Here is a 72,089-nt window from a genome sequence, read left to right as displayed (position 1 = left end):
CCTGCTGTCATGCAATGACGAGCAACTGACCTTCACTGGGTTACCAGGCTGCACGGAGAGGAGGCGGGCTACGCAACAGGCAAGGACAAAGTGTGATGCGAACAGACAATTGATTTTGCGAATTAAGATGGAGGGAATTATAATCACTGTACAGGATGGAGCTGGCACGTCTGAAAGCCCTAATCCCGTTCAGAGGAAGCGAGTCAATGTGAAAACGAGGATAGCATTGGGCCAAATAATCATACCCCTTCATCACCGAAGTGTTAATGTCAACTCGACTCCATCAGCCCTCACAGCGAGCTGCCACTCCAGAGCATCTATGATTGACTCGTGTTGAAATCTCGACTTCCGAGTTTGACTTTTAACACAAACGCACAAGATACTTAACCGACAGATTGCCTTTATTTTTACTTGCCAGCAAGGGGAGAGTGCTTGGGGCAAAGGGTCAAAACACTACTCCACCGGACAAAGAAAACCATCATGGTTTATACAATTCTGTAGCTCACAGTCAGCTGGACACAATCCAATCAAAAGGGTTACCTATTACCTATTGATCCAATAGAATGAAATACTGAACATCCTTGGGCTGTGTGATCGCGGTACCTCGTGGGACACCAGTATATCACCATCAAACCTTGTTAACTGTCCTTGAGTCCCTTACTCAATCTCTTAGTCAGACATCTTTATCTAAAGTCTCTCACTTTGATAGCAGCCTCACGAAGAAGCTTCATTAAAACAGTCTCACATGTGACTGCTTCAATTGGGCCTACTAGAGCCATTAGTATTTTATGGCCTCGTTAGTGAATCTCAATGCAATGTGGTCAGATCAACTTGCCTTCGGGATATTCCCCGATTATACTCCATTTTGATAAATTTGTTCATTGCCAATATAAATGAAACACATATATACATATTATAAAGTAAAAGTAAAGTGTATTTATTAGTCACAAGTAAGGCTTCCATTAACACTGCAATGAAGTTACTATGAAATTCCCCTCGTCGCCACGCTCCGGCACCTGTTTGGGAACACCGAGGGAGAATTTAGCACGGCCAATTCACCTAACCTGCACGTCTTTGGATTGTGGGAGGAAACTGGAGCACCCAGAGGAAACCCACGCATACTCGGGGAGAATGTGAAAACTCCACACAGACAGTGACCCAAGCCAGGAATCGAACCCAGCTCACTGGCGCTGTGAGGCAGCAGTGCTAACCACTAACTACTGGAAAGCAAATAATAGTTGCTACAAGATATTAAAACACCTAATTACATCTACTGAAAACTTGCTCACCATTGATTTAAAGTAAATTCTACATCTAAGTTGATTAAACAAAAAAGAACCTAGCAGGGCCTGACAACCTTATAATAGCCCTTTCTTTTCTATCTTTCGACACTTGTCCGACAAACCAGTCCACTCCCACATGAATGACTTGTGGAACAGTTTTCCTCCACTCTCCTGATTGTCTCTTGCAGGGGTACAGTTTGACCAGTGTGTGCAACACTCCCCAGTATCTGACCCAAATGACCTCTCCTTAACCCAGGGACAGAGGCCAGTGGCAGCACTTTTGATCAGAGCTACTAGGAGATGCCATAGCGTGGAATGCAGAGTAATTAAGCAACTGAATTCCCCTCCCTTGCTTTAGGGCCTCTTCCCTCATCAGACTTTTGAATGGACCTACCTCGCATTAAGTTGATCTTTCTCTACACCCTAGCTATGACTGTAACACTACATTCTGCACTCTCTCGTTTCCTTCTCTATGAACAGTATGCTTTGTCTGTATAGCACGCAAGAAACAATACTTTTCACTGTATATTAATACATGTGACATCAATCAAAGCAAATCAAACACTAGATTGTGCACCCTCTCCTTTCCTTCTCTATGTGCGGTAGGCTTTGTCTGTATAGGGGCAGCATGGCGGCACAGTGGTTAGCACTGCTGCCTCACAGCAGCAGGGACCCGGGTTCGATTCCCGGCTTGCTTCACTGTCTGTGTGGAGTTGGCACATTCTCCCCGTGTTTGCGTGGGTTTCCTCCAGGTGCTCCGGTTTCCACCCACAGTCCAAAGATGTACGGGTTAGGTGGATTGGCCATGCTAAATTGCCTCTGAGTGACAGGGGGAGTAGCTTGGGTAAAGGCATGGGGTTATGGGAATAGGGACTGGGTGGGATTGTGGATGGTGTAGACTCGATGGGTCGAATGGCCTCCTTCTGCACTGTAGGGATTCTATAGCGCAAGAAACAATATTTTAATTGTAACCCAATACTTGTGACAATAATAAATCAAATCAAATCAAATCCCACACCTCTTCAGAAATGGTCACCGTTGGGCGGTTCACTGCTGCTATTCTGCTACTTCGTACCAAGGAGACAGAGACCCTCATCTGTTTCTTTTGGAGACTGACAGACTGAATGCCTCACCTGATCTTTAGAATCTGTTTTGTCTCCTTCTCATTGTAGGGTGAGGTTGAGATGATTACCAATCGATCCAGTAAGTCAATTGGAATTCCATGAGGACTTTTGTAGTTTGTACCACGGATCCTGAAAAACAAAAGCCATTAGGCAGAACGCACTTGCTGCTTCTTCCTGCATTTCATCACATTAAAGACTCCCGGCTCAGAATCATGGAGTGTGGCCTTTCTTTTCAAATTGATTCTTTATTATTCATTAACAGGATGTGGGTGTCACCGGCTGAGCCAGCATTTACTGGCCATTCCTAATGGCCCTCAAGAAAGAGCCTTTCTTGAACTGCTGCAGTCGGTGAGGTGTAAGTCACACCCACAATGCTGTTAAAGTTTACTTATTAGTCATAGAATCCCTACAGTGCAGAAGGAGGCCATTCGGCCCACTGAGTCTGCACCGACCACAATCCAACCCAGACCCTATCCCCACAGCCCAAATATTTACCCTGCTAATCCTCTGACACTAAGGGGCAATATAGCATGACCAATCAACCTAACCCGCACATCTTTAGACTGTGGGAGGGAACCGGAGCACCCGGATGAAAGCCACGCAGACACGGGGAGAATGTGCAAACTCCACACAGACAGTGACCCGAGGCCGGAATCGAACCCGGATTCTTGGCGCTGTGAGGCAGCAGTGCTAACCGCTGTGCTCTCCAGGATTTTGCCTCAGCAACAGTGAAGGAACAGCCAATATATTTCCAGGTCAGGATGGCGAGTGACTCAAGAGGGGAACTTCCAGGTGGCAAATGTTCCCTTGTATCTGCTGCCCATGTCCTTCTAGGTGGTCGAGGTTGCAGGTTTGGAAAGAGCCTTCGTGTGTTGCTACCACTCTCCCCTCTCCTGTATGTGCCGACCATGTTGGGTCATGGCCTTATGAACACCAAGTGCTCGTGTTGCCACAGATTTCAAAGTCTGCTGGCCGACCATGACTTTCACAACAAAACGCCTCCAGAGTGAAGACAACTCAAATAAATATTGGTAATAGGTGCAGGAATCCTCAATGGAACACCAAGGTCTGTGACAATCAACAACTTATGGTTAATAGGAACTGGACTCAGTTTTACTGATGGTCCCAAGGATCCATTTTATTCATTCGTGGGATGCGGGCTGGCTAGCATTTATTGCCCATCCCTCGGTGCCCTTGAGATGGTAATGAGCTAGTGATTGATACAACTGAGTGGCTGGCTGGGCCATTTCAGAGGGCAGTGTCATAGAGGTTTACAGCATGGAAACAGGCCCTTTGGCCCAACTTGTCCATGCCGCCCCTATTTTTTTAACCATTAAGTTAGTCCCATTTGCCCCATATCCCTCCATACCCATCTTACCCATGTAACAGTAGAGAGTCAACCACTGTGGCTCTGGAGTCACATGTAGGCCAGACCGGGTAAGGATGGCAGATTTCCTTCCCTAAAGGGACGTTAGTGAACCTCCCAAAAACAAATGATTTGGACAGTCCTTGTTTGCAAAGAGTAGGCAGCCATACCTGGTGATCCCACGATTTGTTGCCATGATCAGCACTGGGGCCATGTCGCTCTCTAAAGCCCTGTTTAGGAAGGAGAAGCACTCAATGTCCAGCATGTGGACTTCGTCTATAAACAGCACCTGGAAAGGTCCAGCACAAGACAAGTAAGCACATTGTACTTCCAGTATTATTTCATACACAATGCGCTCCATGAGGAACATTTCCTTTACTGTACTGAACACTGGTAGGAATAAAACAACAGGAGTGGTTTTGATCTCCCAACTAAATCCCGGCATACTTACTCCAGGGATTATCTCGGCTTTTCCCTCTTCCCTCCATTCCGCCACCTTGGCATTGATCTGCTCACGAACTTCGGATTTGATTTCCCCAGTGTCACCTGCAAAGGCAACACAAGAACATTGAGGCAAGTTTCACACTTGTAGATCGGGCTTTGTGCTCTAGCGACCGACAGGGCAGCCAATCGCGGAGCCTGCGTGGCCATGTACGAAGCTGAAACCCGAGCTCCCATCACCTTGGATACATCTCAAGTCAATGACGCCAGCAGGTCTCGGTGTCCTCATTCAGAGTTTGCGACGGCCACAAGATTGAAGGAGAAATTGAGGGTCACAAACAGAAAAGGAAGAAGAGAAAATGGAGGGGTGGGAGATGGGGCAAAGTGGAGAAAGGGGGGGGGGGGGAGCTCCTCAATGGATAGAGATTAGGGAGGTGGTGGTATAGTGGTATCGTCACTGGATTAGTAATCCAGAGACCCCAGGCAAGATCTGGGGACCCGGGTTCGAATCCCAACACGGCAGATGGTGGAATTTGAATTCGATTTTTAAAAATCTGGAATTTGAATTCATTAAAAAATTAATATCGGGAATTAAGACTCTGAAACCATTGTCGACTGTCGGGAAAACCCATCTGGTTCACTAATGTCCCTTTGAGGAAGGAAATCTGCCGTCCTTACCCGGTCTGGCCTACATGTGACTCAAGAGCCACAGCAATGTGGTTGACTCTCTGAATTGGGGGGCAGTTAGGGATGGGCAATAAATGCTGGCCCAGCCAGCGACACCCACATCCGTAAATGAATAGAAAAAAAAAGGGTGGGAAACCTAGGTTAATTTTTGCCCCCGTTCTTTCTCAGCCCAAGTGCTCAGAGATTAAGTGCAGTGCCTCTCAGCATTGTCCACCCCAGATCAGGTAACAGCGCAGGGAGACTCGGGCTTTCCAGCTGAGGGGCTCAGCGCCACAATGTGCCAAGTGCTTTCCTGTAGAGACAATGCTGGGGACATGCTAGCAGCCCACTGGATTGGCACCACATCTACAAACATTCAATCCCTCCACCACCGACGCTCAGTAGCAGCAGTGTGTACTATCTACAAGATGCACTGCAGCAATTCACCAAAGATCCTTAGGCAACACCTTCCAAACCCACGACCACTTCCATCTAGAAGGACAAGGGCAGCAGATACATGGGAACACCACCACCACCTGCAAGTTCCCCTCCAAGCCTCTCACCATCCTGACTTGGAAATATATCGGCCGTTCCTTCACAGTCTCTGGGTCAAAATCCTGGAAGTCCCTCCCTAACGGCATTGTGGGTCAACCCACAGCACGTGGACTGCAGCGATTCAAGAAGGCAGCTCACCACCACCTTCTCAAGGGGCAACTAGGGATGGGCAATAAATGCTGGGCAACCAGCGACGCCCATGTCCCACAAATGAATATTTTTAAAAATCCAACCCTTCACAATCTGTGATTGCTGCCAGTGACTCTTGGCTTCACTGGGCCAAAAGGCCTGTCCATCTTACTCCCACCCACCTGACGAAAGAACAGCCTGTTCCGAAAGCTTGTGTGGCTTTTGCTACCAAATAAACCTGTTGGACTTTAACCTGGTGTTGTTAGACTTCTTACCATCTTACCTGAGAACAGAGCCAGGAATCCCTGAGTCCTGCTGTTGATCACATCGATCTCATGCAGTGTCACCGTGTGAACCACCTCCTTTCGTTTCTGAAGCTCTCCATCCGGGCACTGCACAAATTTTGTCTGCAGCAAGGAATGTTTACACAAGTTTACTCATTTTATTCCACTGCGTTTGTTCCCACCCCTCTCTTTTGCGCCCTCCTGACTTCCTGGGGCACAGTTTCACTTTAACCAGCTGACTGAGTGACTTGCAATTGCAAGGATGTTATTCAACTGTAGACAGCATCACAACGATGTTGGTTAGCACTGCTGCCTCACAGCGTCAGGGACCCAGGTTCAATTCCTTGCTTGGGTCACTGTCTGTGCAGAGTCTGCACATTCTCCCCGTGTCTGCGTGGGTTTCCTCCGGGTTCTCCGGTTTCCTCCCACAGTCTGAAAGACGTGCTGGTTAGGTGCATCGGCCATGCTGAATTCTCCCTCAGTGTACCCAAACAGGCGGCGGAGTGTGGCGACTTGGGGATTTTTCACAGTAATTTCATTGCAGTGTTAATGTAAGCTTACTTGTGACTAATAAATAAAGTTTAAAACTTTAACTTTAAAGTTGGCACATGCACGCGCACAGAGTCTAGTGAGAAATCTCACAACACCAGGTTAAAATCCAAAAGGTTTATTTGGAATCATGATGTTTCGGAGCGCTGCTCCTTCATCAAGTGAGTGATGACATTCAACTGATGAAGGAACAGTGCTGCGAAAGCTCGTGATTCCAAATAAACCTGTTGGACTTTAACCTGGTGTTGTGAAACTTCTTACTGCGCCTACCCAAGTCCAACGCCAGCATCTCCACAACAGAGTCTAGATAGAGGCCACCAGGCCACTCAGCCTCCTGCTCTTCAAGGGGAAGAGCTTGAGGTGCTTTGATCGAAATCACAAATGGTGTACAATGGGCACGAGTGACCTCCCCCCTCCCCCATTCCAACTCCCATCCATGTTGAAAACCTCCACTAATAGTTAACACTCACAGGCTGCACATTTTTATTTGCAATCAGGAGCCTCTCAGTTCTGTGCCGGCTAAACTGGCAGACATACCAACCAAAAATCACATCAACGCTCGTGGAACAAGACATACCTGGGCCCCCATGGCATCGTAATCACGAGCTCGGGTGAAGGACCGTCCGAGCTTGCTAATCTTCCCTGTCGCCTTATCGATGGTGATCACATCTCTGCAAAAAAGGAAAAGCAAGGAAATCATAACTATCATCATCACAGATTCCCCAAAAGTGCAGAAGGAGGCCATTCGGCCATTGAGTCTGCACCGGACTCGATGATGCAGACCAGGCCTTATCCCCGTAGCCCCATATATTTACTCTGCTAATCCCTCTAACCTAGGCATCCCGGGGCACTAAGGGACAATTTAGCACGGCCAATCCACCTAACCTGCACATCTTTGGACTGTGGGAGGAAACCGGAGCACCCGGAGGAAACCCACACAGACACGGGGAGAACGTGCAAACTCCACACAGACAGTGACTGACATTTGATTGACTGGACATTTTGAGTGGTGTGTGTTACTGATCACCAATGCCACAAGCAAACTGACTGAGGGTCACTGGTGCCAGTTATGTGCAGTTTTGGGCAGCACAATTAAATCACTGATTGTCACTTAAAGTGTCAAAGTTACTGAGTATTCCCAGCTAAATTTGTCACTTGACATATTAGCACAATCAAAATACAAGTACTTGGCCAGACAGAAGGTGAAAATAATGATTAGTTCAGGTTGTAGCGATGTGTGGATCAGCATCACATTCTATTCAATTTGAATAAAACAGCTTCCCATATTGGATGGAACCAAAGTTTTTATCTGCTCTGGCAAATACTAACGGAGTGATATAATGGAGGACAGCACTACTGCCTCACAGCGCCAGGTACTCGGGTTCGATTCCCGGCTTGGGTCACTGTCTGTGTGGAGTCTGCACGTTCTCTCCGTGTCTGCGTGGGTTTCCTCCGGGTGCTCCGGTTTCCTCCCACAGTCCGAAAGACGTGCTAGTTAGGGTGCATTGGCCGTGCTAAATTCTCCCTCAGTGTACCCGAACAGGCGCCGGAGTGTGGGGACCAGGGGATTTTCACAGTAACTTCATTGCAGTGTTAATGTAAGCCTACTTGTGACACTGATAAATAAAACTAAAAAACATTGAAGCAGACAGGAAGCGGGGGGGGGGGGGGGGGGGGGGGACCCTGACTTCTCCCTGCCACTACCCCAATTTAAATCTGTGGTGGGAAGGATCCAACTGGGAGGCCCTTAAGTTGGTCATTTAAGCATTTGAACACTCTGGGTCTATACTCAATGGCGTTTAGAAGGATCTATTTGAAACTTACAGAATACTGAACCTGGATAGAGTGGATGTAGGGAATTCGTTTCCATTACGGGCGGCACAGTGGTTAGCACTGCCACCTCACAGCGCCAGCTTCGATTCCCGCCTCGGGTCACTGTCTGTGCAGAGTCTGCACGTTCTCCCCGTGTCTGCATGGGTTTCCTCCGGGTGCTCCGGTTTCCTTCCACGCTCCAAAGATGAGATGGTTTGGTGCATTGACCATGCTAAATTGCCCCTTAGTGTCAGAGGGGTTAGGAGGGTAAATATGTGGGGTTACGGGGATAGGACCTGGGTGGGATTGTTGTCAGTGCAGGCTCGATGGGCTGAATGGCCTCCTTCTGCACTGTCAGGATTCTATGATTATTAGGAGAGACTAGGATCCGAGGACACAGCCTCGGAATAAAGAGCCGACCCTTTAGAACTGAGATGAGGAGGAATTTCTTCAGCCAGAGTGCGGTGAATCTGTAGAATTCATTGCCAAAGAAGGCTGTGGAGGCCGGGTCCTTGAGTGTATTTACGACAGAGATGGATAGGTTCTTGATTGGTAAGGGGATCAAAGGTTATGGGGAAAAGATGGGAGAATGGGATTGAGAAACGTATCAGCCATGATTGAATGGTGGAGCAGACTCGATGGGCCAAATGGCCTAATTCTGCTCCTATATCTTATGGTCTTATTAATGTCCACTAAGGACCTCACTGTGCTGCCGCTGGTATGTGAGTGTGTGCGTATATAATGTGGGGAACATGACAAGAAAACCCCTGGACTTGTGGGGTAAAAGCACTGAGTGTCTGATCAAGGGACCCAGCATCGGGAAGGTTGGGGTTTCTGCAACCAGGGTCCTCGATCCCAGACAGAAAATGCTGGAAAATCTCAGCAGGTCTGACAGCATCTGTGGAGAGAGAATAGAGCCAACATTTGGAGTCAGGATGACCCTTCGTCAGAGCTGACTTCATGTCCAGGCATTGGGCATCAGCAAGCTATTTGCACTGGGCATTGTGGCCAAGCCAAGCCCACTCACCAACACCCAAAAGTGGTGCTGGTAGTTGAGGGTGATGCAGAGAAGGGGAAGTGGGGCCATTAACTAGTGTGCTGGCAAGATATGCAACCTGGGAGGACCGTAAAGCCGAGTTCTACTTTCATTGCAAATCTACAAAACTTTTCAGTGGGGGGAAAAGGGGGTCATGGAATCATAGAATCCTATAGTGCAGAAGGAGGCCATTCGGCCCATCGAGGCTGCACTGACCACAATCCCACCCAAGCCTTAACCCCATAGATTTACCCTAGCTAGTCCCCCTGACACTAAGGGGACAATTTAGGATGGCCAATGCACCTAACCTGCACACCTTTAGACTGTGGGTGGAAACCGGAGGAAACCCACACAGACACGGGGAGAACGTGCAAACTCCACACAAACAGTGACCCAGGCTGGGAATTGAACCCAGGTCCTTGGAACTCTGAGGCAGCACTGCTAACCACTGTGCCACCGTGGTCGGTGAGTGGCTCCTCAATGGAAAGAGATTAGGCGGGAAACCTGGGTTGAATTTTGCTCCCATTTCTCCTCAGAGGTCAATTGATATTTATAATACCTGCAGCAGGGGCACACCCAACCTCACTGTGCACAAGCTGGCAAAGCCTGAGAAAGGAGGTCTTAGGCTTAAAAATGAGCTCACTTTGCTTAAGACGTTGCTCTTGGGGCAATAGTCAAGCAGAAACCATGGGGTGCCTATTCTTGAGAAGGGGCTAAGGGAAATGCACAAAGTTGCACTGTCCCACCTTCATGAACTTCCCTACTGACATGCGGCAACTCACTCACATAGCTCAGAAAGGGAGGAATTTCAAATCAAATCATTATCGCAACTGCAAAGGCAATGTTGCCCATTTTCTATTTTAAATACCGTTGTTACTTGGATCGGGAGTTGGAGGAGAAATTGTGGACTATAGGGCCTGGTTTAAAAGCGGGTGGCACTTAGCACCGCTGTCTCAAAGGACCAGGGACCCGGGTTCGATTCCGGGCCTGGGTCACTGTCTGTGCAAAGTTTGCACGTCCTCCCTGTGTCTGCGTGGGTTTCCTCCGGTTTCCTCCCACAGTCCAAAAGACGTGCGGGTTAGGTGCATTGGCCATGCTAAATTGCCCCTTAGTGTCCAAAGATGTGTAGGTTAGAGGGATTAGCAGGGTAAATGTGTGGGGTTACGGGGATAGGGCAGGGAGGTGGGCCTGGGTAAGATGCTGTGTCGGAGAGTTGGTGCAGACGCGATGGGCCGAATGGCTTCCTTCTGCTCTGCAGGGATTCTATAAGAGAGTAACTGAGTAGGCGGGCACTGTAGTGTAGCTCGGTTAATACGCACAATCATTCTCTTGTCAATTAAACGCTGGTAGCTACCCACCCAGCCTGCACCTTCTCTTTCGTCAAACACTCGATCATTTTCGTCCCCAGATCATAGATTGTTTCCATCTCTGTCGTTTTCAGGGTTAGCTTTCCAACCTTTGCACCCTACGAGAAAGAAAACATACATAATTACACTCATTGCTGATCTAGCTGAGTGATGATGATGTTGGGGAATGGGAAACTCTTTGCACTGACGGACAGCATTATAGAAACTTTCAGGTCAGAGTTAAGACGATTTGACATCTGGAAAACATAGGATACTCTTGTCCCAACTATGTGCCTCAGCCTCAACGCAGAACAGCACCCTCAACTCACTGGTGTGACCTCCATTTCTCACTGTGTCCCGAGTGCGATTGATCACTCTAGCTTGTACACCCTAGCTATGTCTGTAACACTACATTTTGCACTCTGTTTCCTTCTCTATGAACGGTATGCTTTGTCCATATAGCACGCAAGAAACAATGCTTTTCACTGTATGTTAATACATGTGACAATAATAAATCAAATCACTCTGTACTAAATTGTATTATAGATTCACTTGGAATGGTCTTTAGACTCAAACGGATTTCATGTAGGATTCATATAATTTCTCGAGTTATATGGAGGCACTGGAGAACTTAGGGTTGTCACCCTTAAAGCTCAAGGTTGAGAGGAGATCTGATGGAGATATTCAAAATCATGAGTGGGTCTGGACAAAAGCTGCTCCCATCAGTAAGAGAGATGAAAACCAGAGGACAGAGATTTAAGGCGATTGAAGAACCAAAAGTAACACAAGGAGAAATCTTTCCACATAACAAGTGTTAATGTAAGCCTTCATGACACTAACAAATAAACTTCAATGTGCTGCCTGAATGGAGGCTTTCAAAAGGGAATTGGAAAGTACATAAAGGGAAAGAATTTGCAGGGCTATACGCAAAGGATAAAGGATGGTGGCGAGCTGCTTATCTGAACCGCTGTGGTCCCAGGGGTGTAGGTATGCCCACAGTGCTGTTAGGGAGGGAGTTCCAGGGTTTTGACCCAGTGACAGTGAAGGAATGGTGATATATTCCCAAGTCAAGGTGGTGAGCGACTTGAAGGGGAACCTCCAGGTGGTGGTCTTCCCAGGTATCTGCTGCCCTTGTCCTTCAGCGGTTGTGGGTTTGGAAGGTGGGCGGCACGGTGGCACAGTGGTTAGCACTGCTGCCTCACAGCGCCAGGGACCCAGGTTCGATTCCTGGCTTGGGTCACCGTGTGTGTGGAGTTTGCACGTTCTTCCCGTATCTGCGGGGGTTTCCTCCGGGTGCTCCGGTTTCCTCCCAGTCTGAAAGACGTGTTGGTTAGGTGCATTGGCCCGAACAGACGCCGGAATGTGGCGACTAGGGGAATTTCACAGTAACTTCATTGCAGTGTGAATGTAAACCTTACTTGTGACTAATAAATAAGCTTTCAACTTTTTTAAGGTGCTGCCTAAGGAGCCTTGATGAGTTGCTGCAGTTCATCTTGTAGATGGAACACACTGTTGCCACTGTTCATCAGTGGTGGAGGGATTGAATGTTTGTGGAAGAGGTATCAATCAAGTAGACTGCTTTGCCTTGGATGGTGTCGAGCTTCTGGACTGTTGTTGGAGCTGCACCCATCCAGGCAAGTGGGGAGTATTCCATCACACTCCTGACTTGAGCCTTGTAGATGGCGGACAGATGCTGGGGAGTCGGGAGGTGAGTTACTTGCTACGGGATTCCTAGCCTCTGACCTGCTCTTGTAGCCAGAGTTTATACATGGCGAGTCCAGTTCAGTTTCTGGTCAATGGTCACCCCTAGGACGTTGACTGTGGGGATTTCTTCCTTCCTCGAAGATGCAGAATCTTTGCTGGGCAGGGGACGAGGGTTGCCAGCCACTTTCCAGCACCTCCCCAAAATAATTATCGTGTATGAGAAGCAGCACTAAGCATCAGCCAGCTATTCAACCATAGGAGGCATCACTGTTCATTCCGCCAGCAGTCACTGTGATGGCAATCGGGACTGGGAACCACAACCCCTTTTCTTCTCCCAAGACACGAAGGCTAATTGCACCCTTGGGAAGTTTTGTTTCCCCAGTTAAGATCGAGGAGGAAAGAAGAAACGTGCTTTCGATAAAGAATTTCAGTTCAAGAATGAAACTACAAAGATGATTCTCCGGCTCTCATTCATTCCTCTGAACTTACCGTGCCAGTGGCTGGTCTGTCGATCTGAATTTCCACAACTTCTCCCTCGATTATTTCAGTCTCCTCTCTGTTTAAAGGAAAGAACATTTTGACCTAAATAAATCTTAAATTAGCACATTGATTTTCCCCGGATTAAAGCCTCCTGTCAGATTGTGCCACTTGCCACCAGGGCGGCACGGTGGCACAGTGCTTAGCACCGCTGCCTCACCAGCACCAGGGACCGGGTTCAATTCCGGTCTCGGGTCACTGTCTGTGCGGAGTCTGTATGTTCTCCCCGTGTCTGCGTGGGTTTCCTCCGGGTGCTCCGGTTTCCTCCCACAGTCCAAAGGTGTGCGGGTTAGGTTGATTGGCCATGCTAAATTGATCCTAATGACAGGGGGATTAGCAGAGTAAATATGTAGGGTTATGGGAATAGGGCCTGGGTGGGATTATGGGCAGTGCAGACTCTATGGGCCAAATGGCCTCCTTCTGCACTGTAGAGATTTTATGATTCTATGATTATTGCGGCTCCACATTTCTACGACTTTATAAGCTTCCGATCTCTGTACCATGTATCTACAGCATCACCAACGTGCTCAAAAATTCCAGTCCTGATCTCTTGTACTCAAAAAGGGCGGCACAGTGGTTAGCACTGCTGCCTCACAGTGCCAGGGACCCGGGTTCGATTCCTGGCTTGGATGACTGGCTGTGTGGAGTCTGCACATTCTCCCCGTGTCTGCGTGGGATTTCCTCCGGGTGCTCCGGTTTCCTCCCACAGTCCAAAAGATGTGCTGGTTAGGTGCATTGACCATGCTAAATTCTCCTTCAGTGTACCCGAACAGGCACCGGAGTGTGGCGACTAGGGGATTTTCACAGTAACTACATTGCAGTGTTAATGTAAGCCTACTTGTGACGCTAATAAATAAAATTTTAGACTTAAAAAACATCTGTTCCTGCAGCAGATTATCTTCCTCTTGCATTAATGTGCATTCTAAAGGATGGATGAGGGCTTAAAAATAAAAATACAACAGTCTTACAGACGCACTGCTTTCCCAAGATATTACAAGGGCAGATTTTCCTTTTTGATGCCAGGTTTGAGAGAGACTGGTGGAGCAGAAGTTCTTGTCACAAAGAGAGGACTGCAACACTGTCCAAATTTCGTGACAAAGGCTCCTATCTTGCTAAGCCTCAGCATTATCGTGGGAATATAATGATTAAACATTAATCCCAGTTTACAGCCAGATGGATAAGAATATTAACAAGACCAAATCTCAGACTCCTGAATGTCACTATGCCTTTTGCCTACACCCTACGATCCCTCCAACAAATCAGCTGATTGATATGGATCTGCAGACAAGACATGTTACAAAGTAGAGAAATGTTATATTACAGAGAAGTCTTGAAACATTAACCTTTCTCTCGAGAAACATAGCGCAGATCAAGGTTGGCTAAAGTAAAAGGATGAGTGGTTACTGAATGATGCCAAGCTTGGGGTTTTCCAGGAAATTGGCAAATGCAGTAGAAGACTGGCATCTGGGCGGCACGGCGGCACAATGGTCAGCACTTCTGCCTCACAGCACCAGGGATCCAGGTTCGATTCCCGGCTCGGGTCACTGTCTGTGTGGAGTTTGCACATTCTCCCCGTGTCTGCGTGGGTTTCCTCCGGGTGCTCTGGTTTCCTCCCACAGTCCAAAGGTGTGCAGGTTAGGTTGATTGATCGTGCTAAATTTCCCCTCAGGGTCCTGGGATGTGTAGGACGGAGGGATTAGCGGGGTAAGTGTGTGGGGTTGTGGGGATAGGGCCTGGAGTGGGATTGTTGGTGCAGACTTGATGAGCTGAATGGCCTCCTTCTGGACATTGGGTTTCTGTGGTCTGTGACGCTGGGGACAGGTCTGAGGTGAGTCACCAGATGCGGCACTTCTGGCGAGTTGGGGATGGGGATATTTGTGGAGCCTCCTTGTCCGCAGGCGAGTTGTTTAATTGTCCACCACCATTCACGCCTGAATGTGGAGCAGAAGTTCTTGTCACAAAGAGAGGACTGCAGCACTGTCCAAATTTCGTGACAAAGGCTCCTATCTTGCTAAGAAGGGGACAGAGAACAGGAGGAAAGTGTAGGGCACCACATTTACCGCTCAGGGGGGCAAATGAGGAAAGTTCAGATGAACTCGGACCTGGGTACCATTGATAAAATAGTGAGACAATAAACACTGCGGTGGAGACGGGCTAGCGTAACATTATATCAAACAGACACTCGTGACAAGCAAACTCGGCCATGCTTACTTGATACGGACACCAATGGATCGGCGGAAAGCCTGAGTTAGCGCTTCTGTTTTGCTCATTTCCAGGGAGAAGATTTCGCTGCCGGCGATAGCTGTGAACGGAGTGTCTTGCCCCAGAGCTTGAGCCATCCCTGCAGCAACAAGAATATGTTTTCAATTATAAACAGAAAAGACACTGCAGGCTGTTCAGACAGGTCAGCTGGGGGTGGCACAGTGGTTAGCACTGCTGCCTCACGGCGCCAGGGACCCAGGTTCGATTCCCGGCTTGGGTCACTGTCTGTGTGGAGTTTGCACATCCTGCCCATATCTGCGTGGATTTTCTCCGGCTGCTCCGGTTTCCTCCCACACTCCAAATATGTGCTGATTAAGTGCAGTGACCCGAATAGGCACCTGACTGTGGCGGCGAGGAGAATTTCACAGTAACTTCATTGCAGTGTTAATGTAAGCCTTACTTGTGACTTCCTCAGAAGACTAAGGAAATTTGGCATGTCAGCTACAACTCTCACCAACTTTTACAGATGCACCATAGAAAGCATTCTTTCTGGTTGTATCACAGCTTGGTATGACTCCTGCTCTGCCCAAGACCGCAAGAAACTACAAAAGGTTGTGAATGTAGCCCAATCCATCATGCAAACCAGCCTCCCATCCATTTACTCCGTCTATACTTCCCGCTGCCTCGGCAAAGCAGCCAGCATAATTAAGGACCCCGTGCACCCTGACATTCTCTCTTCCACCTTCTTCTGTCGGGAAAAAGATACAAAAGTCTGAGGTCACGTCTCAATTGACTCAAGAACAGCTTCTTCCCTGCTGCTGTCAGACTTTTGAATGGACCTACCTCGCATTAAGTTGATCTTTCTCTACACTCTAGCTATGACTGTAACACTACATTCTGCACTCTCTCCTTTCCTTCTCTGTGAACGGTATGCTTTGTCTGTATAGCGCGCAAAAAACAATACTTTTCACTGTATGCTAATACATGTGACAATAATATTACAGAGATATTACAGAGTTACGCAAGACACAAAATGAAAAGGAACGAGACGACACGGTGGTTGGCACCTGCTGCCTCACAGCGCCAGGGACCCTGGTTCAATTCTGCCCTCGGGTGACTGTGTGGAGTTTGCACATTTTCCCAGTGTCTGTGTGGGCTTTCCTTCGGATGCTCCAATTTCCTCCCACACTCCAAAGATGTGCTGGTTAGGTGGACTTTTTAAAAATTCATTCGTGGGACACGTGCGTCGCTGGCTGGGCCGGCATTTATTGCCCATCCCTAGTTGCCCTTGTTCAGCGGACAGTTGAGAGTCAACCACATTGCTGTGGCTCTGGAGTCACATGTAGGCCAGACCGGGTAAGGACGGCAGGTTTCCTTCCCTAAAGGGACATTAGTGAACTAGATGGGTTTTTCTGACAATGGGTTCATGGTCAGCAGTAGATTCTTAATTTCAGATTTTAAAAAATTGAATTCAAATGCCACCATATACTGTGGCGGGATTCGAATCCGGGTCCCCAGAACATTAGTTGAGTTTCTGGATTAATATTTAGTGATAATACCACAAGGCCATTGCCTCCCCATGGTAAATTGCCCCTTAGTGTCAGGGGGGATTGGCAGGGTAAATACATGGGGTTATGGGGATAAGGCCTGGGCGGGATTGTGGTTGGTGCAGACTCAATGGGCTGAATGGCCTCCTTCTGCACTGTAGGGATTCTATGATTAATCCCAAGCATTAATTCAAGCATAACAGTGGGATATGAGCATAAAACTGGCAAAGGATCAGAAACACCTTCTTCATACAGAGTGGTAAATGATCTGCTGGGTACAAATTTAGGCATTATTCAAGAGGTAGTTACATCGAGTCCTGAAGGGGTGCATGTTTGCATATAAAGAACTGGACTGAACCATCTCCATTAATACTATTTATTTCTGTATTAAGTATTATATTTTAATGGAATTTATCTAATGTGAAGTGTTTTGAGATGTTTCTGAGGTTGTATCAGATGCAAGTATCTCTGAGCCACTGCAAAATCAAATTAAAGTTGCTTCCTGCACTCCATGAATAGTTAGAAAAGGATCTCATTACCCATCGCAATGGCGGTCTTTCCTGTTCCAGGCTGGCCAGCAATCAGGACTGCTCGGCCAGCAATCTTTCCCTCCTTAATCATCTCGAGAATGACCCCAGCAGCACGACGAGCACTCAGCTGTCCCACCATCCCCTGGGAGACCTGATGAGAGAGAACGATCAACACTTCAATGACCGAAACATTCACAAAATAGGCAAATCTGATGGGCACCATCAATACAGTCCAGTCCGTCAGGGAGACCAGCCTCCCATCCACTGACTCTGTCTACACTTCCCGCTGCCTCGGCAAAGCAGCCAGCGTAATCGAGGACCCCCCCACGCACCCCGGACATTCTCTCTTCCACCTTCTCCAAAGATGTGTGGGTTAGTTTGATTGGCCATGCTAAATTGACCATTAGTGTCAGGGGGATTAGGAGGGTAAATATGTGGGATTACGGGGATAGGGCCTGGGTGGGATTGTTGTCGGTGCAGACTCCATGGGTGGCATGGTGGCGCAGCGTTTAGCACTGCTGCCTCACAGCGCCAGAGACCCGGGTTCAATTCCCGGCTAGGCTCACTGTGTGTGTGGAGTCTGCACGTTCTCCCTGCGTCTACGTGGATTTCCTCCGGATGCCCCGGTTTCTTCCTAGTCTGAAAGACGTGCTGTTAGGTGCACTGACCTGAACAGGCGCCGAAGTGTGAGGACTAGGGGAATTTCGCAGTAACTTCATTGCAGTGTTAATGTAAGCCTACTTGTGACTGATAAATAAACCTTACTTTACTTTGAATGGCCTCCTTCGGCACTGTAGGGATTCTATGGTTCTATTCTACGGCTCTTCCGTCAGGAAAAAGATACAAAAGTCTGAGAACAAGTACCAATTGTCTCAAGAACAGCTTCTCCCCTGCTGCCATCACTTTGGAATGGACACATCATATATTAGGCTGATCTTTCTCTACACTCTATCTTCAACTGCAACATTACAACATTCTGCACCCTCTCCTTTCCTTCTCCCCCATGTGCTGTCTGTATAACACGCAAGAAACAATACTTTTCACTGCATCCCAATACATGTGACAATAATAAATCAAATCAAATCAAGGAGATGGGCTCTTGTTTCTGATGGCTAATCAGTGACCTCTATCAGAAAGTAAACTTGAGTCAATATCAGGGTTTGAGGAGCCCGGGAGTTAAACAGGCTGCTTAATACACACACTGCTCCAATGGCCATTTGGAAAGGAAACAGTGCCACCACTGATGGAACAATACGCAACCTGAACCATCAGGGGAAACGTGCTAGCGGTGGTCTACTCCGAGGACTGCAATAAACAATGCAATTCCCTCCAGTCCCAATTCCACCACTTAGTTAGCCACTCTGTACTGTACCTGTCGGGGTTCCAAGGCATCATCGAGTCCCAAGCCACGGATGTGCGAATGGGCACCTGTGGAAAGTGCAAGGACACAAGTTATTTCAAATCATTGCGTTAAACCCCTGGTGCCGACAGCAATTTTATATTCAAGAACTTCTTTTCAAAGGGGATCTTGATGTTGAATATGATCACGAGACACAGAAGAGACGTGCTTCCGAAATGCACTGGGGATGGATCAAGAGTGTCTCCCCCAGTGTCTCAGGGGGTAAAAGCTCCACCTGATGACAGCGAACCAGAGATAAAATGATCCCAGACTGGAATTTCATGCTGATTCCAGTCAGGAGGCAAGTCGCGGGAGTTACATTTGGGCTCAACACTTCAGGACCAGCAAGGGTAAAACCTGGGCAGTCGTCTTTGCCCAGAGAGCTATCGATTGCTGTCAGGTGCCATAGTAAGAACATAAGAACTAGGAGCAGGAGTAGGCCATCTGGCCCCTCGAGCCTGCTCTGCCATTCAATAAGATCATGGCTGATCTTTTTGTGGACTCAGCTCCACTTACCCGCCCGCTCACCATAACCCTTAATTCCTTTACTGTTCAAAAATGTATCTATCCTTGCCTTAAAAACATTCAATGAGGTAGCCTCAACTGCTTCACTGGGCAGGGAATTCCACAGATTCACAACCCTTTGTGTGAAGAAGTTTCTCCTCAACTCAGTCCTAAATCTGCTTCCCCTTATTTTGAGGCTATGCCCCCTCGTTCTAGTTTCACCCGCCAGTGGAAACAACTTCCCTGCTTCTATCTTATCTATTCCCTTCATAATCTTATATGTTTCTATAAGATCTCCCCTCATTCTTCTGAATTCCAATGAGTATAGCCCCAGTCTACTCAGTCTCTCCTCATAAGCCAACCCTCTCAACTCCGATGAATGCACAGCTTGCTGATATTCTTTATCTAGGTTCAAGAGGCAAAGTAAAGCTACTCAGGTGAGTACTTTGGTGGAGGGAGGGGGGGGGGGGGGGGGGGGGGGAAGGGGTGTTGGGGGGCAGGAGGGGTGGGCGGGTGTTGGGGGGCAGGAGGGGTGGGCGGGGGGGTCTGCAACCCAGCTATGGAGGCAAGAAAAAAAAGAGCCTACCAATCCTCTCTATCCGGGTGACATCCCTCACTTCAGGAACCTTCGTTGCTGTGGTCTGAAAAACAATACAGGTCCATGTAATATATTCAGACAATCATAGAATCCCTACAGTGCAGAAAGAGGACATTCGGCCCATCGAGTCTACACTGACAACAATCCCACCCAGGCCCTATCCCCATAACCCCACCATATTTACCCTGCTAATCCCCCGACACAAAACGACAATTTAGCATGGCCAATCCACCTACCTGGACATCTTTGGACTGTGGCAGAAACCCATGCAGACACCGAGAGAACATGCAAACTTTACACAGACAGTGACCTAAGCCACGGTGGCACAGTGGTTAGCACTGCTGCCTCACAGCGTGTTGTATCCGGGTTCAAATCCAGGCTCGGGTCACTGACTGTGTGGAGTCTGCACGTTCTCCCCGTGTCTGTGTGGGTTTCCTCCAGGTGCTCCGGTTTCCTCCCACAGTCTGAAAGACGCGCAGATATGCGGGTTAGGTGCATTGACCCAAACAGGTGCCGGAGTGTGGTGGCTAAGGGAATTTCTAAGTAATTTCATTGCAATGTAATGTAAATGTAAGCCTTACTTGTGACTAATAAATAAACTTTAACTTTAAGCCAGGAATCAAATCCAGTCCCCTGGCTCCATTCTGACCGTAGGTGTCTGTGTGGAGTCTGCACATTTTCCCTGCGGTCTGCGTGGGCTTCATTGAAAAAGAGCCATGAGTTTTAACTATGGCACAAAATAAACTTCAGTTGTGTTCTCACTAACTTCAACAAGCGTTTTGTGAAATAAATTGAAATATAAAGCAACTCTGTCGATGAACGTACATTCATTGAAGTTTAGATTTCAGTATTATCTCACCAACAGTCTCTGTCTCCCGCAACTGGGCAACAGCTATATTTTCTCTTATTTCATCTAATACAATATCAGTGTCTATAGTAGCAGCAACATTGTTCTTTATTTGTTGCTTTGCAACTGTCATGGCCACATTGTTTCAGTGGGATTGACATTCCTGTCACACTGCATCCCCCAGTGAATATGGGAATGACATTCCCTGTCACACTGCATCCCCCAGTGAATATGGGAATGACATTCCCTGTCACACTGCATCCCCCAGTGAATATGGGAATGACATTCCCTGTCACACTGCACCCCCCAGTGAATATGGGAATGACATCCCTGTCACACTGCACCCCCCAGTGAATATGGGAATGACATTCCCTGTCACACTGCACCCCCCAGTGAATATGGGAATGACATTCCCTGTCACACTGCACCCCCCCAGTGAATATGGGAATGACATCCCTGTCACACTGCACCCCCCAGTGAATATGGGAATGACATTCCCTGTCACACTGCACCCCCCCAGTGAATATGGGAATGACATTCCCTGTCACACTGCACCCCCCCAGTGAATATGGGAATGACATTCCCTGTCACACTGCACCCCCCAGTGAATATGGGAATGACATTCCTGTCACACTGCACCCCCCCAGTGAATATGGGAATGACATTCCCTGTCACACTGCACCCCCCAGTGAATATGGGAATGACATTCCCTGTCACACTGCACCCCCCAGTGAATATGGGAATGACATTCCCTGTCACACTGCACCCCCCCAGTGAATATGGGAATGACATTCCCTGTCACACTGCACCCCCCCAGTGAATATGGGAATGACATTCCCTGTCACACTGCACCCCCCCAGTGAATATGGGAATGACATTCCCTGTCACACTGCACCCCCCCAGTGAATATGGGAATGGCATCCCTGTCACACTGCACCCACCAGTGAATATGGGAATGACATTCCTGTCACACTGCATCCCCCAGTGAATATGGGAATGACATTCCCTGTCACTACATCCCCTCCCCTCTGAATATGGAACTGACACTTTCTGTCACGCTGCATCCAAGGTGAATATGGGGGCTCTTTTCAGGCAGAAATGAAAGGGCAGTGGTTAGCGCTGCTGCCTCACAGCGCCAGGGACCTGGTTCGATTCCAAGCTTGGGTCACTGTCCGTTCTCCCTGTGTCTGTGTGGGTTTCCTCCGGCTGCTCTGGTTTCCTCCCACAGTCCGATAGGCATGCTGGTCAGATGCATTGGCCATGCTAAATTCTCCCTCAGTGTACCCGAACAGGCGCTGGAATGTGGTGACTAGGGGATTTTCACAGTAACTTCATTGCAGTGTTAATGTAAGCCTACTTGTGACACTATTAAATAAGCTAAATTTTAAACTGAATTCATTGATTCAAAATATACTAGTTGGCGTTGTCAGATTGAAGCAAGGCCGTTTATTTCACTGTGGCTGATTCCTGTAACCCCGCTTCTCCCAGATTGCAGCTCAGAGTGGGGCTGCAGCACAGACAAGATAAGTTAACAGACATCACTGCAGCAACTGAACAGCCTCAATGGGGCTCAGGAATAATCACAAGCAGTGTGTTGGTGCAAGGAAGAGCTCGCTCATCCCAGAGCTGATAAAACATGGGTCCAAGCCCTGATCTGAGCATTTATTCTGCACTGACAGCCTTAATACAGCACTGATATCACAGTGGTTAGCACTGCTGCCTCACAGCGCCAGGGACCCGGGTTCGATTCCCGACTTGGGTCACTGTCTGTGTGGAGTTTGCACGTTCTCCCCGTGTCTGCGTGGGTTTCCTCCGGGTGCCCCGGTTTCCTCCCACAGTCCGAAAGACATGCTGGTTAGGGTGCATTGACCCGAACAGGTGGTGGAGTGTGGCGACTAGGGGAATTTCACAGTAACTTCATTGCAGTGTTAATGTAAACCTACTTGTGACACTAATAAATAAACTTTAAACTTGAGGGGGAGCAACCGGGGTCGCGAAATAAGACACTCGGCCACTCAGCAGGGGGAGGGGGGTGGAGCTGGGGAAGGCACGAGTCAAACAAAGATCAGCGGGGGGGGAGGGGGTAATTCAACCATGGGGGCCGCAACAACGCTGTGCTTGCAGCAATGGGGGATGGGGGGCGGATTGCTTTCCCCCTCTGAGCACCCCCCGGGGAGCGGGGTGAACCCTCCCGGGATCTGGAACCTTCTGCCGCCCGCCCCCAATTCCTATCACAGATTGAAAGGTGATTGATTGCTGTGGTGATTCCCCCGCCCGCTGCTCTCTCTCTATCTCTCCCCCCGCCGCCTCTGCCGCTCTCACCGTTGCCATGCTGCTGCTGCCCGCCGCCGGTTTCTAACGACTTAACACAACTTCCGGTTGCATCCGCCCTCTCCGCTCCGACCAGAAACCGGCGCCTCGAACAAACGTTCCGGCCCGGTCAAACCCGCCCCCCTCCCCAAGTCTTCCCTCAAAAACAACAACAACAACTTGATCAAAATATATAAAGTTTATTTATTGGTGTCACAAGTAAGGCTTACATTAACACTGCAATGAAGTTACTGTGAAATTCCCCTACATAGATAAATATATATATGTATAACTATGGGATAAATATTTATGATACATTTATATTGTTCACTGTCCCCTACAGTGCAGAAAGAGGCCATTTGGCCCATCGAGTCTGCACCGACCACAATCCCACCCAGGCCCTACCCCCCGTGTCCCTACATATTTACCCGCTAATCCCTCTAATCTACACATCTCAGGACACTAAGGGGCAATTTTAGTATGGCCAATCAACCTAACCCGCACATCTTTGGAGTGTGGGAGGAAACCGGAGCACCCGGAGGAAACCCATGCAGACACGGGGAGAATGTGCAAACTCCACACAGACAGTGACCCAAGCCGGGAATCAAACCCTGGTCCCTGGAGCTGTGAAGCATCAGTGCTAATCACTGTGCTACCGTGCCGCCCCAGTTATATTGTGTATTATACATACACATATATATTTATAGATCTATAAATATATTATCCATAAATATATTAGTATAACTAAACAAATGTATAATAAATATTAATCAGACATCTATATAGTTATACACGTGTATCATACACATATATGTCTATAGAAGTATAAATATATATGTATAACTATATAAATATAGGATAAATATTTCTGATACATTTATATAGTTATACATGTATGTCATGCAGATATATGTTTTCAGATATATAAATATATTAGTATAACTATACAAATGTATAATAAATATTAATCAGACATTTATATAGTTATAACTGTATATCATACATATCCATGATGACATATATGTATATATAGGATATATATCCATGAATACATATGTGCATAATACACATTATTAAGTATAGAAATGTATGATAAATAAGTATCCCACATCTATATAGTTATACATACATATCATCGGACGTTTCATTGTGTTAAAGGTATAACAAATTATACATCTATCATATATAAATATATCATGTGTTTATAGATATAAATATATATATATATATATAAAGTATGACTATAGTTATACATATCTATTTATATATATATCTATTATATATCCGGATTTTTTTAATTCATGGGACGTGGGTGTCCCTGGCTGGGCCAGCATTTATTACCCAGCCCTATTTGATCTTGAACTGAGTGTCTTGCTAGACCATTTCAGGGGGCAGATGAGAGTCAACCACATTGCTGTGGCTCTGGAGTCACATGTAGGCCAGACTAGGTAAGGACAGCAGATTTCTTTCCTAAAGGGACATTAGTGAACCAGATGGGTTTTTCCGACAATCGACAATGGTTTCATGGTCATCAGTAGATTCTTAATTCCAGATATTTTTTATTGAGTTCAAATTCCACCATCTGCCGTGGCAGGATTCAAACCCGGGTCCCCAGAACATTATCTGAGTTTCTGGATTAATAGTCGAGCGATAATACCACTAGGCCACCACCTCCCCACTTTGTCCTGATGAATGCAAGACCAAAAAAAGCTTCAGCAACATATGTCTCTTTTCAACAATATTCAGGTTTGATTTGATTTATTATTGTCACATGTATTGGGATACAGTGAAAAATATTGTTTCTTGTGCGCTATACAGACAAAGCATACAGTTCATAGAGTACATGGGGAGAAGGAAAGGAGAGAGTGTAGAGTGTAGTGTTACAGCCATAGCTAGGGTGTAGAGAAAGATCAGCTTAATATAAGGTTGGTCCATTCAAAAGTCTGATGGCAGCAGAGAAGAAGCTGTTATTGAGTCAGTTGGTACGTGATCCCAGACTTTTGTATCTTTTTCCTCACGGAAGAAGTTGGAAGAAAGAATGTCCGGGCTGCGTGAGGTCCTTAATTATGCTGGCTGCTTTCTGAGGCGGTGGGAAGTGTAGACAGAGTCAATGGATGGGAGGCTGGTTTGTGTGATGAATTGGGCTACATTCATGACCTTTTGTAGTTTCTTGTAGCCTTGGTCAGAACAGGAGCCGTACCAAGCTGTGATACATCTGGAAAGGATGCTTTCTATGGTGTAGCTATAAAAATTGATGGGAGTTGTAGCGGACATGCCAAAATTCCTTAGCCTCCTGAGAAAGTAGAGGTGTTGGTGGGCTTTCTTAACTAAAGTGTCGGCATGGGGGGAACAGGACAGGTTGTTAGTGATCTGGACACCTAGAAACTTGAAGCTCTCGACCATCTCCATTTCATCACTGTTGATGGACATTTGCATGTCCTCCACTAGGCTTCCTGAAGTTCATGACTATCTCCTTTGTTTTACTGACATTGAGGGAGAGATTATTGTTGTTGCGCCAGGTTCTGTAAGCAACTGTTTGAAATGTCATTATATACATTCCCTTGAGGCCAGGTCACCTTTAATCTATTATAATTTTAATCTCAAACAAGAGATTGATAAATTCCTGCCATTGAATAACTGTGAATGGGACAAATCCAGGTCTTAAATAGTTAATGGAGCCAAAACCCAAGGTATTAGACAGCAGATTAGTCACATGGCCTAACTGCACAAACAAGCCTTCATCAGGTGTCTCCAGGGGGGGGGTAGTGTTGCCACGGTGACTGTTGTGCCTCGGTGTTGGAATTTGTTACGGATAAAGAAGCAGCAGGCCAATTAATGATCCCTTCCGGTCGCCTCCTACAGCTTCTCCGCAAGGCACTGCTGCGGATTGGTAGCCAGACTCTTGTATTTTCGGGGAAATCCCTGGGTTGTCATGTGGATGCTGGTGGGCATCAAATGGAGTCTTACTTTCCTCACCAAGCGCTCAAGAAGGGGTCAAGTCGGGCAGAGACTGGTGCCTCCCAGTGTCTTTCCAATGGGTCAATGGGGTGGGAGTAAAGGGGTACAAAATCCCGACAGTGCAGAAAACGGCCATTCGGCCCATCAAGTCTGCATCGGCTCTCCGAAAGAGCACTCTACCTAGGCTCACTCCCCCTACCCTATCTCCGTAATTCCACGCATTAATCATGGCCAATTCACCTAACCTGCATATCTCTGGACACTAAAGGGCAATTTAGCATGGCCAATCCACTTAACGTATATATCTTTGGACAGACACTAAGGGGCAATTTATCATGGCCAATCCACCAAACATACACATCTTTGGATACTGAGGGGCAATTTATCATGGCTAATCCACCTAACCAGCATTGCTTAGGAACTAAGGGACAAATTAGCATGGCCAATCCACCTAACGTACACATCTTTGGATATTAAGGGACAATTTAGCATCTCCAATCCACCTCACTTGCTCATCTTTGGACACTAAGGGGCAATTTAGCATGGCCAATCCACCTAACCTGCACATCTTTGGACTGTGGAAGGAAACCGGAGCACCTGGAGGAAAATCCACGCAGACACTGGTAGAACGTGCAAACTCCACACAAAGAGTCACCCAAGGTGGTAATCGAACCCGGGCCCTTGGCATTGTGAGGCAGCAGTGCTAACCACTGTGCCACCGTGCCACCCGTATATAAATCACTGTTGGAACATAATGAAATCGTATCCCTAGACCAATGAGCCGGCTAAGGGGATTAAGGGGATAGAGTGTGGGCCTGCCTAAGATGTCGGTGAGTTGGTGTGTAGACTCGATGGGCCGAATGGCCTCTTTTGCCGCGCTATCGGGATTCTATGATTCCATGATTTAAATTAAAATCCTATTTTAACTGAAATGAAGGTGTTATAAGTTTGGCAGATTGAATGGACTCAAAGAGGCAAGGGGATATCCGACGCTGCCACTGCTTTGGACCTCTGGGACTTTGATCGAATTGTAGCAGGGATTAATGGAGCGAAAACCACTTTTAGTCCAAAGGGATTCAATGTGAAGTGCTTGTACAACGTCAACAACTTCAGCAGGAAGTCTCCCGTGATCCTTGCCCCCTTCACTGCACCTTCTCTGTTTCCATCGGGGGGTGGAATTACACTCGGGCAGTGGACACTTTCCGCTTTTACAGGTGTGAGAGGCGCCTCCCTCATATTCCGAGCAAGCATGACATCATCTAAAAGCTGCCATCTCCCTTGCTGGATGATAATGAGATAGGGGAGGGAATGAAGGCGGGAACCAAGAACAGAGACATGCAAAAACACGGAACAAACTCACCAGAGTGAGTGAATGGAGCATTGAGGGGCTTTTAGAGAGATTGGCCACTCTTTACCCAACTACATGTTTCAAAGAGTTAGATTTGATTTGATTTATTATTGTCACATGTATTAATATACAGTGAAAAGTATTGTTTCTTGCACGCTATACAGACAAAGCATACCGTTCACAGAGAAGGAAAGGAGAGAGTGCAGAATGTAATTTTACAGTCATAGCTAGGGTGTAGAGAAAGATCAACTTAATCTTAAACTCAAGATTGGGTGGCACGGTGGCACAGTGGTTAGCGCTGCTGCCTCACAGCGCCAGGGACCCAGGTTCGATTCCCGGCTTGGTTCACTGTCTGTGTGGAGTTAGCACATTCTCCTCGAGTCTGCGTGGGTTTCCTCTGGATGCTCCGGTTTCCTCCCACAGTCCAAAGATGTACGGGTTAGGTGCATTGGCCATGCTAAATTGTCCCTTAGTGTTAGGGGGATTGGCAGGGTAAATGCATGATGTTATGGGGGTAGGGCCTGGATGGGTTTGTGGTCAGTGCAGACTCGATGGGCTGAATGGCCTCCTTCTGCACTGTAGGGTTTCTATGATTCTATGATTTCCTTCTCAATTAATGGTATGTTTTGTTTGCATAGCGCTCAAGAAACAATACTTTTCACTGTATGCTAATACAATAATAACTCGAATCAAAGTTGGGGTTAAGGAGTGGCCAATCTCTCTGAAAGCCCTTCGATGCTCGATTCACTCACTCTGGTGGTATTTTTTCCATGTTTTTGCATGTCTCTGTTCTTGGTTCCCGCCTTCATTCCCTCCCCTATCTCATTATCATCCAGCAGGGGAAATGTCAGCTTTTAGATGATGTCATGCTTGCTCGGAATATGAGGGAGGCGCCTCTTACACCTGTAAAAGTGGAAAGTCTCCATTGCCCGAGTGTATTTCCACCCCCCTGACCCCCGCAGCCCTGTCGCCAAACGATACCTGGGCTTTCACAGCGAGGGCGATTCTGACGCCCCACAGAGTAAGTAAACCTTTGTTTAAGGAATCAAGGTCATGTTTTGTAGGATCGACACAGGTACACAGGTCCGGTTGGAGACTGGGGAAATTCTCCTCGGAGCAAAGAAAGTTGAGTGGGATTTGATTTGATTTATTATTGTCACATGTATTAACATACAGTGAAAAGTATTGTTTCTATACAGACAGAGCATACCATTCATAGAGAAGGAAAGGAGAGGGTGCAGAATGTAGTGTTACAGTCATAGCTAGGGTGTAGAGAAAGATCAACTTAATGCAAGGTAGGTCCATTCAAAAGTCTGACAGCAGCAGGGAAGAAGCTGTTCTTGAGTCGGTTGGTATGTGACCTCAGACTTTTGTATCTTTTTCCCAAAGGAAGAAGGTGGAAGAGAGAATGTCCGGGGTGCGTGGTGTCCTTAATTATGCTGGCTGCTTTGCCGAGGCAGCAGGAAGTGTAGACAAAGTCAATGGATGGGAGGCTGATTTGCGTGATGGATCGGGCTACCTTCACGACCTTTTGTGGTTTCTTGCGGTCTTGGGCAGAGCAGGAACCATACCAAGCTGTGATACAACCAGAAGAATGCTTTCTATGGTGCATCTGTAAAAGTTGGAGAGAGTCGCAGCTGACATGCCAAATTTCCTTTTTGATAGAAGTGCACAAGATACTGTGTTTAAATCAGGTTGACAAAAAAATATATCTGGTTCCACTGGGGTTAGTCTAGTTTCTATATTTCTATCAAAGGGGAGCCGATGGTCTAGTGGTATTATCGCTCGACTATTAATCCTGAAACTCAGCGAATGTACTGAGGGCCCAGGTTCGAATCCTGCCACGGCAGACGGTGGAATTTAAATTGAATAAAAATGATCTGGAATTAAGAATCTATTGATGACCATGAAACCATTGTCAATTGTTGGAAAAACCCATCTGGGTCATTAATGTCCTTTAGGGAAGGAAATCTGCCGTCCTTACCTGGTCTGGCCTACATGTGACTCCACATGTGGTTGTCTCTCAATTACCCTCCTGGGATGGGCCATAAATGCAGGCCAGCCAGCGATGACCATGTCCCATGAATGAATAAAAAAAAGAAGAAATGATAAAGCTCTTGGGGGCTAAAGAGTTCAAAGGATATTGGGGGGGGGGTTGTCAGGATATTGATTTTGATGATCAGTCATGATCATAATGAATAGCGGAACAGGCTCAAAGGGCTGAATGGCCTACTCCTGCTTCTAGTTTTCTTGTTTCTATGTTATGGGGAAAGGATGGGGGAAGAGAGGGCAGGGGAGGCATTGGCCTCGTGGTATGATTGCTGGACTATTAATCCAGAAACTCAGCTAACGTTCTGGGGACCCGGGTTCAAATCCTGTCACGGCAGACGGTGGAATTTGAATTCAGTAAAAAATATCTGGAATTAGGAATCTACTGATGACCATGAAACCATTGTCGATTGTCGGAAAAACCCATCTGGTTCACTAATGTCCCTTTAGGGAAGGAAATCTGCCATCCTTACCTGTAATAAAGTCTTCAGAGGCATATGTCCCCTCACCAGAATCCTTTTATTTACAATTCCAACAGCAGTACACAGAGTGCTATCTGTCAGCAGTCTACCTTCGGGAGTGCCAGAGGAACTGACAGTCCTGGTTAAATACAAGGAAAAGGAAATTGGCCCATCAATTGGCTCCTTAATCAGGGAGCTCATATTCCAATAGGCCAAATGCAATGGCTTGATTGAAGTCATTACACTTACCCAATCTGGCTTACATGTGACTCCAGAGCCACAGAAATGTGGTTGACTCTCAACTGCCCTCAGGCAACTAGGGATGGGCGATAAATGCTGGCCCAGCCAGCGACGCCCATGTCCCACGAATGAATAAAAACAAGGACGCCCTGTCAGAGAGTCAGTGCAGACTCGATGGGCCAAATGGACTGTAGGGATTCTGTGATTCAGGGCAAGGAAGCGGGGGGGGGGGGGGGGGGGGCGCGCGGCACAGATTCAAGGTTTGGAGCAAGTGTTGTAGTTGGGGTGAGGGATAGGTAGCGTGGGCAATGTGAGCCTTTTACTCAATGAGTGGTAATGACCTGGAATTCACTGCCCACAAGATTGGTGGAAGTGGAGATGACCAGTGATTTCAAAATGGCAGCGCCACTTGCCTCACTGGGAGACCGTAACCTCTCTGTTCAGAGAGGTCAATGTCAAAGATCCAACCTCTTCCATTCGGAACAAGGGCAAGGGAGTTCTCGCCAGCATGCCGGGGCCACTATTTATGCCTCCACCAACGCCACTAGAAATGGACTAACTAGTCAGATCTAATGGGACCTTGCTGTGCACATATTGACCAGCGTGTTTCCTAGTGCCCGCACTGCAAAAGCATGTCATTGGCTGTAGACCATTCTGAGATGTCATGAGTCACTAAAGAAATGTCTTTCAGGCGTTAGTCATTAGTAAGAATGGCCCTCAGCTTCTCAACCTCGTCCCTGCCTGAGGGGTGGTGACCCTCAGGTTAAATCATCACCAGTCAGCTGTCCCCCTCTCAGGGAAGAACGGTCGTTGGTCATCTGGGACTATGGTGAGTTCACCTTTCACATTAGTAATGGGATTCATCAATTATTCAGATCTGAAGTACATTCTGCACCCTCTTTTCCTTCTTGCCTATGTACTCTATGAATGGTATGTTTTGTTTGTATAGCGTGCAAGAAGTTTATTTTATTCGTGTCACAAGTAGGCTGACATGACAATGAAGTTACTGTGAAAATCCCCCAGTTGCCACACTCCGGCACCTGTTCAGGTACACTAAGGGAGAATTTAGCATGGCTAATGCACCTAACCAGTATATCTTTCGGACTATGGGAGGAAACTGGACCACCTGGAGGAAACCCACGCAGACACAGGGAGAACATGTAGACAGTGACCCAAGCCGTGAATCGAATCCGGGTCTTTGACGCTGTGAGGCAGCAGTGCCAACCACTGTGCCACCATGCTTTTCACTGTATCATAGAATCATAGAATCCCCACAGTGCCAAAGGAGGCCATTTGGTCCACCGAGTCTGTACCGACCACAATCCCACCCAGGCCCCACTCCCGTAACTCCACATATTTACCCTGCTAATCCCCCTGACACTAAGGGGCAATTTAGTATGGTCAATCAACCTAACCCGCATAACGTTAGACTGTGGGAGGAAACCGGAGCACCCGGAGGAAACCCACGCAGACACGGGGAGAACGTGCAGACTCCACACAGACAGTGACCCGACACCGGAATCGAACCCGGGGACCTGGTTCTGTAAGTCATAGAATCCCTACAATGCAGAAAGAGGCCATTCAGCCCATCGAGTCTGCTCCTACCACAATCCCACCTGGGCCCTATTTGTGAGGCAGCTAACCACTGTGCCACTGTGCCACCCAATACTCCGTATCCCAATGCATGTGACAATAATAAATCAAATCTACTCAAGCTAAAAATTGCAATGTGGAATGTTCTATCAAGATAATCAGGCAGATTATTACTTTGTCTTCTCTTTTCTCCATCTTATTCTCTGAAGGCAAGGATTCAGAGGGCTGGCACTGAAGAATAGCGGCAGCGTAATGAATCCTCTGGGGTATTTGCTCACTGTAACATTGCTGTGTAACCTTCACTCTGCATCCATGGCCCAGTCGACTGATTACTCCATCCTGACCACGTCCTTCACCATCAACACCACCACCGTCCATTCCACTTTTAAAGCCTCCATCAAACCCACGGCCAACGAAAGCACGACGCCAGGCCCCACAGAGACTGGCCCCGCCAACGCTACCGTCCCTCTCAATGGCTCCTCGACCACTCAAAGTGAGACGCCACCCGATGGCGGGCTCTACACCACCCATTCGGTGGGGCAAACCCAAACGACCGCGATCGGAACGGAGAACTCCACGCGGCCGCCCAGTCCAACTGCAGAGTCGCGGTCCACTGCCTCCCCTCATGGGCCTGAACAGACTCAATCATCCGCTGCCCCATCGCGGAAACCCGGAGTCCCCTCACCTGCGGTGACAGAAACGTTGGAAAGTACCACCCAGGCTTCTTGCGAAAACCCCGCCGTCTCAGGTAAAAGAAACCATTTTGGTTTGGCGGCCATTGTTTTAAGTTAAGTTAAAAGAAATTGCATTTTTCAAGTCACAGAAACAGAAAATACTGGAAACTCTCAGCATCGTGAAGAGAGAACAGGGGAATTTTTATAATTAACACATATAGTTAACGTATCAAGACATCTTAGACAAGGTTCATAGCTCCTTGAAAGTGGAGTCATAGGTGGACAGGGCGGTGAAGAAGGCATTTGGCATGCTTTCAAACTGGAGGCCTGTGACCAGCGGAGTGCCTCAGGGATCGGTGCTGGATCCACTGTTATTTGTCATTTATATTAATGATTTGGATGAGAATATAGGGGGCATGGTTAGTAAGTTTGCAGATGACACCAAGATTGGTGGCATAGTGGACAGTGAATAAGGTTATCTCAAATTGCAACGGGATCTTGATCAATTGGACCAGTGGGCTGACGAATGGCAGATGGAGCTTAATTTAGATAATTGCGAGATGATGCATTTTGGTAGATTGAACCAGGGCAGGACTTACTCAGTTCATGGTAGGGCGTTGGGGAGAGTTACAGAACAAAGAGATCTAGGGGTACAGGTTCATAGCTCCTTGAAAGTGGAGTCACAGGTGGACAGAGTGCTGAAGAAGGCATTCGGCATGCTTGGTTTCACTGGTCAGAACATTGAATACAGGAGTTGGGACGTCTTGTTGAAGTTGTGCAAGACATTAGTAAGGCCACACTTGGAATACTGTGTACAGTTCTGGTCACCCTATTATAGAAAGGATATTATTAAACTAGAAAGAGTGCAGAAAAGATTTACCAGGCTGCTAGGATGGTTTGAGCTTTGAGGAGAGGCTTGATAGACTGGGACATTTTTCTCTGGAACATAGGAGGCTTAGGGGTGATCTTATAGAGGTCTATAACATAATGAGGGACATAGATCAGCTAGATAGTCAATATCTTTTCCCAAAGATAAGGGAGTCTAAAACTAGAGGGCATAGGTTTAAGGTGAGAGGGGAGAGATACAAAAGTGTCCAGAGGGGCATTTTTTTCACGCAGAGGGTGGTGAGTGTCTGGAACGAGCTGCAAGAGGTAGTAGCAGAGGCGGGTACAATTTTGCCTTTTAAAAAGCATTTGGGTAAGATGGATATAGAAGGATATGGGCCAATGCGGGTAACTGGGACGAGCTTAATGGTAAAAACTGGGACAAGGTGGGCCGAAGGGCCTGTTTCCATGTTGTAAACCTCGATGACCCTATGACAAGACATTGGGGACGGCACAGTGGTTAGCATAGTGCCAGGGACCTGGGTTCAATTCCGGCCTTGCGTCACTGTCTGTGTGGAGGTTGCACATTCTCCCCATGTCTGTGGGTTTCCTCCGGGTGCTATGATTTCCTCCCACACTCCAAAGATGTGCGGGTTAGGTGGATTGGCCAAGCTAAATTGCCCCTTACTGTCAGGGGGATTAGCAGGGTAAATACATGGGGTTACAGGGATAGGGCCTGGGTGAGATTGTGATTGGTGCAGACTCAATGGGTTGAATAGCCTCCTTCTGCACTGTAGGGATTCTGTGATTCTAAAATCCATGAATATTAGCCAGGACACTGGGGAGGACCTATTTCAGAATTACAGTCATCTGGGAGAGAAAATAGGGCCTCAATTTAACGTCTCAGTCAAAGCATTTCCTGCACTACAGTCCGAAGGTCGGCCGAGAGTTTGTGGTCAAGTCTCTGGAGCGGGAATTGAACCTGCACCTTGACCAACTCAGAAATAAGAGTGCTACCACAAAGCCACATGGACTATGACATCACGACTCGGGTATAAATTCTGTGTGATATAGGAAGTGAGCCAGAGGCAGGGGACATTCTCTCACGAATAAAAACAGAAAACATTGGGTTAGCTCAGCAGGTCTGGGCAGCATCTGTGGAGAGAGAGAGCGAGAGAGAGAAAGAAAGAGAGAGAGAGAAAGAGACAGAGAGAGAGGGAGGAACAAAGTTTCCAATCCAATATTCTTCTTTCTCTTTGGGTTCTGAAAAAACCCAAATTGTCCGGCTCTTCATGCTGGCCGGGGGGATTTTCTCATCCAGCCGACAGCGCACCCCCACTGCGGTTTTCCCACCGACAGTGGCGGGACCAGAAGATCCCGTCGCTAGCGAGGGGCGCGCTGCTTCCCACTCCCGAGAAACACAAGGCTTGTAGGCCAGAGAATCTCGCCTGCTAACTCTGTTTCTCTCCCTCTCTCTCTCTGTCTCTCTCTCTCTCTCTCTCGCTCCACAGATGCTGCCAGACCTGTTGAGTTTTTAGAAACATAGGAACATAGAAAGTAGAAACAGGAGTAGGCCATTCAGCCCTTCGAGCCTGCTTCTCCAAAGATGTGGAGGTTAGGTGGATTGACCATGCTAAATTGTGCCTTAGTGTCCAAAGATGTGCAGGTTAGGTGGATTGGCCATGCTAAATTGTGCCTTAGTGTCCAAAGATGTGCAGGTTAGGTGGATTGGCTATGCTAAATTGTCCCTTGCTCTCCAAAGATGTGCATGTTAGGTGGATTGGCCATGCTAAATTGTCCCTGAGTATCCAAAGATGTGCAGGTTAGGAGGATTAACGGAGTAAATACATGCAGTTAGAAACTAGAAGCAGGAGTAGGCCATTCGGCCCTTCAAGCCTGCTCCACCTTTCATTATGGTCATGTCTGATCATTAAATTCAATATCCTGATTTCCCCCATCCCCCCCTTCCCACCATATCCTTGATCCTTTTAACACCAAGAGCTGGACCTAATTTCTTCCTAAAATCACACAACGTTTTGGCCTCAACTACTTTCTGTGGTTGTGAAGGTCTTTAATGGAGGGATATGGCCCCATGAAGGGTAGGGGGGTTTTAGTTCAGTTAGGCAGCATGGTCGGTGCTGGCTTGGAGGGCCGAAGGGCCTGTTCTTGTGCTGTCATTTTCTTTGCCCTTTGTTCTTTGAATTCCACAGATTCAAGGACGATACGTTCTGTGGCCCATTAAGACCATAAGATACAGGAGCAGAACTTCATTGGGTCAATGATTCTCCCTTATTTTGACCGACAGGTTTATTTGGAATCACGAGCTTTCGGAGCGCTCACCCACCTAATGAAGGAGCAGCGCTCCGAAAGCTTGTGATACCAAATAAACCTGTTGGACTTTAACCTGGTGTTGTGAGACTTCTTCCTGTGCCCACCCCAGTCCAACGCCGGCATCTCCACATTATTTTGACTGCTTGTCGCCCTGAAGGGGGTTTCTTTTGTCCCATATTTCCAGGACGGCCTGTGTGGATAGGCTGAGCCTGGGAAATCCCAGGATGATTTTGATCGATTTGAGGGGGACTACAAGTCAGCCACTAACCAGAGGGTTGATAATGCTTTGACTCGACGAGATAAGTTTTGGTTGATTTTAAACACAGTCCATCCTTTCCCTGCTTTCTCTCAAATTCTCACACTCACCCTGGACTATTCTTGATTTGATTGGCACCATATCCATAAACATCCACTCCCTCCACCACCGACGCTCAGTAGCAGCAGTGTGTGCTATCTACAAGATGCACTGCAGCAACTCACCAAATATCCTTAGACAGCACCTTCCATTTAGAAGGACAAGGGCAGCAGATACATGGGAACACCACCACCTGCAAGTTCCCCTCCAAGCCACTCACCGTCCTGACTTGGAAATATATCGGCCGTTCCTTCGCAGTCGCTGGGTCAAAATCCTGGAATTCCCTCCCTAACAGCATTGTGGGTCAACCCACAGCACATGGACTGCAGCGATTCAAGAAGGCAGCTCACCACCACCTTCTCAAGGGCAATTAGGGATGGGCAATAAATGCTGGCCAACCAACGACACCCATGTCCCAGGAATGAATAAAAAACTTTGATTTGATTTATTGTTGTCACATGTATTGGGATACAGTGAAAAGTATTGTTTCTTGCGTGCTATACAGACAAAAGCATACCATTCATAGAGTACAGAGGGGAGAAGAAAGGAGAAGGTGCAGAATGTAATGTTACAGTCAGAGCTAGGGTGTAGAGAAAGATCAACTTATTGCGAGATAGGTCCATTCAAGTCTACGAGAGGACACAGGTTTAAGGTGCTGGGGGGTAGGTACAGAGGAAATGTTAGGGGGAAGTTTTTCACACAGAGGGTGGTGGGTGAGTGGAATCGGCTGCCGTCAGTGGTGGTGGAGGCAAACTCAATAGGATCTTTTAAGAGACTCCTGGATGAGTACATGGGACTTAATAGGATGGAGGGTTGTAGGTAGGCCTAAAAGGTAGGGATATGTTCGGTACAACTTGTGGGGCCGAAGGGCCTGTTTTGTGCTGTAGTTTTTCTATGTTTCTAAGTCTGACGGCAGCAGGGAAGAAGCTGTTCTTGAGTCGGTTGGTACATGACCTCAGACTTTTGCATCTTTTTCCTGATAGAAGAGAGAATGTCCGGGGTGCGTGGGGTCCTTAATTATGCTGGCTGCTTTGCCGAGGCAGCGGGAAGTGTAGACGGAGTCAATGGATGGGAGGCTGGTTTGTGTGATGGAATTGGGCTACATTCACAACACTTTGTAGAGTTTCAGAGCAGGAGCCATACCAAGCTGTGATACATCCGGGAGGGATGCTTTCTATGGTGCATCTGTAAAAGTTGGTGAGCGTCGTAGCGGACATGCCGAATTTCCTTATCTTCCTGAGAAATTAGCTGATGTTAAATTGGAGGACGTCACCCTGTTACGTCACAGAGACACTCCTGTGATGCGGAGGTGGGGTGTGTGCGGGGGGCGGGGGGGGGGGTAGCATTGTCACGTCATAGTGAGTGAGCGGCAGTTGAGAGTCAGTTGGGTTCATCGTGAGGGGTAACGTTCAGAAAGCCTGTGAAGGGATCAGGCCTCCAGATATCACAGGACAGAGGTAAATCGGGGACTGCTGAGATTTCAGCTGTTAGTGTGAGAACAATGTAAGAAAGTCATTAGTAAAATCCAATAAAGAGTTCAAATAAATTATCGATTAAGACTATAGGCCGCACGGTGGCACAGTGGTTAGCACTGCTGCCTCACAGCGCCAGGGACCCGGGTTCAATTCCGGCCTCGGGTCACTGTCTGTGTAGAGTCAGCACGTTCTCCCCGTGTCCGCGTGGGTTTCCTCCGGGTTCTCCTGGTTTCCTTCCACAGTCCGAAAGACGTGCTGGTTAGGTGGATTGGCCGTGCTAAATTGCCCTTCGTAACAGGCGGACTGATGCACCATCAATCAAGCAAGGACTAGTTTGTATGCAAGAACAAATAGGCTTTTATTAGCAAAAGACTTGGAGCACACCCATGCCGATGAACTGGTCCAGAGACTGAGGCAGGGGGGTGGCGAGCAGTCGCCTTTATACCTGGACCAGGGGGGGGGAGGAATCCCGGGCAGGGCCGGCAGGGACGTGTCCAGGCATGTCACACACACAGGCAATAAGCTCACAGTGGTTTGCCACACGGACTAACTAGGTAAATACGTAGGGTTATGGGGTTAGGGCCTGGGTGGGATTTTCGTCAGTCAGGCTTGATGGGCCGAAGGGCCTCCTCCTGCGCTGTTGGGATTCTATGGTTAGACGGAGGTGAGGAGAATTTATTTTCTCTCAAAGGGTCTGTGGAGTTCTCTTCCCCAGAGAGCAGGGGGAGGTTGGGTCATTGAATTTACTCAAAGCAGAGTTGGATAGATTTTTAATAGACAAGGTGGTCAAGGGTTGGTGGCGAGGCGGGCGGTGGGGGGGGGGGCAGGTGGCAGGATGGAGTTGAGACCCCCAACCAGATCCTGTGGTACGCACAACGGGATCGAAGGGATAAGGGGCCTACGTTCCTACGGAATTCAGGAGAAACTCTGTTTGCCAGAGAGTGGGAATGTGGAAGTCACAACTGCAGGGAGTGAATCATAGAATCTCCACAGTGCAGGAAGAGGCCATTCAGCCCATTGAGTTGGCACCAACTACAATCCCACCCAGGCTGTATCTCCATATCCCCATGCATTTACCCTAGCTAGTCCCTCTGACACTAAGGGGCAATTTAGCATGGCCAATCCATCTAACCTGCACATCTTTGGACACTAAGGGGCAATTTAGCATGGCCAATCCATCTAACCTGCACATCTTTGGACACTAAGGGGCAATTTAACATGGCCAATCCATCTAACCCGCACATCTTTGGAGACTAAGGGGCAAGTTACCATGGCCAATCCACCTAACCTGCAGATCTTTGGACACTAAGGGGCAATTTAGCATGGCCAATCCATCCAACCTGCACATCTTTGGACACTAAGAGGCAATTTAACATGGCCAATCCATCTAACCCGCACATCTTTGGAGACTAAGGGGCAAGTTACCATGGTCAATCCACCCTAACCAGCATGTCTTTGGACACTAAGGGGCAATTTAGCATGGCCAATCCACCTAATCTGCAGATCTTTGGACACTAAGGGGCAATTTAGCTTGGCCAATCCACCTAACCTGCAGATCTTTGGACACTAAGGGGCAATTTAGCACGGCCAATCCACCTAACCCGCATGTGTTTCAGACTATGGAAGGAAACTAGGGTACCTGGAGGAAACCCACACAGACACGGGGAGAATGTGCTTTACTCCACACAGACAGTCACCCGAGGCCAGTATTGAACCCGGTCCCTGGTGCTGTGAGGTAGCAGCGCTAACCACTGTGCCACCGTGCTGCCCACAGTGCGATTTGGGCAACTAAAATTAGGCGGAACCAGGACCGGAAGATGCAGATTTAAGGTTTTTGGACCAGAGATGTAGGCGGGAAGTGTGAGGGGGAAAAAAAAAAATTTTTTTTACATAGTGTGTGGTAAGAGGCTGAAAGTCGCTGCCCATAAGGATAGTGGCAGTGGATGAGGATGAATGATTTTGAAAGGAAATTGGAAGGGTGCTTGAGAGGAATAAACCTAGCAGGGCTATGGGAACTGAGAGGGGGAGTGGGAGTGAGTGGGCTGCTACACGGTGCAGGAGAGAAGCAGAGGTGGTGCGGCATGGACTCAATAGCCTCATCTGTGACTTAGTGGCTCCCTAACTTTACAAGCTTAAGCCTGTTCAGCATGAGTGGTGGGACACTGCCCCAGGAGAGCTGGTTGACATTGTGCCTCTGCTTTCAGGTGAGGACGACCCCGAGACCAAGAAGAAGAGACAGACCGGGAAAACACTGGGGGTCTTCGTCGGTTTAGCAGTTGTCCTGCTGCTGCTGTTTGGGCTGGTCTACTTGATCTACAACAGGACTCAAAAGGATGACCCATTCTCACACCAAAGGCTTTACAACAGCGACCCAGGTACAAGAGGTGGCAAAATCGGGCCTACTCCTTCAGGCTTTTCTGTTCGGGTCACCAACATCCTCAATGGGAGGCAAATGCAATGTTAGCATTCATGTCGAGAGGGCGAGAATACAAGAGCAGGGATGTACTTCTGAGGCTGTATAAGGCTCTGGTCAGACCACATTTGGAGTATTGTGAGCAGTTTTGGACCCCATATCTAAGGAAGGATGTGCCGGCCTTGGAAAGGGTCCAGAGGAGGTTCACAAGAATGATCCCCGGAATGAAGAGCTTGTCGTATGAGGAACGGTTGAGGACTCTGGGTCTGTACTCATTGGAGTTTAGAAGGATGAGGGGGGATCTTATTGAAACTTACAGGATACTGCGAGGCCTGGATAGAGTGGACGTGGAGTGGATGTTTCCACTAGTAGGAAAAACTAGAACCAGAGGGCACAACCTCAGGCTAAAGAGACGATCCTTTAAAACAGAGATGACGAGGAATTTCTTCAGCCAGAGAGTGGTGAATCTGTGGAACTCTTTGTCGCAGAAGGCTGTGGAGGCCAGGTCATTGAGTGTCTTTAAGATAGAGATTGATAGGTTCTTGATTGATAAGGGATCAGGGGTTATGGGGAAAAGGCAGGAGAATGGGGATGAGATAAAAATCAGCCATGATTGATTGGCAGAGCAGAATCAATGTGCCGAGTGGCCTAATTCTGCTCCTATGTCTTATGGTCTTATGGTCTAATGTTTTGGCCTCGGAGTTGAAGATTAACCTCTGAATAACACCTGGCAAACAATCATGGGGATATTTAAAAAAAAATATGTATGCATTTTCTTCAAATGGTTTGGAGATGGGATAAAAAGATTTGACCGACAGTCAGGCGTCCATTTGTTTTCCAATCCGCTGAGGGGATTGTTGGGGGGCATCAGGAGGATTGACGTGTCAGGTGACCATTGGAGCGGGGGGGGGCGAGTGGGGGAGGGCAGGGTGGCGGGAAGTTGGTGGTCATGTGACGAAAGCTCCAGGAAAGCACGCAACCAGAGTTGGCAACCTGGTTATAGACTCCCTTCATTGCACAGTGCAGAGGGAAGATTTAAATAAAAAACTTGCAGTGTGTTCAAAAAGAACAAATTATTCCCTCAGTTCTCATATTCCTCTCCACGCTTTTTATTACCACCTCACATTTCCCCCAGTGTCCAGGGACAGGAGATTTGATTCGATTTAGATTTGATTTATTATTGTCACATGTGTATTGGGATACAGTAAAAAGTATTGTTTCTTGCACACTATCCAGACAGATCATACCGTTCATAGAGTACATAGGGGAGAAGGAAAGGAGAGGGTTTAGAATGTAGTGTTACAGTCGTAGCTAGGGTGTAGAGAAAGATCAACTTAATGCAAGGTAGGTCCATTCAAAGGTCTGATGGCAGCAGGGAAGAAGCTGTTCTTGGGTCGGTTGGTACGTGACCTCAGACTTTTGTATCATTTTCCTGATGGAAGAAGGTGGAAGTGAGAATGTCCGGGGTGTGTGGGGGTCCTTGATTATGCTGGCTGCTTTTCCGAGGCAGCGGGAAGTGTAGACGGAGTCAATGGATGGGAGGCTGGTTTGAGTGATGGATTGGGCTACATTCACGACCCTTTGTAGTTTTTTGCGGTCTTGAGCAGAGCAGGAGCCATACCAAGCTGTGATACAACCAGAAAGGATGCTTTCTATGGTGCATCTGTAAGAATTGGTGAGAGTTGTAGAGGACATACCGAAACTCCTTAGCCTCCTGAGAAAGTAAAATTTTTAAAGCTTATTTATTAGTCACAAGTAGGCTTACATTCACATTGCAATGAAGTTACTGTGAAAATCCACCAGCCGCCATGCACTGAGGGAGAATTTAACATGGCCAATTCACCTAACCTGCAGATCTTTGGGCTGTGAGAGGAAACCGGAGCACCCGGAGGAAACCCACGCAGACACGAGGAGAACATGCAAAATCCACACAGACAGTGACCCGAACCGGGAATTGAACCCGGGTCCCTGACACTGTGGGGCAGCAGTGCTAACCACTGTGCCACCGTGCAGCCCCACATTGGTGGGCTTTCTTAACTATAATGTTGGCATGGAGGGACCAGGATAGGTTGTTGGTGAACTGGACACCTAGAAACTTGAGGCTGTCGTCCATTTCCACTTCACCATTGTTGGAAACACCGACTCCTGACGTTTGGTGGAACCCGTGACCCCATCCTACTGGCATCTTGTCCAGTGGTGGTCATCTTGCGGATAGGGTGATTTGAGGGCCTCAGGCCTTGCTCTTGCCCTACCCTCCGGTTGCCAGGGCAACCAGAGTGTCAAAAGTGGGGACATGTTGCCCAGCCCCTCAGTAATATTGAATTTCAGGTTAGGCGGATGGGAGAGTCTGTGCGGTCGCTATCCATTCCGATGTGACTGTTCACCCACAAGCCCCATGGAGATGTACCACCAGCCACACAATCTCCGCCGTCGCGACCTCATGGTTGCTAAGAGACGCTGTCAACTCCACATCCGGGAGTAGCCCGGACAGATCTTGTGTGATCATAAGACGTAGGCACGGTAAGAAGTCTCACAACACCAGGTTAAAGTCCAACAGTCTTATTTGGAATCACGCACTGCTCCTTCAGATGACTTTATCCTGGTGTTATGAGACTCCTTACTGTGCCCACCCCAGTCCAACTCCGGCATCTTCGCCTCATAAGACTTAGGAGCAGAATTAGCCCATTCGGCCCATTGGGTTTGCTCCACCATGGCTGATATGTTCCTCAACCCCATTCTCCCATCTTTTCCCCCCGAACCTTTGATCCCCTTACCAATCAAGAACCTGTCTGTAAAACAGAAAATGTCAGCAGGTCTGACCTGGGGAGAGAATAGAGCCAACATTTCGAGCCTGGATAACGCTTTGTCAGAGTGGTCTGATGCTTACCGCCTGCTACACCTGCACGCTTACCTTCAGTGACTGATGTACGAGGACACCCAGGTTTCGTTGCACATTCCCTTCTCCTAATTTATGGCCATTCAGATAGTAATCTGCCTTCCCATTTTTGCTACCAAAGTCAGTTAGGATTGTATTCATAGAATCATAGAATCCCTACTGTGCAGAAGGAGGCCATTTGGCCCATTTGACCATAATCCCACCCAGGCCCTATTCCCGTAACCCCACACATTTACCCTGCCAATCCCCTGACACTAGGGTCAATTTAGCATGGCCAATCCACCTAACCAGCACGTCTTTCAGACTGTGGGAGGAAACCGGAGCACCCAGAGGAAACCCACGCAGACACGGGGAGAATGTGCAAACTCCACACAGACAGCGACCCGAGGCCGGAATCGAACCCGGGTCCCTGGCGCTGTGAGGCAGCAGTGCTAACCGCTGTGCCATCCCTGGAGTTTGCTGGAGTTCAGGAGAATGAGGAGGGGAATGTCATAGAAACCAATAAAATTCTAACAGGACGAGACAGGGTTGATGCAGGAAGGATGTTCCTGATGGTGGGGGAGTCCAGAACCAGGGATCACTGTCTGAGGATACAGGGTAGATGGTTTAGGATGGAGATGAGGAGACATTTCTTCACCCAGAGAGTGGTCAGCCTGTGGAATTCACTCCCACAGAAAGTAGTTGAGGCCAAAACATTGAATGTTTTCAAGAAGCAGTTAGATATAGCACTTGGGGCGAATGGGATCAAGGAATGTGGAGGGAAGGCGGCATCAGGCTATTGAGTTGGATGATCAGCCATGATCTAAATGAATGACAGTTGAGACTCGAAGGGACGAATGGCCTCCTCCTGCTCTAATCTTCCATGTTTCTATATCCCCATAAATCTTGAAATCTTTACTGATGAAAGATCTTTCTATCTCAGCCTTGATGACCCTACCTCTACAGCTCTCTGAGGTAAAGAATTCCACGGATTGACTCCCCTCCGAGAGAGGAAATTCCTCTTCATCTCTGTCTCCAATTCCTCGAAATAATGGAGATAGGGGCGGCCCACCTGCACAGTGTCCAAAATCGTGAGGGCTCAGGATGGATTCGACATGGAGAAATTAGATGGATTCTTGAGAAACAAGGGGATGAAAGGTCCTGAGGGAAACGCAGGAGGTTACAGTTCGATTGGCTATGATCCTATTGAATGGCAGAGCAAGCTCGAGAGGCCAAGTGGTCTTACTCCTGATCCTAATTCATGTTTCTTCCCATTGGTGGAAGGATCGGGAATTAGGGGACATTCATAGAATCCTTACAGTGCAGAAGGAGGACATTTGGTCCATTGGGACTGCACCAGCAACAATCCCACCCAGGCCCTATCCCCTTGCATTTACCCGAGTTAGTCCCCCTGACACTAAGGGCAATTTAGCACGGCCAATCCACCTAACCAGCAGGTCTTTCGGACTGTGGGAGGAAACCCACGCAGACACAGGGAGAACATGTAAAATCCATCCAGACAGTGACCCAAACCGGGAATCGAACCCGGGTCCCTGGCGCTGTGAGGCAGCAGTGCTAACCACTGTGTCACCATGCCGCCCCAATGACTTTGGTTTAAGGTATTAGAACCAACGGTGACATAAGGTGAAAGATTTTTGTTCATACAGTGAATGGCTGGGGTCTGGAAGGTGCTGCCTCAGAGTGTGGGGGAGGCAGGTCAGTCATGGCTGACGGAACATGCAGGGAAGAGGCAGGGGAGGGGAGCGGGAACAGGCTGACGGGCCAAATGGCCTCCTTCAGTGCTGCAACAATTGCACGGCAGCATGGTGGCACAGTGGTTAGCACTGCTGCCTCACAGCGCCAGGGTCCCACGTTCAATTCCTGGCTTGGGTTACTGTCCGTGCGGAGTTTGCACGTTCTCCCCGTGTCTGCGTGGGTTTCCTCCGGGTGCTCCGGTTTCCTCCCATAGTCCAAAGACATGCTGGTTAGGTGCATTGGCCATGCTAACTTCTCCCTCAGTGTACCCGAACAGGCGCCGGAGTGTGGCAACTAGGGGATTTTCACAGTAACTTCATTGCAGTGTTGAAATGTAAGCCTACTTGTGACACTGATAAACTTTAAACTTTCAAAACTTTATGATTCCAAGAGTTACCAATAGTAATTTTTGTAGCCCAGACCAGGATTCAAAGGTCGCAAGGTGGGACCCCCTACCTGAGGCTATCGACATGGGTTGTAGGTCAGGGTTCAGAAGTGGGAGGGACATTGTGTACCTGGTACAGGCCAAGCTGGGCAGGGGCAGGACACAGGGAAAAAGGTAAAAGTTAAAATTTATTTATTAGTCACAAGTAAGCTTACATTAACACTGCAAGGAAGTTACTGTGAAAATCCCCTAGTCACCACAGTCCAGCCTGTTCGGGTCAATGCACCTAACCAGCATGTTTTTCGGACTGTGGGAGGAAACGGGAACACACGCAGGAAACCCACGCAGACATGGGGAGAATGTGCAGACTCCACACAGACAGTAGCCCAAGCCGGGAATCGAACCCGGGTCCCTGGTGCTGTGAAGCAGCAGCGCGAACCACTGTGCCACCGTGCCGCCCCATACGGAGGTAGGATTTGAGCTGCGGAGATAATTTACCATTCATTGACGCTCTCTGCTTTGCCCCTAGTTCTCAGCCTTGATGTTTCGGTGGAGCCTCCGGATCGATTCTACGGGAGCCTGACCTCTGACCTGGGCTGCGAGGGTCAGGGACACCATGTGATGACACAGTGGGCCCTGAACCAGTCGGCGGGGGAGGCAAAAGACCCGGCTTCCCAGCTGCACGCCCGCGACGAGATTCAGCTCAAACCCATGTCCGAAAGCTCAGTGAAGATATTTCTATAGAACATATTTTACTTTTCTTCCCCACTCGGAAGCAATGATACAAATAAAAGTCATGCTGACAGCTCCGCGGGCAGTGCTTGATGTAATATGCAGTGAGAACTGAGGCGTGAATTCTATGTCGCTCTCCTGCCTTTTAAAAAATGTTTTTTATCTATTCGTGCGACATGGGCGTCGCTGGCTGGGCCAGCATTTATTGCCCATCCCTAGTTGCCCTTGGAGGGCAGTTGAGAGTCAACCACATTGCTGTGGCTCTGGAGTCACATGTAGGCCAGACCGGGTAAGGACGGCAGATTTCCTTCCCTAAAGGACATTAGTGAACCAGATGGGTTTTTCCAACAATCGACAATGGTTTCATGATCATCGGTAGATTCTTAATTCCAGATTTTAAAAAAAACTGAATTTAAATTCCACCATCTGCCGTGGCAGGATTTGAACCCAGGACCCCAAAACATTAGCTAAGTTTCTGGATTAATAGTCTATCGAAAATACCACTAGGCCATCACCTCACCATGCTTGCCTTACCATTGGGTTTCTTCAACTTCTGTTGCAGCACTCAAGTTCTCAGAAGGTGGAGAGTTCGAGTCCCACTGCAGAGATACTCACTGCAGTGCTGAGGGAGTGCTGCACTATTGGAAGTGCCGCCTTTTGGGTGAGACATTAAGCTAAGGCCCCCACCTGTTCTCTCAGGGGAGATGATGGCGTCGTGGTATGATCACTGGGCTATCAATATCCAGAAACTCAACTAATGTTCGGGGGACCATAAGACCATAAGATATAGGAGCAGAATTAGGCCTTTCGGCCCATCGAATCTGCTCTGCCATTCGATCATAGCTGAGAAGTTTCTCAACCCAATTCTCTCGCCCTTTCCCTGTAAGTTTTGATCCCCTTACCAATCAAGAACCTATCCATCTCTGTCTTAAATACACTCAGTGACCTGGCCTCTGCAATCAAAAGAGAAAATGCTGGAAAATTTCAGTAGTTGAGAGTCAACCACATTGCTGTGGCTCTGGAGTCACATGTAGGCCAGACCGGGTAAAGACGGCAGATTTCCTTCCCTAAAGGACATTCGTGAACCAGATGGGTTTTTCCAACAATCGACAATGGTTTCATGATCATCAGTGAGATTCTTAATTCCAGATTTTCTTTCTTGAATTCAAATTCCACCATCAGCTATGGTGGGATTTGAACCGTGGAATTCATTGCCACAGAAGGCTGCAGAGGCCAGGTCAAAAAAGCAAATTACTGCGGATGCTGGAATTTGAAACCAAGAGAAAATGCTGGAAAATCTCAACAGGTCTGGCGATCATGCTGCCTTGTGTGGCAATGAATTCCATAGTTCGAATCCCGCCACGGCAGATGGTGGAATTTGAATTCAATTTTAAAAATCTGGAATGAAGAATCTACTGTTGACCATGAACCCAATGTCGAATGTCGGAAAAACCCATCCGGTTCACCAATGTCCTTTAGGGAAGGAAACCTGCTGTCCTTACCCGGTCTGGCCTACATGTGATTCCAAACCATAGCAATGTGGTTGACTCTCAACTGCCCAGCTAGCGACACCCATGTTCCATAAATGAATAAAAAAAGGATGTGGATGATTATGTAACACTGCCCAAAGTCTCCCCTCCTCACTGGGGCTTGGGAATTCAGTTGCCGTTGTGAGTGACTGGAGTTTTGGCTGGAACATTGAATCTTTCCATTCTCACCCACAATGGGGTCCGGACACGGATGCGGATTGGAGAATCCCGCCCACTGTTTCGGAGAAGAGCAGGTGAGTTCTCCTCAGTGTCCTGGGACTTAACCCTCAACCAACATCCTTAAGAAGAAATGTCCAAGTGTCCAATGGTGTGCAGGTTAGGTGGATTGGCCATGCTAAATTGTCCCATAGTGTCCAAAGATGTCTAGGTTAGGTGGATTAGCGGAGTAGATGCTTCGGGTTAGAAACATAGAAACTAGAAGCAGGAGGAGGCCATTCGGCCCTTCGAGCCTGCTCCACCATTCATTTTGATCATGGCTGATCATCAAATTCAATATCCTGATCCCCCCCCCTTCCCCCCATATCCCTTGATCCCTTTAGCCCCCAAGGGCTATATCTAATTTCTTCTTGAAATCACACAATGTTTTGGCCACAGCTACTTTCTGTGGGAGTGAATTCCACACATTCACCACCCTCTGGGTGAAGAAATTTCTCCTCACCTCAGTCCTAAAAGGTTTACCCCTTATCCTCAAACTATGACCCCTAGTTCTGGACTCCCCCCCCCACCATCGGGAACATTCTTTCTGAATCTACCCTGTCTAATTCTGTTAGAATTTTATAAGTTTCTATGAGATCCCCTCTCACTCTTCTAAACTCCAGTGAATATAATCCTAACCGACTTAGTCTCTCCTCATATGACAGACCTGCCATCCCAGAAATCAGCCTGGTAAACCTTCACTGCGCTCCCTCGAGGGCAAGGACACCCTTCCTCAGATAAGGAGACCAAAATTGCAGCACTGCTGCCTCACAGCGCCAGGGACCCGGGTTCGATTCCCGGCTTGGGTCACTGTCTGTGCGGAGTTTGCACGTTCTCCCCATGTCTGCGTGGGTTTCCTCCGAGTGCTCCGGTTTCCTCCCACAGTCCGAAAGACATGTTGGTTAGGTGCATTGGCCATACTAAATTCTCCCTCAGTGTACCCGAACAGGCACTGGAGTGTGGCGACCTGGGGACTTTCACAGTAACTTCATTGCGGTGTTAACGTAAGCTTACTTGTAACACTAATAAAAATAAATAAACAATACTCCAGGTATAGTCTCACTGATGCTCTCTACAATTGCAGTCACATTGCTGTTTGTGGGAGCTTGCTATGCACAAATTGGCTGCTGTGTTTCCCACACGGCAAAGGTGGTAACACTTCAAAAGCACTTCATTGGATGAGGGGTGGCACGGTGGCACAGTGGTTAGCACTGCTGCCTCACAGCGCCAGTGACCCGGGTTCAATTCCCGGCTGGGGTCACTGTCTGTGTGGAGTTTGCACATTCTCCCCGTGTCTGTGTGGGTTTCCTCTGGGTGCTCCGGTTCCCCCCCCACACTCCAAAGATGTGCGGGTTAAGTGCGAATTGGCCATGCTAAATTGCCCCGCAGTATCAGGGGGAACAAGCTGGGGTAAATACATGGGGATAGGGCCTGGGTGGGATTGTGGTCGGTGCAGATGGGCCGAATGGCCTCCTTCTGAACTGTAGGGATTCTATGATTCATTGGCTGTGAAGCACACTTGGGACCGTGGAAGGCACTATATTAATGCAGATGTTTAATTCCCAGCTTGCAGTAACTTGCAGCTGACACAAGGTGGTGCAAAAGACTCACCCATCTCACTCAACTCAAGGCACTTTGTCCTGTTGGAGGAGTTACTCCGAGATTCTAATCTCAGAGTTTATTTTAACTTTCAGGGCTAACATGTGGCCGTCCTTGCGATTGTAAATCCCTGACTTTGAGCTGACAAAGTGGGGAATAAAACTAACAAGTGGACTTGCAAACGAACATGCATCTTATCAGTTTTTGCTTAAGTTTTTTAGAGTTTATTTATTAGTGTCATGTGTAGACTTACATTAACACTGCAATGAAGTTACTGTGACAATCCCCCTAGTCGCCACACTCCGACACCTGTTCGGGTACACTGAGGGAGAATTTAGCATGGCCAATCCACCCTAACCAGCATGTCTTTCTGACTGTGGGAGGAAACCGGAGCACCCGGAGGAAACCCACGCAAACACAAGGAGAACAAATTAATAAAAAGCAGGGAAGAAGCAATTCTTGAGTCGGTTGGTACATGATCTCAGACTTTTGTATCTTTTTCCCGATGGAAGAAGGTGGAAAAGAGAATGCCCGGGGTGCGTGGGGTCCTTAATTATGCTGGCCCCTTTGCCGAGGCAGCGGGAAGTGTAGATGGAGCCAATGGATGGGAGGCTGATTCGCGTGATGAACTGGGCTACTCTTTGTAGTTTCTTGCGGTCTTGGTCAGAGCAGGAGCCATACCAAACTGTGATACATCTGGAAAGGATGCTTTCTATGACAAAGGCTAACATTGTTGCCCATGCCTAATTGCCCTTGAACAGAGTGGCTCACTTGGCCATTTCAGGGTCAATCTCTGTGAGTCTGGAATTACAGTAAGAAGTTTAACAACACCAGGTTAAAGTCCAACAGGTTTATTTGGTAGCAAAAGCCACACAAGCTTTCGGAGCCTTAAGCCCCTTCTTCAGGTGAGTCTGGAATTACACAGAGGTCAAGCCAGGTAGATTTCCATCCCCTCGTGAACCAAATGGGTTTAATTTTTACCACAATCTATGATATTTGCCCTGGTGAACATTACCAAGACTAGCTTTATATTTCAGATTTATTAATTGCGTTTAAATTCCACCAGCTGCCGAGGTGGGATTTGAACCCTGGGCCTCTGGATTACGAATCCAGCAATGTTACCGCCATCTCTTCCCTGCACCAATTCTTTTGGTTTTCCTTCCTAATTTCATACCCTTCTGTTGGTTATCCATCCAGTGAATCACTTCTACTGTAGAATTGTAGAATCCCGACAGTGCAGAAGGAGGCCATTTGGCCCATCATGTCTACACCAACTCTCTGGCAGAGCATCTTATCCAGGTCCTATCTCTGTAACCCCACATATTTACCCCACTAATTCCTTCTAACCTACACATCTTTGGACACTAAGGGGCAATTTAGCATGGCCGATCCACCTAACCTGCACATCTTTGGACACTAAAGGGCAATTTAGCATGGCCAATCCACCTAACCTGCGCATCTTTGGACACTAAAGGGCAATTTAGCATGGCCGATCCACCTAACCTGTACATCTTTGGACACTAAGGGGCAATTTAGCATGGCCAATCCACCTAACCTGCACATCTTTGGACACTAAGAGGCAATTTAGCATGGCCAATCCACCTAACCTACACATCTCTGGACACTAAGGGGCAATTTAGCATGGCCAATCCAACTAACCTGCACATCTTTGGACACTAAGGGGCAATTTAGCATGGCCAATCCACCTAACCTGCACATCTTTGGACACTAAGGGGCAATTTAGCATGGCCAATCCACCTAACCTGCACATCTTTGGACACTAAAGGGCAATTTAGCATGGCCAATCCACCTAACCTGCACATTACTGGACACAGAGGAGCAACTTAGCATGGCCAATCCACCTAACCTACACATCTTTGGACAGTAAGGGGCAATTTAGCATGGCCAATCCACCTAACCTGCACATCTTTGGACACTAAGAGGCAATTTAGCATGGCCGATCCACCTAACCTGCACATCTTTGGACACTAAGGGGCAATTTAGCATGGCCAATCCACCTAAACTACACATCTTTGGAGTGTGCGAGGAAACCGGAGCACCCAGAGGAAACCCATGCAGACATGGGGAGAATGTGCAAACTCCACACAGACAGTCACCCAAGGCCGGAATCAAACCTAGGTCCCTGGCGCTGTGAGGCAGCAGTGCTAACCACTGTGCTGCCCTTGTCGGGACTTTTTTTCCTCTTTCTAAATTTGACGAGAGCTCATGAGGACGATGGTTCAGGGAGCATGGGTGGCACAGTGGTTAGCACTTTTGCCTCACAGCGCCAGGGACTCAGGTCCAATCCCCGGCTTGGGTCACTGTCTGTGTGGAGTTTGCACATTCTCCCCGTGTCTGCGTGGGTTTCCTCCGGGTGCTCCGGTTTCCTCCCACAGTCCGAAAGGCGTTCTGGTTAGGGTGCATTGACCCGAACAAGCGCCTGAGTGTGGCGACTGGGGGAATTTCACAGTAACTTCAATGTAAAGATTTACCTGTGACTAATAAATGAAATTTAAAAAGACTTTAAGAGGGTGTGCTGTGACATTCGCTTGTCTCTGAGAGCACCTGGGACACGGAACAAGCCTGGATTATTCTCGCTCAGAACGTTACTGCGATTGAGAATCTTGGCCACAGACGGCAGTTCCGCATTGGCCTACACTTTTGTTTCTGAGTTATGTGCAACAGTCCCCCCCTCCCCGCCACACACACACACACACACACACACACAATCACAGCAAAGGGGGAAGGATTTTCCTTTGCAAACACACAGCTCTGGCATTAGATCCCCAGGGGTATGGCGTCAGCTGGAGTGTTCGTCCTCAGGTGCTGCGTGATGTTCCCCTGCCTGTGTAATTGTCAGACACCAGTCATTAATTAGTGATGCAGACAGCTTCTGCCCTCTGAGCACAACACTGCAGGTACATTCCTGTGGCCAGGGTCCGCTAGGGATGGCAAGGGCGGGGGGGGGGAGGGATGGGGGTGGGGGTAGAGAAAGAGAGACGGACAGTGAGGCAGAGAGAGAGAGAGAGAGAGGGCCAAGAGAGAGAGAGAGAGAGTTAGACACAAATGGAAATGGCGACTGCACAAGAGAGCCAAAGATAGAGTGGAAGAGAAAAAGGGGAGAGAAAAAGAGAGGCAGGAGAGAGATGCAGAAGACAAAACAAGATGGAGATAGAGAGACGAAGACCAAATGAAATGGAGATAGAGAGGGGGAAACAAAGAGATATTATATATATATATGTATCTATGGATAGAGATAGAGAGAGAGAGAGTGACAAAAGGAGATAGAGATAGAGAGAGGGAGATGAAAAGAGATGGAGATGGAGAGAGGGAGATGAAAGGAGATGGAGATAGAAAGAGGGAAACAAATTGATGTATATATTTATACATAATAGAGAGAGAGAGATAAAAGGAGATAGAGATAGAGAGAGGGAGATGAAAAGAGATGGAGATGGAGAGCAGGGTCAAAAGGAGTTAGAGAGAGGAAAACAAGAGATGGAGGGAGGGAGACAAAAATAAAGATAGAGAGAAAAAGGGAATGAGGTAGGGAAAGAGAAACAAAAATGGATGGAGATAGAGAGAGGATGAAAGGAGATAGATAGAGAGAGAGAGATGAAAGGAGATGCAGTTGGAGAAAGGAGATAAAGATAGAGGGAGACGTAAGGAAATAGAGATAGAGAGAGGGAGACAAAAGGAGATAGAGAGAGAGAGAGAGAGCGTCACGGTGGCACAGTGGTTAGCACTGCTGCCTCACAGCGTCAGGGACCCGGGTTCGATTCCTGGTTTGGGTCACTGTCTGTGTGGAGCCTGCACGTTCTCCCCGTGTCTGCGTGGGTTTCCTCCGGGTGCTCCGGTTTCCTCCCACAGTCTGAAAGACGCGCTGGTTAGGGCGCATTGACCCGAACAGGCGCCGGAGTGTGGCGACTCGGGGAATTTCACAGTAACTTCATTGCAGTGTTAATGTAAGCCTGATCTGTGACTAATAAATAAACTTTAACTTTAAAAGATGAAAGGAGATAGAGATAGAGAGAGAGGGAGATGAAAGGAGGTGGAATTAGAGAGCAGGGGACAAAAAGAGGTAGAGAGAGAGAGAGAGAGGGAAACAGCAAACTAGAAAGAGAAAAAGACAAAGAATGTGAAATCTGATTAGCTGAAAAGATAGGGAACAGGAAGCAGCTACGATACAGGAAAAATGAACGGAAAAGGAGGACAATTCCTTTTGGAAAGGAAAAGGAGAGAGGATGTACAGGAGCGAGTGAGGGGGAGCAGAGAGATTATGCTCATGTTAATACCTGTACTGCAGCATCAGCTCAGTGTCAGAGACAAGGTTACTGCAGAAAGCTTTAATCTCTCACAATCCGCTGCAACTCTCCTCTGGACTAAAATATCGCAGAGTGAGAGAGGCATGTGATCGTGACAGAAGGTCAGGAGCGTTCGGCTATTGAGTCAGGGCCTTTGAGATGCAGCGGCGCCTGAGTTTTGTGTGAAGCCTTTCACAGTTGGCCCGATTCCTCTGGCGCATTTTGCTGACATCGGCGCAGTTTGGAAAGTGGAGCCGTCGACACCTTCTGAGGCACTGGCTAAAAATTCACATTACTCCATGAGAGGGAGCTTAAACAGGAGGCAGAGTTCAGGAACGCGTGACACATCAGGGGAGGAGGAAATATGTGAGAAAGAAAGGAGAATTCAAAGCTTCAGAGACCTTCAGGCTCAATATACCCATCGTTCTTTGATAACGCACCCCCTTTCCGACTCCATGATGGGCGTCGCTGGCTGGGCCAGCATTTGTTGCCCATCCCTAGTTGCCCTTGAACTGAGTGTCTTGTTGGGCCATTTCAGAGGGGCAGTTAAGAATCAACCACATTGCTGTGGTTCTGGAATCACATGTAGGCCAGACCGGGTAAGGACGGCAGATTTCCTCCCCTAAAGTTTAAGTTTATTTATTAATATCACAAGTAGGCCTACATTAACACTGCAATGAAGTTACTGTGAAAATCCCCTAGTCGCCACACTCCGGCGCCTGTTCGGGTACACTGAGGGAGAACTTAGCATGGCCAATGCACCCTAACCAGCACGTCTTTCGGACTGTGGGAGGAAACCGGAGCACCCGGAGGAAACACACGCAGACACGGGGAGAACGTGCAGACTCCGCACAGACAGTGACCCAAGCCGGGAATCGAACCAGGGTCCCTGGCGCTGTGAGGCAGCAGTGCTAACCACTGTGTCACCATGCCGCCCCTAAAGGGGACATTTAGCGAACCAGATAGGTTTTTAAGATTAAAAAAATGATAAGACTAACTATTGATTTTATCTTAATTAATTGAGTTTAAATTCTACCAGTCAACATGGTGTAATTTAAACCCATGTCCATCAGTTTGTCTCTGTGGCCCAACACCACCGCCTCTAGTCCTGTTGCAGTTCAGTAGCTCTGCCTGTTGATCTTTTCTTTAACACTGAGTGATTGGAAGTTGCAGAATGATTGAAGGGGGTGACACTGATGCACTTAAAGAGAAAGCTTGAGGCATTCACAGAGGGAGAAGGGCAGAGGGCGGCACGGTAGCACAGTGGTTAGCACTGCTGCCTCACAGCAGCACCAGAGTCCCGGATTCAATTTCGGCCTTGGGTCACTGTGTGGAGTTTCCACATTCTCTCTCTGTCTGCATGGGTTTCCTCCGGGTGCTCCGGTTTCCTCCCACAGTCCAAAGATGTGCGGGTTAGTTGCATTAGCCGTGCTAAATTGTCCCTTAGTGTCCAAAGATGTGCAGGTTAGGTGGATTGGCCGTGCTAAATTGCCCTTTAGTGTCCAGAGATGTGCAGGTTAGGTGGATTGGCCATGGTAAATTGTCCCTTAGTATCCAAAGATGTGCAGGTTAGGTGGATTGGCCATGCTAAATTGCCCTTTAGTGTCCAGAGATGTGCAGGTTAGGTGGATTGGCCATGCTAAATTGTCCCTTAGTATCCAGAGATGTGCAGGTTAGGTGGATTGGCCATGCTAAATTGCCCCTTAGTGTCCAAAGATGTGTAGGTTAGGTGGATTGGCCATGCTAAATTGTCCCTTAGTATCCAGAGATGTGCAGGTTAGGTGGATTGGCCATGCTAAGGCAATCAAACCCAAGATGGGGTGCGATGCCTTATCTTGTTAGCTTGGATCTTGTTTGTCTCTCTTGTGGGGAATTTGAATTGGATTTGGGGCAAGTGTGGAATGGATTTGGGTTTGCCTAGTCTACTCTGAGCATTGGCTTTGTAACTTGAAGGATGGAGTAAAAAAATTAAAAGAAAAAAAAGAATTAATGAATTCAGGAAATGTCTTTACCTGGAGATTGTTGAAAAATGTGGAACTCACCATGACAGGGAATAGTTCTGTGAATGGCAGAAATACATTCATGGGGGAGTTGGATTAATACATGAAGGATAAGGGGCGGCACGGTGGCACAGTGGTTAGCACTGCCACCTCACAGCACCAGGGACCCGGGTTCAATTCCCGGCTTGGGTCACTGTCTGTGAGGAGTTCGCACGTTCTCCCCGTGTCTGCGTGGGTTTCCTCCGGGTGCTCCGGTTTCCTCCCACAGTCCAAAGATATGCGGGTTACGTTGATTGGCCATGCTAAGTTCATAGAAACAGTACAGAAAGAGGCCATTTGGCCCATCAAGTCTGCACCGACCACAATCCCACCCAGCCCTACCTCCATATCCCTATATATTTATCCACTAATCCCTCTAACCCACACATCTCAGGACACTAAGGGCAATTTTTTTTAATCATGCCAATCAACCTAACCCACACATATTTGGACTGTGGGAGGAGACCGGAGCACCCAGAGGAAGCCCACATAGACACGAGGAGAATGTGCAAACTCCACACAGACAGTGACCCAAGCCGGGAATCAAACCCAGGTCCCTGGAGCTGTGAAGCAGCAGTGCTAACCACTGTGCTACCGTGGCACCCCAAATTGACACTAGTGTCAGGGGGCTTTGCAGGGTAAGTATGAGGGGTTATGGGGATAAGGCCTGGGTGAGATTGTGGTTGGTGCAGACTTAATAGGCTGAATGGCCTCCTTCTGCACTGTAGGATTCTATGAGAGGTTACGGGGAATAGGGCCTGGGTGGGTTTGTGGTCGGTGCGGACTTGATGGGCTGAATGGCCTCCTTCTGTACTATAGCGATTCTATGATTAGAAGGATACCTAAAAACCAGGAGCAGGGCTAGGCCATTCGGCCCTTCAAACCTGTTCCTCCAGACAATATGATCATGGCTGATCCTCTCTCTCAATGCCGTAGCCTCCAGACCGCTTAATGCCATTAAAATCTAAAGACTTATTTATCTCATTCTTGAATATACTCAGTGACTTGGCCTCCACAGCTTCCTGTGCTAGAGGATTCCAAAGGTTCATCACCCTCTGAGTGAAGACATTTGTCCTCAACTCAGCCCTGAATACGCCCATAGGGTGAGATGAATTAGGGTGGGAGGAGGGTCACGTGAAGAGATAAGCCCAGACCCAGAAGGGCTGAATGGCCTCTTCCCAGCTCCTGCGGGGCCCACGGCCGCGCTCTTGGAGAGGCAGAGCGGTGACGGTTGGCATGTGGGCAAGGCCCTCCAGATCTCGGAGTCGGGCAGAAAACCCCACTCACCAGCCAGTCGTTTCCCACCACTCCCCTCCGCTCCCCCATGCCGCCCACCTCCTCCCAGGAGATCTGAATGGTGGCGGCAGGCTATTGGACTATGGAAGACTTCACACTGCCGAACGTAGCCCTTCCTTTGTTCCCTCCCCATCGGCGGCTCAGGCGCCTGCGGGAAGGGGGATCCTTGGGAAGACTCACACAGTCCGCCCCTGCCCCAAACACATCCCCCTACCCCAAGGGGGAGGCAGTAACGCAGGCTGAGAGGGTAATGCCACAGAAGAATCAAAGCTGGCAAGGCAAAGCAGGAGTGAAAATGACACAGGCTCAGCAGTACGACAGGACTCTCATTAAAAATGTACCAGCTGGCTAATCTGATGGATGATTCAGCATTTGGAACGTGGAGTGTTCCTTTGGACATTGCACAATTTCTGTTCTTAATGCGTCGTGTTCTTGGATCTGAGCACACAAGGTCAGAGGGAAGGCAATTCTGACGCACACACCGTTACAAGATGCTACGATACTGGGAGGTTGGTAGAAGTAGATCCATTGCATGTCTGCTACGACTCTCACCAACTTTTACAGATACACCATAGAAAGCATTCTTTCTGGCTGTATCACAGCTTGGTATGGCTCCTGCTCTGCCCAAGGAACTACAAAAGATTGTGAATGTAGCCCAGTCCATCACGCAAACCAGCCTCCCATCCATTGACTCTGTCTACACTTCCCGCTGCCTCGGCAAAGCAGCCAGCATAATCAAGGACCCCCACGCACCCCGGACATTCTCTCTTCCACCTTCTTCCGTCGGGAAAAAGATACAAAAGTCTGAGGTTACGTTCAGAAGAACAGCTTCTTCCTTGCTGCTGTCAGACTTTTGAATGGACCTACCTCGCATTAAGTTGATCTTTCTCTACACCCTAGCTATGACTGTAACACTATATTCTGCACTCTCTCATTTCCTTCTCTATGAATGGTATGCTTTGTCCATACAGAACGCAAGAAACAATACTTTTCACTGATTGTTAATACATGTGACAATAATAAATCAAATCAAACATGTTTGTGGATGTGGTGCCAATCAAGCGGGGCTGTCCTGGATGGTGTCAAGCTTCTCGAGTGTTGTTGGAGCTGCACCCATCCAAGGAGATAGAATTAATAGAACTGTCATCAACTTAAAATGGTAAAAATAAAAGAAATATTGACACAGAGGGAGCGCACGGTTCTCACAGTCAATGCTGTGAGTAGCTAGCAGTGTTCCTCTGTTTAAGAAAGGCCAAAGGGACAATCTGGGAAATTACAGGCCTCTGAGCCTTACACCAATGGTGGGAAAATTATTGGAGAAGATTCTTCGGGACAGGATGTACTCACACCTGGAAGGCAACATGTGGACACTTGGAGCTTTCAAACTGAGGTTCATGGAATCCCTACAGTGCAGAAGAGGCCATTTGGCCCATCGAGTCTGCACCGACTGACAGAGTACCTTAACCAGACCCTGTCCCCTGCCCTATTCCTGCAACCCCAAACATTTACCATGGCTAATCCCACCTAACCTACACATCTTGGGACACGAAGGGGCAATTTACCATGTCTAATCCATCTAGCCTAGCCACCTTGGGACACTAAGGGGCAATTTAAAGTTACAGTTTATTAATTAGTCACAAGTAAGGCTTACATTAACACTGCAATGCAGTTACTGTGAAAATCCCCCAGTCGCCACACTCCGGCGTCTGTTCGGGTCAATGGATCTAACCAACACGTCTTTCAGACTGTGGGAGGAAACCGGAGCACCCGGAGGAAACCCAGGCAGAAACAGGGAGAACGTGCAAACTCCGCACAGACAGTGGCCCAAGTCGGGAATCGAACCCGGGCCCCTGGTGCTGTGAGACAGCAGTGCTAACCACTGTGCCATAGCCTGGAAAATCCACCTAACCTATGCATCTTGGGACACTAAGGGGCAATTTAGCTTGGCCAATCCACCTAATCTACACATCTTTGGACACTAAGGGGCAATTTGCCATGCCTAATCCACCTAACCTAGAGATCTTGGGACATTAAGGGACAATTTAGCATGGCCAATCCATCTAACCTGCACATTTTTGGATTGTGGGAGGAAACCGGAGCACCCGGAGGAAACCCACGCAGACACGGGGAAAATGTACAAACTCCACACAGGCAGTCACCCGAAGCCGGGAACCGAAACTGGGTCCCTGGTGCTGTGAGGCAGCAGTGCTAACCACTGTGCCACCGTGCCCACCCATTGTGTTTGGTAATTCCTTTTGTCAGGTAATAAATGGTATCAAGGAATATAGAACCAAGGTGGGTAGATGGTGGAGCAGGTTCAGACAGGTGACTGGTTCCCCTCCTGTTCCTATCTTGTTTTGGGACTAATAGTATGGGCCTTCCAGAGAATCTGAATGGGCTGAATGGCCTCCAGAACTGTTAAGTTTCATAATGCTGCTCTAAAACTCAATTTCCAAATGAAAAATATGCACAACCCCTTAACTGAACTGAGCTGGTATGTTGGCCTTCATAGCGAGAGGATTTGAGTATAGGGATAGGGATGTTTTACTGCAATTGTATAGGGTGTTGGTGAGGCCACACCTGGATTATTGTGTACAGTTTTGGTGTCTTTATCTGAGGAAGGATGTCCTTGCTATTGAGGGAGTACAGCAAAAGTTTATCAGGTTGATTCCTGGGATGGCAGGTCTGTCATACGAGGAGAGATTAAGTCGGTTAGGATTATATTCACTGGAGTTTAGAAGAGTGAGAGGGGATCTCATAGCAACTTATAAAATTCTAACAGGGTTAGACAGGATAGATTCAGAAAGAATGTTCCCGATGGTGGGAGAGTCCAGAACGAGGGGTCATAGTTTGAGGATAAGGGGGAAACCTTTCAGGACTGAGGTGAGGAGAAGTTTCTTCACCCAGAGGGTGGTGAATGTGTGGAATTCACTCCCACAGAAAGTAGCTGAGGCAAAAACATCGTGAGATTTCAGGAAGAAATTAGATATAACTCTTGGGGTTAAAGGGATCAAGGGATATGGGGGGAAGGGGGGGGAATCAGGATATCGAATTTGATGATCAGCCATGATCATAATGAATGGCGGAGCAGGCTCGAAGGGCCGAATGGCCTTCTCCTGCGTCTAGTTTCTATGAACCGGCTCAGGGAAATAACTGGGGGGAAATACATCCCCGTCATAGTCACACAGAGCGTTCCAAATCTGTCAAAGTTTGACTGGAGCAACAGGTTGCTGTCAAATCAAATTCTCCCCTGCCCCCTACCACCCACCCAACGTGCCAAGCCCAATCTCCGACTTCGATCTAATGTCCTTGAGTGCGTTCCAAAAAAAAAGGATTATCCCTGACGTTTCCATGGTAACTTGGGGAAAAAAAAGACAAAGTCAACACGATGGTGCTGAATGAATCAGGAGTCGATATTTCAAAGCAAAGGAAACGTTGTAGGATTTGGAAAGGGTTCAACTCTTGAGTGAGCAGGCCGAGATATTATCTCGTGAGGAATTTTCAAACTACTGGAACTCTCCAGCCCACCTATTTCCTATCGGAAATAAAAGTCACCCACCTCTGGCAGGTCAGGGAACTCAAATTGGTGCGGTGACAGCGATGCGGCCTGGGAAAGGAGGAGCGAGCGAGGCAAAGGTGGTTCTCAGAGGCTTCCTGAGCTCAGTGCTTAATGAGATTACCCTCGGCGCGTCTCGTCCCAGTTTAATCACCGCACACTCTGGATGAATGATGCTCTCCCCTGCCAGGAACTGCGCTCACACTTTCATTGCTCATTCCTCATCTGCCACTCTGCTGGCAAGTGCCAAAGCCGTCTGTCACCAGTCTGTCAACAAACACAGCACCCCCCCCCCCGCCAACTACTCCACTCCAACACCCTTCCCCCCTCCACCCCCCCACTCCCCCAACTCGCTCAGGAAAGCCTGCACTCACTTCCCTCATACAGTGACTGCTACACTTCTCGCACATCCTCACAGCAGATCTCCATCTGATAGGGTCGCCGACCTCTCCAGGATTACCCTGGTGACTCCCAGAATTCAAGCCATTAATCCCCTGGGCGCTGCTCTTTTTAAATTTGTTCCTGCGACGCTTTGCGGCACAGTGGTTAACACTGCTGCCTCACGGTGCCAGGGACCCGGGTTCAATTCTGGCCTCGGCTGACTGTCTGTGCGGAATTTGCACGTTCTCCCCGTGTCTGCATGGGTTTCCTCCGGGTGCTCCGGTTTCCTCCCACAGTCCAAAGATGTGCAGGCTAGGTGGATTGGCCGTGATAAATTGCCTCTTAGTTTCAGGTTGACACGCAGGGTAATATGTGGGGTTACGGAGATAGGGCCTGGATAGGATTGTTGCCAGTGCAGACACAATGGGCCAAATGGCCTCCTTCTGCACTGCAGGGATTTTATGATTCCATGTTAGATATGGCTAGGGCAGCATTTATTGCCCATCACTAATGCCCTTAATTCAGATGGTGGTGGTGAGCTCACTTCTTGAACTGCTGCAGTTCCTGCGGTGTAGGCACACCCACAGCGCTGTTAGGGAGGGAGTTCCAGGACTTTGACCAGGCGACAGTGAAGGAATATTCCCGAGTCAGCATGGAGCCTTTGGAGGGGGAATTGGAGGCGGTGGTGTTCCCATGTGCGAGATACCCTTGTCCTTCTAGGTGGTAGGAATCGCTGGTTTGGAAGGTGCTGCGTAAGGAGCCTTGATGAATTGCTGCAGTGCATCTTGTAGATGGTACACACTGCTATCACTGTTCATCAGCGGTGGAGGGAATAAATGTTTAATGTGGTGGATGGGACGGCACAGTGGCACAGTGGTTAGCACTTCAGCCTCACAGCGCCAGGGACCCGGGTTCAATTCCGGCCTCGGGTGACTGTCGGTGTGGAGTTTGCACATTCTCCCCGTGTCTGCGTGGGTTTCCTCCGGGTGCTCCGGTTTCCTCCCACAATTCAAAGATGAGCGGGTTAGTTGGATTGACCATGCTAAATTGCCCCTTAGTGTCCAAAGATGTGCGGGTTAGTTGGATTGGCCATGCTAAATTGTCCCTTAATGTCCAAAGATGTGCAGGTTAGGTGGATTGGCCACGCTAAATTGCCCCTTTGTATCCAGAGATGTGTAGGTTAGGTGGATTGGCCATACTAAATTGCCCCTTAGTGTCAGAGAGATTGGCAGGGTAAATACGTGGTGTTGTGGGGATAGGGCCGGGGTGGGACTGCTGTCAGTGCGGCTCGATGGGCCGAATGGCCTCCTTCTGCCCTCTAGGGATTTGATGATTCTATGGGTTATTGAACAAGCGGGGCTACTTTGAGCTTTTTGAGTGATGCTGGAGTCGCCCCCATCCAGGCAAGTGTAGAATATTCCATCACACTCCTGACTTGTGCCTTGTAGATGGTGGACAGGTCTTGGGGAAATCAGGAGGTGAGTTACTCACCGCAGGATTCTGAACCTCGGACTTGCTGTTGTAGTAACATGGCTGGCCCCAATTAGGCTTATGGTCAAAAGGTGCCCCCCAGTATATTGGTCCTGTCACGACAGCGAGCAATCCAGGGAATACATATCTACTGGATCATGTTAACAATGGGAAAGGTTTTGATATTCATATGTAGGTCAGAATGGCAGATTTCCTCCCTTCCCTAATAGGCATTAATGTTTTTTTACGCTAATCGATGATAGATCACCAGTTTTATAATCCCAGATTTGTCAGCTGAATACAAACTCCACCAGCTGCTACGGTGGGATTTGAACCCATGTCCCCAGAACATTAGTCTGGGCCGCTGGAGGCGATGGCCTAGTGGTGTTATCGCTAGACCATTAATCCAGAAACTCAGCTAACGCTGTGGGGACCCGGGTTCGAATCCCGACAGGGCAGATGGTGGAATTTGAATTCAATAAAAACAAAATCTGGAATTAAGAATCTACTGATGACCATGAAACCATTGTCGATTGTTGGATAAACCCATCTGGTTCACTAATGTTCTTTAGGGAAGGAAATCTGCCGTCCTTACTGGGTCTGGCCTACATGTGGCTCCAGAGCCACAGCAATGTGGTTGACTCTCAACTGCCCTCGGGCATTTAGGGATGAGCAATAAATGCTGGCCAGCCAGCGATGCCCATGTCCCACGAATGAATAAAAAAGAATTACTAGCCTAGCAACATTACCTCTACGCCATCACCTCCCCTGTAATCGTTCTAGAGCTGCGGAGTTTTAGCTTCAAGGATATGTTGGAGAAGATGGGGATTCTTCTCCTTGGAGCAAAGGAGGTTGAGGGCGGATTTGATGGAGGCAGACAGGTTTTGATAAGGTAGAGGAAGGGAAACTGTTTCCATTAGCTGAGGGTATAAAGACTAGAGTTAAGTGGCGGCACGATGGTACAGTGGTTAGCACTGCTGCCTCACAGCTCCAGGGACCCAGGTTCGATTCCCGGCCTGGGTCACTGTCTGTGCGGAGTCTGCACGTTCTCCCCGTGTCTGCATGGGTTTCCTCCGGGTGCTCCAGTTTCCCCCCACAGTCCAAAGATGTGTGGGTTAGATTGATTGGCCATGCTAAATTATTCATAGTGTCCCGAGATGTGTAGATTAGCGGGTTAGTTTGGTAAATACGTGGGGTTGTAGGGATAGGGCCTGGGGTGGGATTGTTGTCGGTGCAGACTCGATGGGCCGAATGGCCTCCTTCTGCATTTTAAGGTTCTAAGGACAAGCGCAATAGAGTTAAGGCTTTGAGCAAGAGATGCAAGGGAGGGGATGTGAGGAATAACCTTTCTACACCGTGATAATGAGCAGGAACTTGCTGCCTACGAGGGCAGTGGAAGGGCAGATCGTAAATGATCTCAACAGGAAATTGGATGAGCGATTAAGGGAAATAAACTTGCGAAGGTCTCTGGGGAAAAAATGGGGGGTGCGGGGTGGGGGGCGAGAATCGGGCTGACTGAATTGCTCTACAGAGAGCTAGCATGGCCTTGATGGGCCGAATGATCTCATTGATTGGCCATGCTAAATTGACCCGAGTGTGAGGGGGATTATCAGGGCAAATATGTGGGGTTACAGAAATAGGGTCTGGGTGGGATTGTGGTCAGTGCAGACTTGATGGGCCGAATGGACTCCTTCTGCACTGTGGGGATTCTATGATTTGGTGCCCCAATTACTTTATATATTATTTGACGTATTTGGACAGAGCAACTGACAAGCTAATTATGATCAATGGACCACGGATTAGATGCAATAGCAGCGGGAAGAATATCACAAGTTGTGTTAAACAATGTGTTTCAAGCTTATTTATTAGTGTCACAAGTAGGCTTACATTAACACTGCAATGAAGTTACTGTGAAAATCCCCTAGTTGCCACACTCCGGTGCCTGTTCGGGTACACACACTGAGGGAGAATTTAGCACGGCCAATGCACCCTAACCTCCTGGACTGTGGGAGGACACCGGAGCACCTGGAGGAAACCCACGCAGACACGGGGAGAACATGCAAACTCCACACAGACAGTGACCCAAGCCAGGAACTGAACCCAGTCCCTTGTTGCCCGAAGGCAGTTGAGAGTCTACCACATTGCTGTGGCTCTGGAGCCATGTGTAGGCCCATCGAGTCTGCTCCGCCATTTAATTATGGCTGATATTTTTCTCATCCCCATTCTCCTGCCTTGTAGGCCAGACTGGGTAAGGATGGCAGATTTCCTTCCCTAAAGGAAATCAGTGGCCCAGATGGGTTTTTCCAACAATTGACAATGGTTTCATGGTCATTAGTGGATCATTAATTCCAGGTATTTTTTATTGAATTCAAATTCCACCAGCTGCTGTGACGGGATTCGGCCTCGGGCCTCCAGGACACTAGCTGAGTTTCTGGAAAAATACCACAAGGTCATCGCCTCCCTAGGAAGGTTTTTAAAGTTTAAAGCTAAAGTGTATGTATTAGTGTCACAAGTAGGTTGACATTAACATTGCAATGAAGTTACTGTGAAAATCCCCTAGTCGCCACACTCCGGCGCCTGTTTGAGTACACTGAGAGAGAATTTAGCACGGCCAATGCACCTCACCAGCACGTCTTTCGGACTGTGGAAGGAAACTGAAGAGAACCCACGTAGACATGGGGGGAGAAAAGTGCCGACTCTGCACAGACAGATTCGATTTGGTTTGATTTATTATTGTCACATGCATTAACATACAGTGAAAAGTATTGTTTCTTACGTGCTATACAGACAAAACATACGTTCATAGAGAAGGAAAGGAGAGGGTGCAGAATGTAGTGTTACAGTCATAGCTAGGGTTTAGAGAAAGATCAACTTAATGCAAGGTAGGTCCATTCAAAAGTCTGACAGCAGCAGGGAAGAAGCTTTTCTTGAGTCCGTTGGTACGTGACCTCAGACTTTTGTATCTTCTTCTCGACGGAAGAAGGTGGAAGAGAGAATGTCCGGGGTGCGTGGGGTCCTTAATTATGCTGGCTGCTTTGCCGAGGCAGCGGGAAGTGTAGACAGAGTCAATGGATGGGAGGCTGGTTTGTGTGATGGATTGGTCTACATTCACGACCTTTTGTAGTTCCTTGCGGTCTTGGGCAGAGCAGGAGCCATACCAAGCTGTGATACAACCAGAAAGAATGCTTTCTATGGTGCATCTGTAAAAGTTGGTGAGAATCGTAGCGGACATGCCAAATTTCCTTAGTCTTCTGAGAAAGTAGAGGCGTTGGTGGGGCTTTCTTAACTATAGTGTCGGCATGGGGGGGACCAGGACAGGTTGTTGGTGATCTGGACAGCTAAAAACTTGTGAAGCTCTCGACCCTTTCTACTTCATCCCTGTTGATGTAGGCAGGGGCTGAGGCTGGGAATCAAACCCGGGTCACTGGCGCTGTGAGGCGGCAGTGCTAACCACCAAGCCGCAGTGCCGCCCACTTTAACAATTCTTAAAACTTTTATCCATTTTAACACTGCATTGTGACCTCACCCGCTGTATCCTTTTAAACACAGCTGTTACAGTGACAAAAATCACCTTACTTCACAAAGGAGGAAATGTTTATTGAGATTCTGAGCCCCGCTGATGTAGAACCCCTTATCGGAGTGCCATATTGTGAGGTCGTACCTATTTATTTACAGTTGTAAGGTTGTTGCTCAGTAACAGTAAAGTTGTGCAGCAACTGTTGAGTTAGGTTTGATTACCTGCCACAAGCCGCCCAGCTCCTAAACCCGCTCTGCAAAAAAACCCACCCCCCCGCCCCCCATCCTCCGAGCGCACACCCACCCACTCCAAGCCCCCTCCTCCTCCCGCGCAGTGCCATGCTGGCCAAGCTGGAGTTGGCCCACGCCCAGAAAGACGGCAAGTGCTCCTTCCCTCTGGGCCCGTACCCGCGCTACACCTGGATCCACGAGGACACCCCCGAGGATGGGCTGGACAAGGCCTGCTTTGAGATCTGGAAACGGGTCCAGCAACTGACGGCCCAACTCAACTCCGGCCAGAAGGTGGAGAGGGAGGAGGAAGTGAACGGAGACGCAGGCGAGTGGGAGATGCCCGAGGCCGGCGGGAAGGCCAAGGAGGAGAAGGCGCTGGACAGGTGTGGCAAGGATGACGTGTCCCTGCTGGTGCATTTGGAATACATGAGCATCATGGGCGAAAACGCCAACCTCGAACTCTGCCAGTCCAAACCGGGCGAGAAATGCCAAGCAGAACCTGTGCTGGAACATTCCATTCGGAAAGACGTGGGCCTGCCAGGCTCCAGCGAGGACAAGGGCAACTTTTTGAACAATATTTTAAAGTCCGTTGGCGGCACAGAGCAGGTGCCCAAGAAAGGTGGCCTTGCCAAGGAAGAGGCCGCAGAATTGCTCCAGTTGGATTCGAATACGGGCGGCGCCTCAGTGGCCTCGAACAAGGAGATCTGCCAACTGCTTGCCCAGTTTTCCCTGAAGCACATCAACGAGGCCGAGGCCCCTGACAACAAGGTGGTGATGGAGGAGGCTCAGGTCATCAAGGACTTCCTCCAGAACAACATGTTCAGCTGCGCCGGGGACAAGAAGGTGGAGGCCTCACCTCCGCCCCTGAGCTCCGGCGGATCCCAGGAGGAGCAGGCCCGGAGGCAGCTGCCCGTCTTTGCCAAGCTGTGCGAGGAGCCGGCGCCCGCCCTGAAGCCGGAGAGGCGGCAGCCGGCCGCCGCACCCGGGGCCTTCGAGCGTCGCGAGGCGCCCAAAGCGACGGGTCACGCCATCCCCGTGGATGCCGGGCTGCAGGCCGAGCCCGGCGACGAGTTGGCCAAGTTACTGTGCCCCGGCCCGAAGGAGCCGGACGTCCCGGAGACGCCCCACGCCTGCTCCCCGGAGCTGAAGGAGAAAGCCCAGGGTGGCACAGGCATCAAATCCGAGCACAGCTACAGCACCTCGCGCCACGCCCTGAAAGGGATGGCTTCCTCCACCAGGAAAGAGGCTGCCAAGGATGTGGGCAAGGGAAGAGACATGCCCGGGCAGCTTGCTGCCGCCAAACACAAGGAGGATTTCGGTCTGGCCAAGTGTGGCGGTTGCAAGGAAATAGTCCACAAGATGGTGGCTTTCACGCTCGCCGATGACGACGCCAGGATGGCGGTTGCCAAGAGAGATTGCTTGCCGCTGGAGAAACACGACCTACAAGATGCTGAACCTGTGCCCGGGCGTGCCAGCTCAGACTCACTGGGGTCCGAATGCACAACAGGCAGCATGGATGAGGACAACACTTGCGGGCAGAGTCTTCAGCTGCCTGGGGCAACGAAAGATGGCACCTTATTCCCCTCGCAGACGGAGGCAGAGCCGTCTGGCTCGGAAGGCATGGCCATCAGCTACCAGGACAAGAACACGTCCGGCGCCAACCTCCAGCTGCCCGGCGCTGCATACGACTGCGGAAGCAAGTACGGCACCAACGTGTACCCTTCCCGCTTCCCCAGTGGGACCTTGCCCATGCCCAGCAGGCCGCCTCTGATTAACTACCCTCCGGTGCCCCCTGGCCCTCCCGCTGCCCCATCCACCCCCGGCTACACCCAGCACCAGTCCTTTTACCAGCCGCGCACCATGCGGATGCCCCACCAGCAGCCGACATACCAGCAGACCAGCTGCTTTGTGCGGCCAACCAACCCGTACAACTACAGCCAGATGGCGCAGGAGTACGTGCCCCGGCAGGCTTACATCCGTGCCACCTATGCGCCCCTGGTGGGGTACTGGTCCTTTGTGCCCGAGTATTCCTACACCGCCCGGAACGCCCCCAAGCCGCTGACCGGGGGCACCAACCCCCCTCCCATGGCGGGCGACGGGCCCCAGTGCCTCTTCCAGCCCGCCTACGGCTACCTGGAGTCCAACATCACAGCCACCCGGTTCAGCTCCAGCCGCACTGGGCCCGTGTACAACAGCAGCAATTTCCAGATGTACTATCCAGCCGACGGAAGTGGCTACAACTACTGGTAAACCTTGTGCTGTGTAAAGAGAGAGGGGAGAATGTGAGGACAAGCCATTACCTGTACACCTGAACGGATGCAAACCACTATGAGGTACATGGTGGACCACTGAAAGGGCTGGTTTCTAGAGTAACCCCTGCCTTGGCCTCCCTTATGCTAAATCTTTTCACGTGTCCCTATGGTCTACTCAACAATATGTCTGCAGATATGTGTTCCTAACACATTCTATAGGACGTATGGACCCCTGTAGTCCACCTAATGCATGTTGTAGGTAGCTATAGAGCACCAATACCTCTACAGTTTATCTAAAGCATACAATGGATCTCTATATCTTGAATATAAGCCCCTATTGTTGACCTAACGGATGCTTTGCATCCCAACGGGATGATCTTTGACCCTCTAACTCATCTGAAGAGTATTTTGGATAGTTCTTTAACTCCGTAGATTGGACATTGAGACAGAGCCTGGCCAGAGGAGGTTGCACGACTCCATACCGCATGGTTTAGCCACAACTCCATGTTGGTAACTTGGATGTGAGGCAGCTTTCCTGGAGACCTGGTTCTTTTGGCGCCATTATTTTGCTGCACTCTGGGAATTTGGGATGTGAGGCGTCGCTTTAGCTCCCGCGTCAAAAGTAACCAGGCGCCAACTCAAGGACGAAACTGCGCGAGAGAGAGAGAGAATCCTTCTGGGACAAAGGCGTCCATCCTCGCGAGGCACTCTTTGTCCGTGTGAGTTTGAGATGCTTGATGGTACTTATTTACAAATGAATAAATGTGTCTATCATCCCGACAAAGGCAACCAAGTCTCGATTTCCTTTCTTTGCCCTAAATAAACTAGCTTCCTCAAATGTTGGAGGAAATAAGGCGGTCAATTAGCGCACAGCAAGATCCCATGGGCAGCAACCATAGGAAATAGGTTCAAGGTGAGGGGCAGGGAGTTTAGAGGGGGGGGGGGGGGGAATGTGAGGAAAAACTTTTATACCCGGAGGCTGGTGAAGATCTGGAATACGCTGCCTGGGAGAGTGGTGGAGGCGGGTTGCCTCACATCCTTTAAAAAGTACCTGGATGAGTGCTTGGCACGTCATAATATTCAGGCCATGGGCCAAGTGCTGGTAAATGGGATTGGGTGGGAGGTCAGGTGATTCTTACGTGTCAGTACAGACTTGATGGGCTGGAGGGCCTCTTCTGCACTGTATGATCCTATGATTCTATGATTATAACCAAGCTAATCTATTCGTAAGGGGATATAGATAAGTGGCAGTAGGTGTAGGCGGAACCTGAGGAAGAACCTTTTTACACAGAGCGTGGTGAGTGTCTGGAATTCACTGCCCAAGGCAGAGGCCCTAAACTCTTATGAAAAGTACCTGGATCTGCACCATGAGTGCTGTAAGCAACAGGGCTAAGGACCAGGTGCAGGAAGGTGGGATTAGAAGGGTGTCCTTGGGCTAGCATGGACAAGATAAGCTGAATGGCTTCTTTCTGTGCTGTAACTTTTCTGTGGTTCTATGGAGTGGGAGAGATTCTTGGTTAGTCAATGTGATGGAAAGGGTGGCACGGTGGCACAGTGGTTAGCACTGCTGCCTCACAATGTCTGTGTGGAGTCTGCACGTTCTCACCGTGTCTGCATGGGTTTCCTCCGGGTGCTCCAGTTTCCTCCCACAGTCTGAAAGATGTGCTGGTTGTGTGTATTGGCCATGCTAAATTCTCCCTCAGTGTACCAGAACAGGCGCCGGAGTGTGGCGACTTTCACAGTAACTTCATTTCAGTGTGAATATTTTCTTTATTCATTCGTGGGACATGGGCGTCGCTGGCTGGGCCAGCATTTATTGCCCATCCCTAGTTGCCCTTGGAGGGCAGTTGAGAGTCAACCACATTGCTGTGGCTCTGGAGTCACATGTAGGCCAGACCGGGTAAGGACGGCTGATTTCCTTCCCTAAAGGACATTAGTGAACCAGATGGGTTTTTTCGACAATCGACAATGGTTTCATGGTCATCAGTAGATTCTTAATTTCAGATTTAAAAAAAAAATTGAATCCAAATTCCACCACCTGCCGTGGTGGGATTCGAACCCGGGTCCCCAGAACATTAGCTGAGTTTCTGGATTAATAGTCTGAGGATGATGCCACTAGGCCATCACTTCCTCTGCCCTCATCCCCCACAACATAGAAACTAGAAGCAGGAGTAGGCCATTCGGCCCTTCAAGCCTGCTCCACCATTCATTATGGTCAACAATTGCTTGATGGTCATTAGTAAATTCTTAATTTCAAATTTGTTTTTTTAAAATTGAATTCAAATTCCACCACCTGCTGTGGCGGGATTCAAACCCGGGTCCCCAGAACATTAGCTGAGTTTCTGAATTCGTAGTCTAGCGATAATGCCATGAGGCCATCGCCTGCCCTACTTGTGACACCAATAATTAAGCCTTAAACTTAAGCTTTAGAGAAACGACACTCAACTCAAATTTTTACACTTTTATCATTCCTTCACGTGCTTTTTTTTGGGCCACCTTATCGCAGTCGATGGTGGCACAGTGGTTAGCACTGCTGCCTCACAGTGCCAGGGACCCGGGTTCAATTCTCTGGCTTGGGTCACTGTCTGTCTGCACATTCACCCCGTGTCTGCGTGGGTTTCCTCCGGGTGCTCCGGTTTCCTCCCACAGTCCAAAGATATGCTGGTTAGGTTGCATTGGCCGTGCTAAATTCTCCCTCAGTGTGCCCGAACAGGCACCGGAGCGTGGCGATTAAGGGATTTTCAATTAACTTCTGTACGCCTACTTTAGCCAAGACGCTGTTTAGATAGAAGTTTCCACTGATAAGCTGCACAATATTTGTGTTTGCAAAAGACTGGGGGCAGCTTTCATCAAGCGGTGAAGGGGGTTTTATATTTCTGAGGACTCCATACAGGTTTTCCTTTTGTACCGTGAAATCACGCAGCAGCGCCTGAGGAGGTCTGCCCAATCTGCTAGCTGGAATGTTTCTTACTCGTTATCTGGGTATTTCTTTTCTGCATCTGCCTGTAATTCAGAATTAATTGGGGTAACATGAGCATACAGGCACCAACGCTACAAAGGCGACATGTAAAGGGGTCTTAAGCAAGTTCTAAACCCCGGCAGCATTGTGAGTACTGCGTGATCTTCTCAAAGCAAAGAGTAACTCGGCCTCTTGACTAAGATCAAGCGTAGGAGCTACTGATTCTAAGTGTAGACAGAGTCAATGGATGGGAGGCTGGTTTGCGTGACGGACTGAGTTTCATTCACGACTCTTTGTAATTTTCTGCCTTGGACAGAGCAGGAGCCACACCAAGCTGTGATACAACTAGAAAGATTGTTTTCATAGAATCATAGAATCCCTACAGTGCAGAAGGAGGCCGTTCGGCCCATCGAGTCTGCACGACCACAATCCCACCCAGGCCCTACCCCCACAGCCCCACACATTTACCCTGCCAATCCCCTGACACCAGGATCAATTTAGCATGGCCAATCCACCTAACCCGCACATCTTTGGACTGTGGGAGGAAACTGGAGCCCCCGGAGGAAACCCACGCAGACATGGGGGAGAATGTGCAAACTCCACACAGACAGTGACCCGAGGCTGGAATCGAACATGGGTCCCTGGCGCTGTGAGGCAGCAGTGCTAACCATTGTGACACCATGCCGCCCCGGTGGCACTGCTGCCTCACATCGGGGTTTAGAACCTTCGATGGGGCATCTGTAAAAGTCGATGAGAGTCGTAGCTGAAATGCCGAATTCATAGAAATCATAGAAACCCTACAGTACAGAAAGAGGCCATTCAGCCCATCGAGTCTGCACCGACCACAATCCCACCCAGGCCCTACCCCCATATATTTTACCCACTAATCCCTCTAATCTATGCATCCCAGGACACTAAGGGGCAATTTTAGCATAGCCAATCAACCTAACCCGCACATCTTTGGATTGTGGGAGGAAACTGGAGCTCCCGGAGGAAACCCACGCAGACACGAGGAGAATCGAACCCAGGTCCCTGGAGCTGTGAAGCAGCAGTGCTAACCACTGTGCTACCGTGCCGGTGGGGACAATGAATTGGATTCATTTGAATTGGTTTTTGGAGCGAGCAAGGAGATGGATTAAGGACTTGCCCCGTCTACTCTGCACATTGGAACTCTGAGAAAGGAATAATGTTAAAGGAAAAGATTGGGTCAGGGCTGGAAACAAAAGGTGGACAGGTTGTGGGTGCTTTAAGATGTATCTTGACCTCCAATGGAGGTCAGCTGGGGCTGCTTGATGTCAACCTGGGTTTTCAGAAATGGGCAAATTCTGATCTCCAGCAGTGACTGTTTTAATAAGCATCATGTGACCCCTCACCTCAGTCAGAAAATAAATCTCAGTTTTATTCATTGGGGGAAAAGACAAGCCATTATATTCTACCACACAACCCCAGCCAACCCCTGACCCCTTCTTCCTGGCTGCCTCCCCTTTCCTCTCTCCCTTTTCTTCC

General features: G+C 48.6%; 2 protein-coding genes across 7 annotated transcripts in view; one reads left to right on the top strand and one right to left on the bottom strand.

The window, feature by feature from the left end:
• Positions 1-22,860, bottom strand: part of ruvbl2 (RuvB-like AAA ATPase 2) — a 32,742-nt gene extending 9,882 nt beyond the window's left edge. For 5 of the 6 annotated variants that reach the window (XR_013500381.1, XR_013500382.1, XR_013500383.1 and 2 more), the window contains exons 1-12: positions 22,782-22,860; positions 19,601-19,655; positions 18,484-18,539; positions 17,121-17,262; positions 15,044-15,173; positions 12,785-12,851; positions 10,604-10,710; positions 6,975-7,068; positions 5,848-5,971; positions 4,225-4,319; positions 3,944-4,062; positions 2,417-2,536 (exon numbers count right to left, since the gene is read on the bottom strand). Coding sequence is in view for 1 of the 6 variants with exons in the window: in XM_078237354.1 (XP_078093480.1) it covers positions 2,417-2,536; positions 3,944-4,062; positions 4,225-4,319; positions 5,848-5,971; positions 6,975-7,068; positions 10,604-10,710; positions 12,785-12,851; positions 15,044-15,173; positions 17,121-17,262; positions 18,484-18,539; positions 19,601-19,655; positions 22,782-22,790 (1,118 nt within the window). In the remaining 5 variants the exon portion in view is untranslated. The remainder of the gene's footprint in view (positions 1-2,416; positions 2,537-3,943; positions 4,063-4,224; positions 4,320-5,847; positions 5,972-6,974; positions 7,069-10,603; positions 10,711-12,784; positions 12,852-15,043; positions 15,174-17,120; positions 17,263-18,483; positions 18,540-19,600; positions 19,656-22,781) is intronic. The other variant, XR_013500385.1, reaches the window with a different exon arrangement.
• A 42,620-nt stretch (positions 22,861-65,480) lies between these two features.
• LOC144509487 (uncharacterized protein C1orf94-like) lies at positions 65,481-67,622 on the top strand. Its single transcript, XM_078238394.1, has one exon. It carries the CDS (start codon positions 65,481-65,483, stop codon positions 67,620-67,622), a length of 2,142 nt encoding a protein of 713 aa, XP_078094520.1.
• Positions 67,623-72,089: the final 4,467 nt, after the last annotated feature.

The sequence above is a fragment of the Mustelus asterias genome, chromosome 21 (genome assembly GCF_964213995.1).
Source record: "Mustelus asterias chromosome 21, sMusAst1.hap1.1, whole genome shotgun sequence".
Classification (NCBI taxonomy): domain Eukaryota; kingdom Metazoa; phylum Chordata; class Chondrichthyes; order Carcharhiniformes; family Triakidae; genus Mustelus; species Mustelus asterias.
Note: the sequence above shows the minus strand (reverse complement) of the source record. Positions and strands in the feature narration are given on the sequence as shown.

Coding starts and splice junctions, on each gene's coding strand:
- LOC144509487 (XM_078238394.1), top strand. CDS start 65,481: ATGCTGGCCAAGCTGGAGTTGGCCCACGCCCAGAAAGACGGCAAGTGC.